Source organism: Pyrus communis, chromosome 8, assembly GCF_963583255.1.
Source record: "Pyrus communis chromosome 8, drPyrComm1.1, whole genome shotgun sequence".
In the NCBI taxonomy this organism is placed as follows: domain Eukaryota; kingdom Viridiplantae; phylum Streptophyta; class Magnoliopsida; order Rosales; family Rosaceae; genus Pyrus; species Pyrus communis.
The window spans coordinates 16162557-16234645 of record NC_084810.1 but is presented as its reverse complement, the minus strand read 5'-3'; the positions used below and the strand labels follow the sequence as shown (position 1 = coordinate 16234645).

At 37.1% G+C, this 72089-nt stretch overlaps 6 protein-coding genes across 6 annotated transcripts; 2 read left to right on the top strand and 4 right to left on the bottom strand.

Moving 5' to 3' along the window:
- Positions 1-6639: 6639 nt before the first annotated feature.
- On the top strand, positions 6640-9584 carry LOC137743028 (fructose-bisphosphate aldolase 1, cytoplasmic-like). Its single transcript, XM_068482950.1, has 3 exons — positions 6640-6750; positions 8133-8196; positions 8409-9584. Exons 1-3 carry the CDS (start codon positions 6640-6642, stop codon positions 9455-9457), a joined length of 1224 nt encoding a protein of 407 aa, XP_068339051.1. The 3' UTR covers positions 9458-9584.
- A 1774-nt stretch (positions 9585-11358) lies between these two features.
- LOC137743027 (uncharacterized) lies at positions 11359-12078 on the top strand. Its single transcript, XM_068482949.1, has 2 exons — positions 11359-11558; positions 11718-12078. Exons 1-2 carry the CDS (start codon positions 11359-11361, stop codon positions 12076-12078), a joined length of 561 nt encoding a protein of 186 aa, XP_068339050.1.
- Positions 12079-18136: 6058 nt separating this feature from the next.
- On the bottom strand, positions 18137-19100 carry LOC137741508 (stress-response A/B barrel domain-containing protein At5g22580-like). The gene is made up of 2 exons (XM_068481214.1): positions 18843-19100; positions 18137-18494 (listed from the first exon to the last, which is right to left on the bottom strand). The coding sequence occupies exons 1-2, from the start codon at positions 18992-18994 to the stop codon at positions 18251-18253; spliced, it is 396 nt and encodes a 131-aa protein (XP_068337315.1). The 5' UTR covers positions 18995-19100; the 3' UTR covers positions 18137-18250.
- Positions 19101-41050: 21950 nt separating this feature from the next.
- Positions 41051-41806, bottom strand: LOC137743026 (uncharacterized). Its single transcript, XM_068482948.1, has 2 exons — positions 41493-41806; positions 41051-41384 (listed from the first exon to the last, which is right to left on the bottom strand). Exons 1-2 carry the CDS (start codon positions 41804-41806, stop codon positions 41051-41053), a joined length of 648 nt encoding a protein of 215 aa, XP_068339049.1.
- A 4846-nt stretch (positions 41807-46652) lies between these two features.
- Positions 46653-48251, bottom strand: LOC137741295 (uncharacterized). Its single transcript, XM_068481018.1, has 4 exons — positions 47939-48251; positions 47343-47453; positions 46913-46993; positions 46653-46833 (listed from the first exon to the last, which is right to left on the bottom strand). The coding sequence occupies exons 1-4, from the start codon at positions 48188-48190 to the stop codon at positions 46759-46761; spliced, it is 519 nt and encodes a 172-aa protein (XP_068337119.1). The 5' UTR covers positions 48191-48251; the 3' UTR covers positions 46653-46758.
- A 4693-nt stretch (positions 48252-52944) lies between these two features.
- On the bottom strand, positions 52945-66612 carry LOC137741593 (chromatin-remodeling ATPase INO80-like). Its single transcript, XM_068481287.1, has 23 exons — positions 66290-66612; positions 66007-66094; positions 65444-65828; positions 64894-65326; positions 64558-64758; positions 64300-64410; positions 63558-63979; positions 63333-63441; positions 63131-63211; positions 62886-63058; positions 60943-61068; positions 60227-60388; positions 60088-60145; positions 59331-59561; positions 59035-59181; positions 57121-57672; positions 56710-56967; positions 56505-56612; positions 55641-55735; positions 55388-55544; positions 53882-54079; positions 53610-53768; positions 52945-53498 (listed from the first exon to the last, which is right to left on the bottom strand). The coding sequence occupies exons 1-23, from the start codon at positions 66347-66349 to the stop codon at positions 53283-53285; spliced, it is 4530 nt and encodes a 1509-aa protein (XP_068337388.1). The 5' UTR covers positions 66350-66612; the 3' UTR covers positions 52945-53282.
- Between the last annotated feature and the right edge of the window lie 5477 nt (positions 66613-72089).

The window sequence follows — 72089 nt, the reverse complement described above, 5'->3', positions numbered from 1 at the left end:
GCGACAACGACAAATATTATGTTCCTTGTAGCCCTTTATCAATATGGCATTTATTTATCTTCTTTTATTAACTTTGGCCCTAGTTTTGGTGCCCTTATCTGAGCTTTTGTCTCAATTTTATGAGCTTCTCTCAGATTTTGGCTTTCATGCCCCTCTCTTACTCAGTAGCCGTTTTACGTCACAAGTCTTCAACCATTAACCTCCACCATTCAACCTATTGGGTGTCTTCTTTCGGCGGAACACTTTGGTGTTGTGTGGTTTTTAAAGTGCTTTTAGCACTATTTGGTAAGATTATGGTAGCGCTAATTGCGTGGGTGGCTCGCTACCCTGTAATACCCTGAAAAGTTTTAAATATATGATTATGAGGAACAAATTTATCGGAAAGTGAAAAGACGAAAATATCTTTCGTTGACTAAATATAATTTTATGAGAATGTATTTTATCCTCATATACTTTATCGTATTTCTAAATATATTTGAATAGAGAACGACCATACAAGAGCATAGGTGCAAACGGATCCTAATTCTGAATTCGAACGAAGAAGTTACGAGCCTCATAAGTAGTGAGACTTTTTAAACATGTGGACTTACTATTAGTAGGGAGTCTATAATTAGTCAGCATGAAAGAATAGGGAAACTTGGGGAAGAGGCCCAAATAACCTAGAAAAACCACCATTCGAACTCCCGCGACCTCCCATTTTACGAGGTCGATTCCGGCCAACTTAGGTAGAATTTTTCGACGCTACCACCACCATCTTGAAGCTTTCACTCTCCTCTACAAAATCCAACCAAGAAACACCTTGATTAGCCACTGTATGTGGCGATGTGAGGCCATAAAAACCGATGAAAACCAATGGTGCTCCGGCCACCTTTTTCATTTTTCCGGTGAATCGGCAAAGCAATGGCCGATGCAACTACTTGGGTTTTGTAGCCCATCATCCCAGGAGTAAATCCCGACCAGCTTTGATCCCGTTGGACCACCGTGGGCCACGAATCGACACCAGGAAGCTTTAGGCACCCGCCGGTTTTATCAATAGAATTAACCCTTTTCCGTCTAGTTTTGGACTTCATGGCAGGTATAAAACTTGTTCCTCTTATTGAGCTCTATCTTTCTGTAAATTTTGGTAGAATATGGAGTTAGACGAAAAAGTGGGTTTCCGATCGTCGAAAACCACCACGCGCGGCGGCATATATGGCGGCGCGTGGGGGAGAATCTGTTTACATGGATTTTGGACAGCGGGACATCCTTGATGTCTTGAGCCCATATCCAAAGTCCGTTAGTTGAAATTTGATGCGATGATTCAAATATTCAAATTTTTGGATAATTGTACAGTTGTACGATTTTTCATAATTGATGACCATTCAACCGTTGGATCGTCACCAAAATTTTAGACATTATAGTACATAATATTTGAAGACCTTAGGAACTTACAGATCGGGAATCTGATGTACAGATTTTTCTGAATTGGATTTGCAAATTAGTAGATTAAAATGTCGACCGCCACTCAAATGTTGTGATTGGCGGAGATCCGACCGTTAGATCGAAATGAAATTTTAGTATGTTGTTCTAGAAGCGTAATGTGAACTATGAATGGCTTGATCCCTAGTAGGGTACGTAAGCAGTGTAACGAGAAGGTTAGATGCAACCATAATAAAATAACTAAGATTAATCTTTTAGTGAAATTTGTTAAGAAAATGAATTTGGGGCCTATCCAAGTAATTAGCTTCCGAATTAGAAATTTCGGGTCATTACACTACCCCCATTGCTTGTTGATCTAGTTGTTTTTGTAGGTTCGTTCCCTTGGTGGTGGCGGCGGCCTTTACATGGAGGCACAACTAACTTGGTGAAGGTTGATGTTTTCCTCTCCAAATTTAGGGCCTTTGTTATTATGGGCTGACTCTTTTTTGGGCCTTTTAATTGTATTTTCTGCAATTGTTCATGTGGAGGCTCCTGAATTTTTCGAATTATTATTGGCTCCACAAGCTGCATCTTACAAAAGATACGTTGCTCGAAAAGTATCACAGATAGAAGCAAGTGGCCATTTACCACAGTGGTAGAAAGAAGTTGAGCCCTTACATGACGGTGTGGGTTCGAACTCCGCCGATGGTTAATCTAACAAAATCTATCGTTTCACAAAAAAAAAAAAAAAAAAAAAAAAAAAAAAAAAAAAGAAAGAAGTATCATGGATAAATTAAAAATAAAAAGACAACATGACCCCAGTGAAAACCTTCCCCAAGAAAATTACATAAGAAAAAAACTCTAGAGTGAAAAAAAGAGCGTCACACATAGCACAAACTAAAAACCATAAGTAAGGACGGCTCTTGTTCTATCGGAATTGCACAACTCTGTTTATTATCAGCACCATCGACAGTGCACAGCTTTGCTTATTATCAACACCATGAAAGTTAAAGAATGTAGAGTTAAATAAAATATAATACAACAAAAAACAAAAAATAAATGAATCAAGGAATTAAAAAAAAAAAAAAAACAAAAAACCACCACAACTCTTCTCAAACCCCCGTACTTCGTGCAATTCAAACCACCCAAAACACATTAATCTCTGATTATAATCCGACATAATAAAAATCTCTGACTAGGATATGTTTCAATTTCAATTATGCTTATAAAAATTAATTCGTAGCAAAAAAATGACAAATTTTATTGGACACTCATGCCGTGTGGGCATGCTACTAGTATTGATTAACACAACTGAACTGGTGAACTCTCTTATCCAGAAAGGTTAAAGGTAACCACCGAAAGATCAAAACGATTTGCCACTACAATTCGACTAATTAGTCTTTCCGGCAGTTCCCGTGCAAATGAGATCTCTTGGAAGCCATTTGTGCCAGTGACAAAGATTGTTATTGTTTAAACATAAACACAATGCCGTACCAGCTAGACCCTAACCCAACGCAACCGGACAGCTTCCACATCTTTCTATTAACTACATTGAGAAAGAATGAGATAAGGAATGGAGGAAACTGAAGAATTAGAGAGAGAAACAATTGAAAGAGAACAAGTAGCTCAAAATGCTTTTGATTATTTAATCTGTGTTTACAAATGAGATACAACTAGAGTTATATAGCTGGGAGAAGGCAGGTATGCCTTAAGCTAACTGTTAACAAACTCAACTAACATTTTAACAAACTCTAACAGCTTTAACAATCATTTGACAAACTCTTCTGAGGTGGCCTTCACTACTGATGTTGATGTGGTATTGATATTCAACATCTCCTATCAATCTCAACTGGGTTTCCCAGTTTGAGGTTGTATGACTCGTTCATATTCTATTTTGAGTCATCTGCTTGAAGAAACACAGCTGCAAACCATATGGAAAGGCTGGAACAGCTCCTTCCACAACTTGCCAAAAATGAAAGGAAAAGCTGAAAGCAGTTCTCAAAGTACTTCAATAAGATATCAGCTTTTAAAGATTGAAAGTCAAAAGCAAACAACTTTTCCATCATTCTCATGGGTGTGTAAAATGGCAAAATGAGTATCTTCTCTACTCAATTGCTATCAACCCATCTCCAATTTTGTTAACTCATTCAACTTGATCAGGGCAAATAATTCTTCATTACTCTGTCACTTGCAGTTTGGAGTAGTGTGTAATAATGGAGTTGTTCATCTTTCTATTTCCAGCTTCTAACTCCAACTAGTGGACCGAAATCATGACACCCTTCCTCTGCCACTAACAGTAACCTCACAAAGGACAACCTTCTACAAAGGAGTCGTAGCACACCCTCATGCCAGTTATAACAATTTCTTGTGAGATTATCCTTTATGAGATTTACCGTCAACAATCTCATTCAACATTGGCTTCGGCCTTTAATATTTACAAAAACAGAAAATTAATGAACTATAGTGTGGCATCGGCCTTAACTATGGTACCGTTTGGTACGTGGGACGGGACGGGATGGGACGGAACACAATGGGATGAGGCGTTTCGTCCCACGTTTGATGCACCAAAAACAGTGGAACACGTTGTCCCGCGAAACGAAATTTGTTACTTTTTCGTTCCACCTTCCCCTCCTGGAATGACTCGTTCCACTGTGGAACACAAAATTATAATTTTTTTGGACAATAATACCCCTCATTTTTTCATTAATTCCACTATCTACCCTCCCTCTCTTCTACCCTCTTCCTTCTCTCCTATAGCATCCTCCTCCACCACAAACCCAGCTACATCTTCCTCGACCTCAACACTCCCTCCAGCACAGACCCACGCTCTAGGGAGTTAGCGACGGTTCCTCTTCATTGATTTTTTTTTTCCTGCAAAAATCGGAATTAAAAACATTAATTAGGAAAAAAAAAAAAATAATTAGTTGGAAGGGATCGATGCAGGAGGAGTTGTGGTTGTGATTGCCTTGGCAGCGCCACCAGCTCCGGCCCACCACCAGCTCATGATCTTGGATTTGGAATTCTCTGAGAAATTGTAAATTACTTTCACAAATTTTTTGATCAGATTTCTAACTTGGAGTCTTCAATTTACAACATTTCTGCACCATATACCCAGAAAACAATATCTTAATCTCCAGGACAAAAAAGATCTTTGCTTATTTGTTGTTGGGTTTGAAAACCTTAATGAGATAGAGATTTTGGGAAACTTTTGTTTTGATGGGGGTTTGCTAGAGCAACAAAATCAAGATTGAAAGTCTTTTCAAAACAGGTAATGGGAAGAAGACGGGGTAAGGAAGAAGAAGATGAACAGTTCATCTTCTTCTTTTTCTTCTTTATTTTTTAAGTTGTAATTATATAAAAATAAAAATTATTTTTTATTATTAAATATTTTAAATCTAAACGGAAATATTTAATTAGATGTATGGAACCTACTTAGATTTTGGATTGGTTCTTTTGACGTAGTTTTGAATCGATGAATATTTATTCAAAAAACTGATGCTTCACTTTGTTTTACCATTTAATCATACCTTTAAATTGAATATGAACAAGTTTAAAAAAAAAAAACCGTTTTGTTCTATTCCATGCATAAACATTGTACCGAACAACAGGCGGAACAAGGATAAGTTAGTCAATTAATCTTTTGGTTCCATGTCGTCTTGCGCTTACCAAACGTAGAACGGAACAATCGTCCCGTTCCATTCTGAGCATACCAAACATAAGGTTCCGTTCCGTCCCATTCCGTTTGCATACCAAACAATACCTATAGTAACACGGGATCCCCCTCTGTGGATTTTACTAGAAATAACTTTTCTTAACAATGGCATCGGCCTTCACAATTTCAACAACATAAAATCAACATCTATGTAGGATTACCCTCTGTGGGATTACCTACTCATAACATGGGATTACCCTTCGTATGATTTACTGTCAACAACTTCTTCAAACTTCATCTTTTTTCTAAGACACGTATAACCGGACTTATAGTAGATACATGCTAACAACTAAGCTAGTTAGACTCAACATTATAGGCTGCGATAAGGGAAAATATTGAACAATCTTCATGGACATCACACTTCTCATACCCAAGAATCCATATCCATTTCTCCAAACATATCAAGAGACATAGCAGAATTTTAGTAGCAATCCAGCGCAACAATCTTGAACCCAAGTATCAGACAAAACTTGAAGAAGCTAGAAAAACTCACAAGAAAGATGACTTCGTGCGACAAACTAATTGAGTTACACAGACACGTTTAGTCATCAAATCTTTCAAGAATTTAAGAGACATCAAGTTTGAGAGAGAAAACCAGAAGTCTATTGATCTGGAAGTTGCCCGTGGGGAGAAGCTTGCTTCACTAAGCAAGGAAAGATTGATGCACTCTTCCCCAAGATTATCCACCAAAAGGTAGATTACCCAAGATACTACCGCCTTCTGCCTAACAAGCAACTCGTGTGCATACCATAAACTAGTAAAATATATCACTTTGTTGAAATTTCATCGACGCATAAGGTCGAACACGTGATAGGAAAGAACCCATTAGGAAGAAAGAAGACACAAATTCTAGATTTGAGCAAACAAGAATCGCAAGGTTCTGGCGAAGCAGCTCAAGATTTTGAGGAAAACCCCTGATTGCGATGAAGACTGAATGTCAGTGATCGATTCCAATGAAGGTGAAGGACTTATTTTTGGAAATATCTTTGACTCCGGATGTGACCAACGCTCTCTGTAAACCTTCATATGAAGATTTCATAGTAACTTTTGAGCTGGGAATTTCGTCAAACACCTGGAGTGCATAAGTGACATATTTCGTTGGTGATGGTCTGCAAACACCAAAAGCCAATGGTGGTCTGCGAATGGCCTCACTGTCTACGAATGACAATCTGGCGTCAGAAAAAAATCAACCTAGAAGCAATAGTACAATCACAGAAGCACCAAGAAACTTATCGAAATATCCAATGAAAATGTGAAGAGAAACTAAACTAGAGAAAAAAAAATGAAAACGACTAAAAAGTTGAACCACCAGAATCCATGGCGTGAGATTGGTGGCTCTGATACCATATTAACTACATTTAGAAAGAATCAGAGGGCAATAAGGAATGGAGAAAACTGAAGAATTAGAGAGAGAAACAATTGAAAGAGAACAAGTAGCTCAAAATGCTTTTGATTATTTAATCTGTGTTTACAAATGAGATACAACCAGAGTTATATAGCTAGGAGAAGGCACACGTGCCTTAAGCTAAATGTTAACAAACTCAACCAACATTTTAACAAACTCCAACAGCTTTAACCATCATTTAACAAACTCTGCTGAAGTGGCCTTCACTACTGATGCTGATGTGGATGCTGATGTGGTATTGATACTCAACACTTTCAACCCCAAATGTGTCGAAATTGGCAACTGGATCTAAAACACACAAACTATCCTGACGACTACAACATTCCTCGGCAACAATTCGATACGAAAAAAAATCAAGAGGCAGGAGAGCGAGGGATGAGTAAACAGAAGGATTTTGTAACAAGGGTTGCTTCCTACCCCAAGGCCAAAAGGTAAGGGCCAGTTGCAAAGGAAGGTTTTCTGTAGTTTTCTCTCTAGATGGGGTTGTTCCGAAATAAATTATCAATTTTGATCTTATATTTCTTAGCTACTTTCTCAACTTTCTCAAATTTACAAAGTTAATTACATTGACTTTGGAGCTAAACAGAAGAACATGTGTCAAAAAATTAATATTAAGAACACGTGTCATTAATTTAACATACAAACGACCAATTGACAATAGGCTAGTTTGTTACGAAAGCGTCAAAGAAACCACCTAAAGCGTTGCCCTCTCTACCGGCATTGAGTACACACCATGTGTGGTGACAACATCCACCACTGCATGTGGCACTAACACTTGCACTCACAAATAAATCTTCAAATAAAACCAACCTTAAAACTGCTCTCTTCCCGTTCTTCGGTTTCTGATTCTCCTTCGTCTCTCTCACTAGTAAACTAATTATGTCTTGCTTTAAGGGAAAGTATCATGGTAATTGCATTGCATCTCCTTTCTTTTACCTCATATTTTAATTTGTACGTGGGTTTTCTTATATTATTTGTTTCCCTACTCTAATCTTTAATCTCTAATCTCTAATCTCTAATCTGATGAGTTCTTGATTTTATTATGTTTCTGCTACCTCCTATCAGGCTTTTCTTTTGCAATGAATTATCATTAGGGTTTTTTCTTTTTCGATTTTCTTATTTGAATCGTTTGTGTGCTGTTGAATTTAAATAGGGTATTGTTTATGTACATAGGCTTAAGCAGTTATTTGGTTTACGGTTTGCTTTGATCGGCTTGGGGACATTTTGGATCTAAATTGATAAGATATTTGTAGAAGTAAATTGTACATAAAGGATAACAAACAAAGAACAATCATGTAGTCATATTATGACTTTTCTTCTGCTACTTCATAAAAAATAGGAGAATTGTGAGTAAGAGAGAATTTTAAGGCTTCAACGGAATAGAGAGAACTGCTGAAAGAGCTGGATCATAAGGGCAATGCCTATATCTTGTTTTTTTGTTTCAAAAGATTCTAGTTGCGCTCCAAATATTCATTCATTGGAATTTGGAGCCGTGTTTTCGTGGACATTTTGGTTATGATCAATCGTTTGATCACATTATGCAGTCTTCTTGATGATCTTGATATTGATGAATGATACATTTCTTGGCGTAATCGACATTTCTTGGCACTATCCCAGGTTTGGACCTTTTATAGACTCACTAGTACTCCTGCCCTGCCTATCTTAGGCTCATGCCACTTTGGTACGGGTCCATATGATCTGGCCCGTTTCACAATTTTTCGAGATATTTTTGGGATTTATGTAACTCTAGAATACAAGAAAGCATACTATGTTTAGTCTGATTTGTTTTTACTTCTATCTAATAGTTTATGTTGTTGCAATTTCCATCCCCCCAATCCCCCAAATAATTCATTTAGGAAGACCAAAAATGACATCTACTATCATGTATTACAGATGAACTTGTAGCCAATGCTACCTACATTGGTACCCCTGGGAAGGGAATCCTTGCTGCAGATGAGTCAACAGGCACGATTGGCAAGCGTTTGTCAAGCATAAATGTCGAGAATACTGAAAATAACAGGCGAGCTCTCCGTGAGCTCCTCTTCTGTGCCCCGGGTGCACTCCAGTATCTCAGCGGTGTGATCCTTTTTGAGGAAACCCTTTACCAGAAAACAGCCGGCGGGAAACCTTTTGTTGATATCCTCAAAGACGGTGGCGTCCTTCCTGGAATTAAAGTTGACAAGGGCACTGTTGAGCTTGTTGGAACTAATGGTGAGACCACAACTCAGGGTCTTGACGGTCTTGCCCAGCGCTGCCAGCAATACTATGAAGCTGGTGCCCGGTTTGCAAAGTGGCGTGCTGTACTCAAGATTGGCCCGAACGAGCCAACTCAGCTTGCTATAAACGAGAATGCCAATGGCTTAGCGCGCTACGCTGTCATTTGCCAGGAGAATGGCTTGGTACCAATTGTTGAGCCAGAGATACTGGTTGATGGATCTCATGACATTGAGCGATGCGCAGATGTGACTGAGCGTGTCCTTGCAGCGTGCTATAAAGCACTGAACGATCACCATGTCCTTCTCGAGGGGACTCTTTTGAAGCCAAACATGGTTACCCCTGGTTCAGATGCCAAAAAGGTTTCACCTGAGGTGGTGGCTTATCATACATTAAGGGCGTTGCAGCGAACAATGCCTCCAGCTGTTCCTGCTGTAGTATTTCTTTCTGGTGGGCAGAGTGAGGAGGAAGCTACCCTCAATTTGAATGCTATGAACAAGCTCAATACCAAGAAACCCTGGTCACTTTCATTCTCTTTCGGGCGGGCTCTGCAGCAGAGTACCCTAAAGGCGTGGGCTGGAAAGGATGAAAATGTGGAGAAGGCACGGGCTGCCTTTCTTGCTAGGTGCAAAGCTAATTCAGAAGCAACTTTGGGTACCTACAAAGGGGATGCTGCATTGGGAGATGGTGCTTCGGAGAGTCTTCACGTGAAGGATTACAAATATTGAAGATTTTGCAGGTCAATTCATATTTCCTTATATATTGCTGTTAGTTAGGAAATTAATCGAGAAATGAAAGTTTCTTTTTTGTTCTTTGGAATGCAACTGATTAAAATTCGGTGGCATGTATCGTCACGGCTTGATTATTGCCCTTTAAGTTTTTTTTTTTTTTTTTTTGTTTTTTTTTGTTTTTTACTACGGGCATATTTTTCACTTTCTGGATTTTGAGTATAATTCTTTTTTTTCTGTCATTGCCTGTCATTTTCCTATTAACAACAAAGCGTTGGCCAGAAAACATATTCAAGTATTAGGTTTATGCTGGTTAGAGTACTGCTGCAATAATTGTGGGTTGATTAGGTTCATGTAACGTTAAAGCAGATTGTACCTTACAGTAAATCATGAAGAATGTAGTTGTACCTCAACTTATAGTTATAGTTCCTTTACAAAAGCAGTAGCTAGTGAAAATGGGAATTGAAAAGCCCCCTCTAAGTGTACAAATATATCATGTATTTCCTTAACAACTTGGTGCTTGTCAATGCGGTCACAAGAAAAAAAAAATAACAAGGGCTCATTTGGATTGAGGGATTTCAAATTTAGAAACTTAGAAGAGATTATAAGGTTAAATTGTTCGTTTGAAATATAGCAATCCATGTATCCCAAGATTTGAATAAGAAAGACACGAAAAAAGTAAATGGATTCCAAATGACTCATTACAAGCACACAAATCCCTTCTGATTTTTTGTTAATCCAGTCCCACTCGAGATAACGTGACAATTTCTTACTGGACATCCCTACAAATATCCGACCAGGTGGTTTGCCTAGTGAAGATTCCCTCTTACATCTAGTTGTTTCAAGTACAATCTATTTAATGATTTCTTGTTTATGTGGCAAAAGTTTCACATCCAAATCCTTTAATTCAAATTTCTCCATCCGAATGGAGCCTACAAATCTTTACGGGACAGACAGATGAAATAGAAATGGGAACAACTATCAAAATGTTGAAAAATTGTGAGAATGAATGCCCATAGTGAGGAAGACTTGAAAATAGTGATGTATTTGTTGTTGTGTAATGTTTTCAAAAGTGGCAATCATTTCATTTGTTTGGTTTGTCACGGGTGTTGCTCTATATAAAGCGCACTCCGTGTGTGATCACAATACACACTGCAAAAGAAAAGAACTGAAAGCAATAATATCAGTATCCTTCATTTCCTCTTTTTACCTCCAATCCTTTTGTGTTAAACTTACGAAACTAAACAGTGTGATATTTTTCACCTGCTTCACTCTTGTCCTTAGTAAAGATTATCTCTCTAACTTTTGCCTATTTATAACATGTTATTAGCACGATTCTCTAACCTTAACCAGTTCTCATCTCCCTTCCTAAAAAATGCTTCCTCTAAGGATTTTCTTGTTCTTTTTCCTCCTCTGCCTCACCTGCTTGATGTACCCTCGCGAAGAATGGCTAGCACCATGCCTACTTCTAGTTCTCAAATGATTTCTTGTTTGATGTAGCTCCTGATTACTAACTCAGTGTTTATTTATGTTAATTTTACTGTGACCAAAGATGGTGTGGTATCATCGCCCATCTTAAATTGTAGATTTAATTTTACTGCAATTTTAGGTGGTGCGGTACAATCATCCACCCTACTCTGCATATTTAAATTTTCCTGCTGCTTAAGTGGTGCGGTATAATCGACTATACTATGCTATATTGTTTGAATGAGAGTGGTGCGGTACAATCGCTCTCCTCCATTAATCATGTAAATCTTGAGCCTGAAGTTTTGAGTGCTTATTATTTTGGCCTGAGATCAAAATGAAAAATTTGTAAGAACCAGAAGTTCTAACACTACATTCCTCCAGAATACATATTATTGCAAGTTCTTACACATCTCATTTTTCTATCAGAAAAGAAAATGGCGAACTTAGCAAAGCTTGATTTTGTTGCCCTGAATATTACTGGGAAGAACTACCTTACCTGGGTAATGGATACCAAGATCTATCTGGAGGTAGGGAATCTTGGAGAAACCATCAAGGAGGAAAACAGTGCATCCTCTCAAGATCTGGTGACAACCATCTTTATCTGTCGCCACTTTGATGAAGGACTGAAAAACGAGTATCTAACGGTTGAAGATCCATTAGCCCTCTGAAAGGCATTGAGAAATAGATACAATCACCAGAAAACAATAATTCTTCCGAGGGCTCGCTATGAGTGGACACACCTAAGGATCCAGGATTTCAAGTTGGTTGCAAAGTACAACTTTGCAATGTTCAGAATTAGTTCCCAGATGAAGCTTTGTGGGGAGACCATCACTGAGGAAGATATGCTGGAAAAGACTTTCAACACCTTTCATGCCTCCAACGTGCTCCTGCAGCATCATTATAGAAAGCGGGGCTTTATTGAGTACAACCAGCTGATATCGGTGCTCTTTGTGGCTGAACAAAACAATGAGCTTCTGATGAAAAATCATCAGTCCCAATTTATTGGATCGGCACCATTCCCAAAAGTGAATGTTGCTTCCCTCGAAGTGAACACCACATCCTCTCGTGGTAATAATTACAAACGAGGATGTAGCGACAAGCGAGGCCGGTGGAACAGGAAAGGCAAGAATTATGGTGTCCAGTTTTACAACTAGGTTCCAAGGCATAATTTAAGCCCGAGCTTCAGAAATGTAAATCGCCACAAAGGTAAAGCCCATATAAACAACACTCCTAGAAACCCTGAAGGAGTCTACCATAGGTGTGGTGGCAATGGGCACTGGGCGCGTACCTGTCGTACCCCAAAACATCTGGTGGACCTATACCAAGCCTCATTCAAGGAAAAGGGTGACGAAACCAATCTCCTCAACCAGGCTAAACCGATGGATATACCTGATCTAGATGTCTCAGACTTGATTGTGGAAAGAGGGAATGAAGTGTATCGATCCGACTTAATCATTTCTGTTTGATGTACTCTTATTATTTGCGAAGCGTTTTTGGATCGGTAGTTTAAACCCCGCTGATGTAAACCCTGTGGTTTACAAATGGGTATTCATAAATAATAAGAGTACATCAAACATAAATGATTCAATAGGATCGATACACTTCAATCCCTTTTTCCACAATGAAGTCTGAGACATCTAGGTGGGTTGTGTTCAATTGCCTTCATAAATCAAACACTGGATTAGGTATATCCATCGATTTAGCCTGGTCGAGGAATTTAGTTTCGACACCTTTCTCCTTGAAGGAAGCTTGATACAGGTCCACTAGATGTTTTGGGGTACGACATGTACGCGCCCAATGCCCGTTGCCACCATACCTATGGCAGGCTCCTTTAGGGTTTCTAGGAATGTTGTTCATATGGGCTTTACCTTTGTGGTGATTTACATTTTTGAAGCTCGGGCTTGCATTATGCCTTGGAACCTAGTTGTAAAACTGGACACCATGATTCTTGCCTTTCCCGTTCCACCGGCCTCATTTGTGGTCACATCCTCGTTTGTAACTATTACCATGAGAGGATGTGGTGCTCACTTCAAGGGAAGCAACATTCACTTCTTGGAATGGTGTTAATCCAATAGGTAGGGATTGATGATTTTTCATTAGAAGCTCATTGTTTTGTTCAGCCACAAGGAGCACCGATATAAGCTGGTTGTACTTAATAAAGCTTCGCTATCTATACTACTGCTGCAAGAGCACATTAGAGACATGAAATGTGCTGAAAGTCTTTTCTAGCATATCTTCCTCAGTGATGGTTTCCTCACAAAAAGTCATCTAGGAACTAATTCTGAACATTGCAGAGTTGTACTCTGCAACTGACTTGAAATCTGGATCCTTAGGTGTGTCTACTCATAATGAGCCCTTGGAAGAATCACCATTTTCTAGTGATTGTATTTATTTCTCAATGCCTTCCAAAGGGCTAATAGATCTTCAACCGTTAGGTACTTGCTTTTTAGTCCTTCATTAAGGTGGCGACGGATAAAGATCATGGCCTTTGCCTGAACTTGAAAGGATGCACTGTTTTCTTGCTTGATGGTTTCTCCAAGATTCCCTGCCTCTAGATGGATCTTGGTATCCACTATCCAGGTAAGGTAGGTATTCCAAGTAATATCCAGGGGCAACAAAATCAAGTTTTGCCAAGTTCGCTATTTTCTTTTCTGAAAGAAAATTTTGATGTGTAAGAACTTGCAATAATATGTATTCTGGAGGAATGTAGTGTTAGAATTTCTGGTGCTTACAAATTTTTCATTTTGATCTTCAAGCCAAAATGATAAACACTCGAAACTTCAGGCTCGAGATTTACATGATTAATGAGGAGGGCGATTGTATTGCATCACTCTCATTCAAACAATATAGCATAGTATGAGCGATTACACCGTACCACTCAAGCAGCAGGAAAATTTAAGTATGCAGAGCAATGTGGGTGATTATACCACACCACCTAAAATTGCAGTAAAATTAAATATGCAATTCAAGATGGGGCAATGGTACCATACCATCTTCGATCACAATAAAATTAACATAATAAACACTGGGTTAGTAATTCGGAGCTACACCAAACAAGAAATCAAGGATATAAGTAATTGTTATATTGAGAACTAGAAGCAGGCATGGTGCTAGCAGTTCTTCGTGAGGTTACATCAAGCAGGTGAAGTAGAGGAGGAAGAAGAATAGGAAAATTCTTGGGAGGAAACATTTTTCGGTGAAGGGAGATGAGAACTGGTTAAGGTTAGAGAGTCATGCTGATAACCTGTTATAAATAGGCAAAAGTTAGAGAGATAACCTTTGCTAGGGACAAGAGTGAAGCGGGTGCAAAATATCACACTGTTTAGTTTCGAAACTATAACACAAAAAGGATTGTAGGTAAAAATAGGAAGTGGGGGATACTGATATTGTTGCTTTTAGTTCTTTTCTTTTGCAGTGTGTATTGTGATCACACACGAAGTGCTCATTATATAGAGCAACATTCGTGACAAATCAAACAAATGAAATGATTGCCACTTTTGAAAACATTACACAACAACAAATACATCACTATTTTCAAGTCTTCCTCACTATGGGCATTCATTCTCACAATTTTATAACACGTTATGATTTTTTTTCCACTGGGTTTTTCTGAGTAAGGTTTTAACGAGGCAACTGATGTTGATATGTGGGCATCCAATGGGAAGTGTTGTAAAATTGTGCGAATGAATGACCACAGTGAGGAAGACTTGAAAATAGTGATGTATTTGTTGTTGGGTAATGTTTTCAAAAGTGGCAATCATTTCATTTGTTTGGTTTGTCATGGATGTTGCTCTATATAAAGAGCACTCCGTATGTGATCATAATACACATTGCAAAAGAAAAGAACTGAAAGCATTAATATCAATATCTCTCACTTCCTCTTTTTACCTTCAATCCTTTTGTTATAGTTACGAAATTAAACTGTGATATTTTGCACCCGCCTCGGTCATGTCCCTAGCAAAGGTTACCTCTCTAACTTTTGCATATTTATAACCCAAAATTTGCTTTTGATTTATTTTTTACAGCTATGAAGTAAATGACAAAAAAACCAATACATTAGGGACTTAACTTTCTTGCTTCAGTGATCCAAAACTATCTGTACTACAAGAGTAAGCAAAAAGAAGAGGATATTACTAGAACTAGTGAAAGATTCACCTTTTGAAATGACTTTGTTTTCTGCAAATTAAATCATTAGAAACACCACATTAATTATACTAGTTTTTAAATAGTTGATAAATCTATTTAGTATATGTCTCACTTCACACTTTATGAAACTAGGCACTTACTGAACTTTTTTGGGTGGCATATGCACCTCAACCCAGCACCACAATTTCCATTAGGCTTGTCACGATCGTCGCAAATATTGGGTACCTGGTCAGGGATGTTGAAAGACATCCTCGTCTTCAACCCATATCTTTCATTGTTTCCATGTGAAGGTTTTTCATACACCATGTTGTAACCAATGTTATAAAAATTGGCCTAGACGGTCACTTAGGCGCTGGGCGGAGGTGTGCCGATGCGATTATGTTCGAATCGTTAAGAAAAATCAGGGAGCTGTTAGGCGCCCGCCTAGGCACTCTTAGGCAGCCTGGGTGGTCTAGGCGGTTGTCTAGGTGGAGTGAAATGGTTTCTTGAGAAGAAATTCAAAACAAAAACCCAAAATCGCAAACTCGAATTTAAATTTGAAATTAACATGTAGAGCATGGATTAACCTACCTGAGTTTCGAACGGGACTAATTCGAGCTCATGGGACCCCAAGTTCGACGGGTCCCTCGCTGGAGCTCCACGCCAGAAGCTCAATTTTCAAAAGTTGTAGCTCGATTCCATTAGAGCAACTCTCACCGAGAACCCTTGCTTAGATTCTCCTACTTTCCATCATAGAATTTAACATGCAAATGTACCATAGGGATCCCCGGTTGCGCAGGTCTTGCATTTGGTGGTTTGGGGTCTCGATTTAATTGGAATTTATGGTGATGGTGCCTGGAGCTCTCTTTGGCTATAGTGGTTTAGAAAGAAGGCAGAGAGTTCGAAAGGAGGGAGGGAGAGGGGGAGAGAGAGAGAGAGAGAGAGAGAGAGCTGTAATCTTAAAAGGAAAGATGGTTTCGAGAGAAGGTAGAGAGAGAGAGAAAGAAGAGAGAACCGGTTTTCAAAAACAAAAATGATGGTGATGTGTGAGTGATGATAAAAATTGGTGGTTAAGTGTGTAGGTTTAGAGAGAGAGAGAGGGAGATAGTGACGTGAGGGAGTGGAAAGTGCACAGGAACGTGGGGTGTGTGTGTGTGTCAGAGAGAGAGAGAGAAAAGATGTGAGAGAAAGATAGGACCGGTTGATATGAAATGGGAAAGGATGCATGCTCTGACTGGTTTTGGTGCTCCAAAGTTGAAAGTGTCACCAACCCAAATAAAATCATAAATAAAAGACCCATGCTCTGACCATTTTTGGCTCCAAAGTTCAAAGTAGGACACCAATAAAATCATAAATAAAAGAGAGATGATTTCGGGGATGATACCAATGGGCGTGGTTTCATTAAGGGATGACTAGCATGGCTTCCTAGTAGTTTTATTATTAACCACCCAACCCATTACTTCAAATTTTTACTTTTATTTTAAAAATTAGATATAATCATTCAAAATGTCTTAAGTTATATGGCATATATGCTTAATGTATTTTTAAATTTTAGACTTGTTGGATACTCTTTTTGTATTTTATCATTCTTTTATTATCTTATTAATGGATTTCATATAAGTATAATTTTTTATGTGTCAATATGCATTTATTAACAAGATATACAAGAAATTAACCTAAATCCTCCTAGACCGCCTAGGCGCCCACCTAGATCCCGCCTAGGCGCCCGCCTAGATCCCCCCTAGGCGCCTAGGCGCTAGACGCTAGCTCACCGCCCGACTAGCGTCTAGCGTTTTTTAGAACCTTGGCTGTAACATGAGCAAGTGCGACCTCTTGGATGAAAACCCAAGTCTGGCTTTGTGAGATCATAAACTAGTAAGCAAGAGGACGATGTATGCCCGTAAAGTTTGGGTTCTTGAATCTTTGAAGAAGCTCCACATGCATGCAGGCAGGTGACATTTTGAAAATGTGGTGAAGGATCAAGGTTTTTGTTTGAGCAATCGGAGTAAATGTGAGTTGGACTGTCGGGAACGAAAACTGGGCGATGGAAGTTTAGAAGGGACATAGTGGAGTGAAGATGAACAAGAAGGGTTGGAGATACTCAAACTTTTACATCGGTAGTTAGTATAGGAAATTGGGAACAGATTAATAGAGGCTCTATTTATAGAGAATAACTCTTGATTATTTACATAAAACAATATGGAGAGAATGGTGGGACCATGTTTTGACAGCAGATGTGGTGGAGAGATTTGTGGTGGATTCAATACTCGTCACTATTACTATGGTATAGGTTTCGAGATTTGCACAAGGAAAATGTGGTTTAGCGGAGAAAACGCGGTTGAATTTGGTTTCGAAAATGGCGTTTGAGTTTTCAGTTTGTGACAAATGATTGTTGAAGCATTTTGAGGAATTGAAGTTGTTAAACAAAAATTGAGTAATAGAAGGAAAGGATGCAGGAGGCAGATTTTCTTGAATTTCTTGAATGTTTGCATTTTCAAATAAACTGGATTATTAGGTTATTTTGTTTTTCCACACAACTATAAGGAAGTACAGAAGATCAAGATAACAAAGAATCTACTTTTTAATCCGTTGAATAATATTACTTTGTGATTTCAAAAGTCCTTTTGGACTTTTGGCATCTTAACAGGGACATGTATTACTTCTGCAATTTCAATCCCACTTTTTCGGTGGCCCAATGGAATGTGACTTTTCTCCACCCTTTAGATTCTGCTGCCTGATTTCCTCCTTTTTCACCCACTACTGTTGGCGATGGTAAGTTTTTTGATGAATCATCAGAGCTGTATGTTTCGTCGCTGTTTTGTGTAATGTTAAATCATGGTTTTTTACTAAAATGGATCACACATTCGTTTGAGGGAAATTAAACACATTTGGTTAAGGTTATCACACCCAAAACATGGCTTTTTGTGTAACGTTGAATCTGAAGACCGCAAAATTTTACTACCATAGTAGCCAAATCCCACAAGCTAAGCTACATGTCCAATCATGAATCCTCAAGAAAGGCAAAATGTGCATAATATATTTTCACACAAGTTGAAATTACACTAAAAATCATTGATTTATCGCCACAATTAAACAGTACCCATAGATTTTGAGGAAAATACTAAAAACTCCACACTCAAGCAGAAGCAGCGTACTTCATCATAATCCATTTTCTTGGGTACATAGTTTTGCAATTTTAAGCTACTTCTGATCATTCTGGGCAGCTGATGGTTCCTCTGCTGGTGCCTTGGGTGGTGGCTTGACAAGGTTAGCCGGGAAATCAAGCAGCACAATCTTTTCTATAACTGTTGAAAATGTAGCCGAAAATTCTTGATGTTTAGGGTGGCCGAGAAACACACTGTAATCTTCTTTATTTTTGAATGTCATCAAGAAGGCATGGGTAAACCCTTGCCTAAGCATCTCTAGGCTTTCCAAGTCCTGTCCCCTGAAAATTAAAGAGTAAGCACGCAGGCTATGATCAAATATATATGTTCGTGATAAGTAATTAACATTGTATAATTTTCTAGTGACTTCTAATGATCTCATACTACAGTATGAAGAATCACATAATTATTGTTTTAATTTCAAATGGGGTGCCTGCGAAGGTAAAAACCGTTTTCTAATTAACTGTATTACGTGTAGAAATGTTCACTCTAGTGATAGTCTGACAATATAACGTATCAAATCTCAAATAATTGACAAGTAAAAGTTAGAACATTGCTCTAGCTCATTTTACATATTTATCATATGAACATTTGAAGCTAGCTATTATGCTTTAATTATAAGAGCTTACCATTCAAAGGACTTAATAGCATCAATCTCAGCAACCATTTTCTCCATATCTTTCAGAATCTCCTCCATCAACACATTTTCCTTGAACTTAACAATCACCAAGTGCTTGAACTCCCCCATAATATTATTCTCCAGTTCTACTGTACTACCCATGAAGCTAAAAAAAAGAGCCCAAATCCCCCAATTTATAATACCCTACATAACCATTGCTTGTGTATCAACTTCCACAGTCCTACTCCTACCTGTCCCCTGTCACACCCAATGACCCTGTTTGGAGGCAATCAGTCAGTCCTCTCCTTTCTTAGGACAACAATATCTCTTGCTCAATATTTTCATGGGACTGTTGTCCCACTAGTCAGCAATCCAGTAGCTCCACCGCACGGTATAATTTTGTCCAGTTCCGTTGTCATAACTTTGCTTTTGCCCATGAATATGACGATTGTGGTCCTTATGCCCATTTTATTGAAGTTAGAGTGCGTTTGTTGTATCAGACTATTTCGGACTGAACTAGTTTCAGGAACTAAGCTGGACTGGCTTAGAATAGACTAAGCTGGACTGATTTAGTGAAACGTTTGGTAAAGTGTCGGACTAAAAAAAATAAGACTCTAATATTATATTATTTAATCTATATCTATAATATTTTATTATTAATTTAATCTATACTACTAATATTTATTATTAGTTTATCATTTTTCGTTTTCTAGAATCATCTTCTAGACTTCCTCTGTCCAAACCTATCATCTTTTAATCCGCCCACTTCCTCTATCTAAACCTCCCAACTACCCCACATAACTATATTTGAAATTTCTAATAAATCAGACCCTTGAATCAGAACCCAAAATCCTTAAATCATAACCCAAAATCCCGCAAAAAAAAAATCAAATCCTTCACTCTAGAAAACTTTATTCACCATGGCCGTCGCCTGTCAAGCTCTCGACCATTGTCTTCCGGTGAGGGCCTAGGCGGATTAGAGGTGAATCAGATGACGGTGAGACAGTGGTGATGATTCTAGGGTCTTGTTCGAATGAGATGACGACAAGAGATTGGGTTTTCCAGTTGAGGTTCGGGGCGATGAGAGTGTGGTGGTGGTCTGGTGGCGATCTCGCCAAAGTTGGTGAGTATAACCGGTGGTAACTCTCGGTGTTTGTGAGAACAGAAGGCAGATAAAGGACGCGAAGCGAAGGAGAGGAAGGGAAGGTCTTAGCAATCCCATGGGTATTAGGGGGTCTCGCTAAGAACTCCTAGCGAAGGAGTTTGTCCGTGCGAGTCCCCTTTAGTCCCATTAAACATAATCCCAGTATTGAACAAACAGAGGACTAGACTAATAGTTAGTCCAGTCTAGTCTTGTGATGCTTAGTGAGGGCAAACAAACGCCCCCTTACAGTACTCTTATGGGACTAGATATTTTGAGGGGCTATTATCACTCTGCAAAACTACTAGGACTGATTTTAAAATATATATTCAATTGCAATTTTTTCCTCTTTGTAATGATTAATATATATATACACACACACACATGTATATATGTTGAGGGGCTATTATCACTGGATCAGGATCCTCTCCTAATTTAAGGATGAGAATCCTCCTGATCAAGGAGTGTGGGCCGTTGGATGAAAATCCAACGACTACAAACAGGGAGGTCCCTTTAAAATTATAATAATTATAACCGTTGGATGAAATCCAACGACCCATATTTCTTGATCAGGAGGATCCTCATCCTTAGATCAAAAGAGGATCTTGGTCCATTATCACTCTGCAGAACTACTAGGACTGATTTTAAAATATATATTCAATTGTAATTTTTTCCTCTTTGTAATGATTAATATATATATATATATATATATATATTATAATTCAATTGTTCTTATTGCTGGACTTTTCTCCATGTCCTAGCCATGTGCTGCGGGGTATATTATTGTATATTATGGGACCCTAAGGCATAAATGATATCACACACTCTTTAGAGCAGTTCCACCTGTCAACACTTTACATCAGCATCCAGCGTATTTATCCACTCAAGTAAACAGTAATAGACCCCAACGGTAATAAGCCAAAGCATCTCCATCCCTAAAAAAATGCGCTGGCACCCAGTTTAAAAATGCGATGGGACAAACAATCTTCACCCTTACAAAATGCGCTGGCATCCAGCCCATTTAAATATTTTATATTTTTTTAAAAGAATAAATAAAAAAAATAGTTTTATTTTCGAATAAGATTTTTAACCAATTTCGGATAAAATTTCAAATAAACTTAAAAAAAAAAAACACACTAAAATAAAATTACATACTCATCAAATAACTTAAAAAAAATACACTAAAATAAAATTACATAAACTCATCAAATACACTTTATTCTTCAACCATAAGCTTATTTTAATTATCTTCACCTTCTTGCAATCCCCACTGCTGCTCAATCAAGTCATTTTGGCGGATTACTTGCCAATATGGCTCTTGCACATCAGTGTACTGCTGAATGATCAATTCATTGGTAGAAAGTGTGGAAAATATTGAAATGTGGTGTAAGGTGAAAGATGAGAGTTAGGTATTTATAGGGAAAAAAAATAACTTTTTTAAAAATTTTATGTATTTTTTAATAATTTTTATGTATTTTTTCATAATTTTTAATAAATTTTAATATAGTTAATTAATTTGGACCGTTGGATTTGAAAAATATTCAAATCCAAGAGCCAAGGTTCTGCCACATGGCCAATGATCATGATCGGACGGTCCATTTTAAAAGTCAAATTTAAATTTTTTTTACCGTTGGAAATCCAACGGTCTACAAAAAACTAGCCGTTGGAAATCCAACGACATTGAGAGGGTCACGTCGCCTCCTTCTGGGTAAAGCACAAGTGGGCTGACAGCGGGCCCTGCTACCTGCACCCTTGTCCCGTACTTGCACCCACTCATGAGTAAGCTGCACGCACCAGGCAAATAGCCTGGCTCCTTGATCAGTCAATTTTGGGCTGGCCCAAAGACCAACTTGGGCTAGGTACCAGGCAAGTTGCTGGGCTGGAGTGAATTAACAGGGTGCTAGCCTGGTTTTTTGATTGGGTGCTGGGCTATTCCACCTCCGGTGGAACTTCTCTTAAGGAATCTTATAAGGGTGATGGAAAATGTATTTGCCAGTCCAACATATATATGATTAATTCTTATATCTGCAATTTTCGGGAAAATGAAAAAGACTGTATTGTAAGAGACGCATCTCTATAGTTGTACAATGATGTATTATTTTTCTCCACACTCTTGATAAAGAGAGTTTTGTTGTCGTCCTCTAACATCCGAGGCTTGGAGAAAAACACCAGCTCAACATTTACAACTGGTGTACTGGAAATCTCGAAAAAAAATATCTCATAATAGCGAACTAATTAAGATTAGGAAAGTGTTTTGTGATAGTTTAGTGCTAATGATTCCTTTTCAATATACATCATTCGATTAAGAGCATTTGACGAAGCTTAGATGTTCTATAGTGTTACTTTGACATTGTTGGAACATTTGCTTAGAAACTTGTCTTCAGGATAGAATATCGAACACTTACCTTTATCAATTTCAAAATTTTCTAACACGTAACGATTGGCATTTGGCATTGTCTATGAGGGTTTCTATGCATTATATTTGTGTAGTTAATTGCATAATTATTTATGAACTACTGTGTCGTGACTAATATAGAAATTAATTAGACGTTATTTTTTTTTTATATAATACTTAGGTACTTACTAGTGAGTATCTTATATTTTTTTATTTAGCCCAATAAAAAGATATTACGTGTTTCTTATTTTTCTAAAGTCCAAGAAAAATTAATTAACATGTCTATTACTTTTTAAAACATAAACACGTGTTAAAATATCATTAGGTCAAAATAAAAAAAAATGAGTATATAGAGTACTCACTAATGAGAGTACCTAAATATTATGTTTTTTTTTTTAAAGAGACACTTCATTTACGTCCCGGAAAATAATGTTGTGTTTTTCAATGGATGGATGCATTAACGAAGCCCACCAGGCATTGGACCACTTTACCGGACGGATAGTAGGATACACTCATTTTATTAGGCTTAAGGCTACATGTAAATTACGTGCTTATCAATTAATAGATAAAGGACCTCACGTTCCCTTCTCAACAACCACCCTTTTAAAATCTGGTGTGCGAATCAAATATCAAGCCTTGATCTCGTAATTATTGAGTCCAGGAGAAAATACTATTTCTATCATATATTTGTATCATTTTTCTAATAAGGTCTATGTATGTTGGCGGGCTCTATTTCGATTAGAGAAATTGTATAAATGATAGTACAAATAGATGGTAAGTGTAACACTATTTTTTTTTTTTTGTTTTAATTGATTTCTTTTCATTTGTTGGTAATAAAGCCACACTGCAACGTTTTCAAATTTGTAATGTGTAGCATGGAAATACTTATGCATTAGTATATAGGTTGCATTGCAAATGACTCTTTACCACAGTGGTGAAAATGTGTTGAACCCTTGCAGAATATATATAGGTTGTGTTTAATAAATTGTTGAACTTTTTAATCTTAGTTTGTTGTTTGAGGATTATTCCCTCATTAAAAAAAATTCTGGCTTCATCCATGGATGGATGCATGTAAATCAGCAAATATAAATTTCGGTGTTGCTCCTCACTACTTGAGCTAACCCCTAAAAATAAGGGCTTATGACATGAAACTCTGAATTTCAGTTCCATATATGGGAGTAGTTTGTGTCCTTTATCTCTAAAGTGCTAGTCGGACATTGTTGAACCTCTCGTGCTGCATATGGTAGGATCATTACTATTTCAACAATGTCACTATTATCTGACCGGAAATGGCAGGAAAAGAAGTAATTTTCATGGATCAAATAGTCCCATTCACGGGTGAAATTTACTGGGGAATAACGTTGTTCATCCATTCCTATTTTCACCTATCCTGTTACCATGCCCTAAAGATGGGTAAATCCACGGCCCCAAAAATTTCTAGTCACATACTGTATACATATTTCCGTTTACTTTTGTGCTGTTCTTCTGTAGAATGTTTTCTCATATAAATTTTACATCGTCGTACATTCATAGGTCATAATTTCCAAATTTTCATACCACCAGACCAAAAAGATAGCGTCCACTGTGTTAAAAGATCAAACGTAGAAATTGAGGCACACCCTCGTGCATGGAATAAAGCCATAGCAGACGCTGTATTCAAGGAAATCAGCTGCCTTGCTTGCATAGTTGCACAACCGCTCCTTTTGAACGGAAAGGGAGGACATGCAGTCAAATTCCAGATTGTATGCACACACTGCTATGACCATTACCTACTACAACTACAAAAAGTTATAGGATTATTAGCTTCAATTATTTTCGGCCCTGATATGACCATTAAAGAGGTCAAATGATTATTCTTTTCGTGTCTTGTAATGTTGTAATAATTTTTTTTGGTGGTTGATTAGGGTTGTTCGTTCATGGGTTCGAGAGACCATTAATGTATATTCCTGGGGATTTTTGGATTTCAAATTTCAGATTTTATTACTTATTAGAGATATATACTTATTTCAATGCAAAAGTTAGGTGAATAACACTATAATGCACGCTGTACCTAAATTTCGAGCTCAAAAGTATAGCTAATGTGAAGGCCTTTTTTTGTCTGTTAGCGTGAATTGAAATATTAGGCCTGACAATTTCTGACACGACCCGATAACCCGACATGACACGACACAAAATTAACAGGTGTTTGGGTCGACACGATAACGAATCGGGTCGTTATCGGGTAACCCGATAAGCACCTGTTAAGATAACGGGTTGATTCGGGTATACACGTGGGTAACACGATACACGATAAGCAGAATATTATTTTTATAATTTTATAACCCTAAAAAAATACTGTAATAATTATATACATTAATTTTACAATTTTATACCCCTAAAAATTATAATAAATATATATATATATATATTAAATTAACTATAAAGTTTATAATAATTATAATAATTATATATACTATAATAATTATACCCCCCAAGATATTAACAATCTATAATAATTATATATATATATATATTAAATTTTATAAAAACTATAATAATTATTAATTAATAATTTAATATGCATGATGCATTGCATGATTTTGCATCCATTGATGTGATTTCTTTCCATTCAATTTCTTGCCATTGCCGTCCTTTTTGAAAAAACAAATGGAGGGAAAATGAAAATGTTAAGAAAAGTTGAAAATGAAACAAAAAAGTGAGGGAATTAGGGAAAGATGTTGGAGGGAAAAGTGAAAATGATAAGAAAAAGTTGAAAAGGAAACAAAAAAAAGAGGGAAAAATGAAAATTAATAGAAGTGGTGAGAAATATATATTTTTTTTTTTAAGTTATTAACTTTTTATCACACACATGACATATCTCACTATTTTTATAATGACACACAAGATGTATGTATTATTCCGTGTACCAGTCAATTATAATTTATACGTACAAAATAAATAGATTTAAATATACTTAATAAATATATATATACACACACACACACAGAACTTGATTGATGGCATATGAATTCTCCAAAACTAATTTCAACGATCCCAACCGTCAAACTTGTTTGTATATGCTTCGAGATCACATCAACAAAAAATCGTAAAAAATAAACATTCAGAGATCAAGTAACGGGACAAAGCTTTTCGACGGTTATAAACGAAAAATCAAGATTTAACGGTTATTTTAACTCCGATTTTGATGATTTTTTATAGCTACACTCCTTGACCCTATATGAATACAATGAATGAATTCGATCTTCAATTTAAAATATTTACACAAGTGGATACCACAAATCTTATGTTATACTTGATGAAAGTATAAATAAACTCTAAGAAGTGTTAGTTAATCTATTGTTTTTATGGGATACGAATTCTCTTAAACTAATTTCAACGATCCAAACCGTCAAACTTGTTTGTATATGCTTTGAGATCACATCAGCAAAAAATCACAAAAACCAAACATTCAGAGATCAAGTAACGGGACAAAGCTTTTCAACGGTTATAAACGAAAAATCACGATTTAACGGTTATTTTAACTCTGATTTTGATGATTGTTTACAGCTACACTCTTTAACCCTATATGAATATAATGAATGAATTAGATCTTCAATTTAAAATATTTACACAAGTGTATACCACAAAATCTTATGTTATACTTAATGAAAATATAAATAAACTTTTAAGTGTTAGTCAATCTATCATTTTGATGGGATACGAATTCTCCAAAACTAATTTCAACGATCCAAACCGTCAAACTTGTTTGTATATGCTTGGAGATCACATCAGCAAAAAATCACAAAAAACAAACATTTAGAGATCAAGTAACGGGACAAAGCTTTTCAACGGTTATAAACGAAAAATCACGATTTAACGGTTATTTTAACTCCGATTTTGATGATTTTTTATAACTACACTCCTTGACCCTATATGAATACAATGAATGAATTCGATCTTCAATTTAAAATATTTACACAAGTGGATACCACAAAATCTTATGTTATACTTAATGAAAGTATAAATAAACTCTAAGTGTTAGTCAATCTATCGTTTTGATGGGATACGAATTCTCCAAAACTAATTTCAACGATCCAAACCGTCAAACTTGTTTGTATATTCTTGGAGATCACATCAGCAAAAAATCACAAAAAACAAACATTCAGAGATCAAGTAACGGGACAAAGCTTTTCCACGGTTATAAACGAAAAATCAAGATTTAACGGTTATTTTAACTCCGATTTTGATGATTTTTTATAGCTACACTCCTTGACCCTATATGAATACAATGAATGAATTCGATCTTCAATTTAAAATATTTACACAAGTGGATACCACAAAATCTTATGTTATACTTGATGAAAGTATAAATAAACTCTAAGAAGTGTTAGTTAATCTATTGTTTTTATGGGATACGAATTCTCTTAAACTAATTTCAACGATCCAAACCGTCAAACTTGTTTGTATATGCTTTGAGATCACATCAGCAAAAAATCACAAAAAACAAACATTCAGAGATCAAGTAACGGGACAAAGCTTTTCAACGGTTATAAACGAAAAATCATGATTTAACGGTTATTTTAACTCCGATTTTGATGATTTTTTACAGCTACACTCCTTAACCCTATATGAATATAATGAATGAATTAAATCTTCAATTTAAAATATTTACACAAGTGTATACCACAAAATCTTATGCTATACTTAATGAAAATATAAATAAACTCTTAAGTGTTAGTCAATCTATCATTTTGAAGGGATACAAATTCTCCAAAACTAATTTCAATGATCCAAACCGTCAAACTTGTTTGTATATGCTTGGAGATCACATCAGCAAAAAATCACAAAAAACAAACATTCAGAGATCAAGTAATGGGACAAAACTTTTCAACGGTTATAAACGAAAAATCACGATTTAACGGTTATTTTAACTCCGATTTTGATGATTTTTTATAACTACACTCCTTGACCCTATATGAATACAATGAATGAATTCGATCTTCAATTTAAAATATTTACACAAGTGGATACCACAAAATCTTATGTTATACTTAATGAAAGTATAAATAAACTCTAAGTGTTAGTCAATCTATCGTTTTGATGGGATATGAATTCTCCAAAACTAATTTCAACGATCCAAACCGTCAAACTTGTTTGTATATTCTTAGAGATCACATCAGAAAAAAATCACAAAAAACAAACATTCAGATATCAAGTAACGGGACAAAGCTTTTCAACGGTTATAAACGAAAAATCAAGATTTAATGGTTATTTTAACTCCGATTTTGATGATTTTTTACAGCTACACTCCTTAACCCTCTATGAATACAATGAATGAATTCGATCTTCAATTTAAAATATTTACACAAGTGGATACCACAAAATCTTATGTTATACTTAATGAAAGTATAAATAAACTCTAAGTGTTAGTCAATCTATCGTTTTGATGGGATACGAATTCTCCAAAACTAATTTCAACGATCCAAACCGTCAAAATTGTTTGTATATGCTTGGAGATCACATCAGCAAAAAATCACAAAAAAAAAACATTCAGAGATCAAGTAACGGGACAAAGCTTTTCAACGGTTATAAGCGAAAAATCAAGATTTAACGGTTATTTTAACTCTGATTTTGATGAATTTTTACAGCTACACTCCTTGACCCTATATAAATACAAAGAATGAATTTGATCTTCAATTTAAAATATTTACACTAGTGGATGTGGATATCACAAAATCTTATGTTATAATTTATATACTTAATAAAAGTATGAATCAACTATAATATTAATAATTATATACATTAATTTAACAATTTTATATCCCTAAAAAGTAAAAACTATAATAATTATATAATATAATTATATATATTAAATTAAATTTAAAAATTGATGACCATTGGATCGGCTGAGATTAAATCTCAGCCGTCCATTTCATAATTATATATATATATATATATTGAAGATTTTGTAAATGGAGGTGTAAACTTTTGAGAAAGACTTACAATCTTAAAAACAAAAACTCTTTATCCTTGCACATTTAATATTTGTAATAGATTAGTAGTGTATGTATTATTTTTTTTATTAGGCTTTTATTTTCGAGTGTAGATATAGTACTTGAACGAGAAATGTTTTAATGTTTTGAAGTAATATTTATGTGGCAATGTGTGGTATGTGCAAATTTTAAAAAAATATATTTTTTTCTTAACGGGTCATAACGGGTCGGGTCACTTTACCTGTTGGGTAAAGTGACACGACCTGTTAAGGACCCGTTAAGATAACGGGTGTGACACGACACGACCCGTTAAGATAACAGGTGTTACATGAAAACGACATGAATACGATAGACACGACCCGTTCGCGACGCACCAAATTTCGTCGCGCAAAGTATGTTTGCGCGACCTAAAAGACAAAGCGTCGCGCAAACAGCATTTGCGCGACGGTACTTTGCGTGACGAAATTCTAGCGTCGCGCAAAACTTCTTTGCGCGACGCAGGAACTTGTGCGTCACGCAAAACACTTTGCATGACACCCGCCTTCGTCGCGCAAAGTACCGTCGCGCAAATGCCTTTTGCGCGACGTTTTGTACGTCGCGCAATATCTTGGCGCCAAACAAAGAATGTTTTACCGTTTTTTTTTGCCAACTTTATGCGATGCATGTGCACATGCGTCGCGCAAAGTTGTTTTGGTCGACGTACGTACACATGCGTCGCCCAAAGTGGACTTTGCGTGACAAGACTGGCGTCGCGCAAAACAGGTTTGCGCGACGCATGTGCAATTGCGTCGCGCAAAGTCAACGACTTTTCCTACTCCACTTAATCAATTTGGGAGGCAGAAACTGCAAACCCAGTTGCAGCAGCTACCTCCTTCCTCCATCTCTCTTCAAAACCTTCTCCAATCAATCCCGTTGATATCAAAGTGAGTCAAATTTCACCTTGTTTTTGAATTGATCCCATTTCTAAGTTCTGTTTGTTTGCGGAGAAAATGAGGGAAATGATCATTTTATTGTTTGCTCCTCTCTCTGTTTCGTTCCTCCAATTCCAACAAAACTTAAAAATTTATAGCAATATAATGTAATGATTGTGTTCATTTGTAGCAATATAACTTGAAAATTTGTAGCAATACACACACACACACACACACACACGCACGCATACTTTTCTAGTTATTTAGCTGCTTTTATAATGTAATGATGCTTCTGAGTGTGTTAGTGGTATGCTTGTGTTCATTTGTCTGAATAATGTACATTTGGAGCTTAAATTTTTTATTAATTCATTTTCAATTTGAATTTTCCACCTTGCTCAGCTGAAAAAGAAGAAAAAACAGTTTTTTTTAGCTTAGATTGGTTGGATGAACTGGAGTAGAAACTACTTGATATGAAATGGAACTTAGAGTTAATCAAGCTACAATTATTAAGCAGCACGTTGCTTTGTGGAAATGGACATATAGCAATAAGAGGAAATATCGAATCCTTTGTTGATTTTTTTTTTTTTTCTGTTTCTACACCCATTATTATCAATTCTTTCATGATTTCTGTTATTAGGAATTCATGAAAGAATTGACAACAATGGTGAGATGTTAGGAATTCATGGTGAGATGTTATGTAGATGAAAGTTTTTAACTTCTCATTCCTGTTATTGCTATGTGACAACTCAATTTGGCTTTATCTTACTCTGTGATTCTAGGAAGCTAGTGCCATTCCTTTTGCTTCTCTGACTGCTTGGCGAGCTCTCGTAAGTACTGCTAGGAAAGCTAAGGGGTATGTTATCTCGAATATTAACTTCCTTCCTTTGATGTATCATGATTCTTCTGTTAAAGTTGTTGTCATCAGGAAGCCATTGTCATTTTCTTTCTTTTTTTCGATTGCAAAAGCTGTTATCGTTTTCACATGGGGGTAAATGTTTCTTTCAGTAATGAAATTTGTTTCACTATACTAGAGATGTTGAACTTTTGTGTCCAAACTTTTACCATCTTCCCAGCATTTTTTAGGTAAAAGGTATAAAAGAAAGTATGACATTTATTTTTGATGCTGTGTCTTTGCGAAACATGGATTGAGAGGCAGCTGAAGCTTTATATTATTTTGGTGTAGGGATTTGATTATTGTATCTTATCTCGGTGGAAGCTGTCATTAACAATTTTGCATCCTTTTGTTATTGCATCTTATCTCTACAGCCAACGGCTGTTAGTTGTGGGTGGTGGAGGAGTTGTAGGTTTGGCCGCAATTCAGATTTGAGATGTCACAGTGTACGTAAATCACTTTATTTTCTTGGCTATATTAATTTTTATTAATTTATTTTATTTTATTTAGTTTTAGTAATTATTGTGATTTAGTTTATTTGTATGCACATATTTTTGTACATCACCTGCAAAATTGTTTTACATCACCTGCAAAATTGTTTATTTGTATGCACATATGTTTTCACGGTTTCTAATGAAATCAAATCAAAATTAATTTCTGGTTGTTTGATTTGCAGGGACCTGAGCAAAATGCCTTGGGAAATATACTTGTTCTGTTTCTTTTGGGAGCCATATTTGCAGGGGTTTGCCTTGACTGGTTGTGGCTCATTGGTAAGGATAAATTCTAAGGAGCAAAAGTGTGGGATTGAAGAAATAAAGTTGCTCGTTTGAATACTAATTTCGTGCTTCCGATGGATTGAATACTAACTTTTCGTAACCGTTCACGCCACAACCCGCTTGGTAATCTTCGTTATCTGGCTTGGCCCACTTGAGTGTGTTGTGTGAAGAACAGTTTGGTGTGTTTCGAATTAAACTGTTAATGTATTAACATTATGAACTTATTTCAATTTGGCTTGGCATGATCAATACACATGGTTTTGCATGGGCTTAGTGTGAATTTTTTCGAATATCCGAATTATGAATTATCATTCCTTTTGGCGTGGTATGAATGTGAATTTGCATACTCCTCATTTTGCACTCTACTCATGAATTTGAGCTTGGTTTGCTACGAATATATAATGACTAAGCTTCCTAATATAATTGGGTTTTTTAGTGAAATTTTTGGGTTTCCTACGACATTGCGTTGTTGTTTCCCAAGTCTCAAGTTGCTTCATGTTATTACAGATCTTGTATTAGGTGATACCTCATTGGAAAAGCTTTTCTGTAACTCCCTTGTTCTTGAAGATTTGGATATACATCCATTTTTCGGAAGAGATGCAATGAATTTCAATATATTTGCTCCTGAATTAAAGACTTTAAGAACAACTGTGAAAGAAACAGAGTTGTCAAACTATTTATTTGTCAATGCCTCAAATCTTGAAAAACTTTGTGTCATGGGGTTTGCATCGTCAAGGCAACACTCTGTCATATTGAATGTATTTCTCACATAGATGATGTTCAACACTCACGTCATGAGTTGATGTTGTATTTTTTATTTACATGCTGATGTGCAACACTCTGTCATATTGAAATGCCTCAACATTCTTGTCATATTGAAATGCCTCAACAGCTTTGATTGAGTTGGATTATTGTTGTCCATTTACATGCTTGGCAAATGCACCACCAGCATATACACCCACTTACAGCATTGACACCATAATGAGTTTATTGTTAAGTAGTTTGCATTTGAGAATTATGTCGTCCTCTTTCTGTCATGGGAAAACAGTTTTGAAATGGATATGAATAGGTTTCTCATGATTTTGGGCCATCCCATTTCTTTTTGCCTATCATTTTTCTCTAGTGGACCAAGTGGGTGGTGCATGTATTGACGCATTGACTCTCCGTAAGGTCAGATTTGAAAGCTGATGCTTGTGATGGAAATGGTGATGAATTTGAAATGTTAGTTTTGATGTTTAAGTTAGATTGGACTCTCATATATCTATAGGTTATTTGAATATGTACCCCATTGTTTCTTGGTTTCCTACATTGTGCTTAGTTAATACGTTGTATAGTTACAATCGTATTTTCCTTTTCTAGGATCACAATTGCATTTGAGAAATATGATAAGGTTGAAAACTGTAAGAGAAATATTGATACTCCAGGGTTATAATCCTTCTTGAAAGCTTGATGTGAGTTTTTCTGTTGCATTTACCTTGTCATGAAACCCACAACATTATCTGTTGCATTTAAGAAAAATGTTGTAAGATTAGTTTCTAATGTTATATTTTTATGGTTGAATAAGTGTATAGATGTCGCAGTTGATCACTCGTCGTCGGAGTGTGACCAATGCACCTCCTGCATTATCACACTCCCATCCAGGTAGTTTTTTCTAATTCTCACTACGCTGTATTTTTTTTTTCATTTTAAAACTATTATTTTTATGATGGTGAAAATTTGCTGGATTGTGAAAATCTGTTGCTGGTTGTGAATTAATGTTATTTTATTATTTTAAGGTTTTGGAAAATGCTATACTATTACGGGAGGTTATGTCGATTTTTTTTAACAAATTTAAGCTTTGGGATTTCACCATTTAAGTATTTTTGGCCAGCTAAAAAAAACACCAGAGGGCCTAGTCGAATGCTGAAGCAGTCACAGAGTGCACGGCAGGTTGCCTCCAAGATCAAGATTGCATATGACCCGCAACATCGTGGAGCAGCTACCTCACAGCAACATAGCTTCATTGCTAGTAGCTGTGGTGTTGTTATTCGAGACAATTGTCCTTTTCAGTGGGAGTCTTGGGCAGAAATTCCCGAGGAGACGAAGAGACTGGTGCGACACGAGTTGTCGGTTAGTATATTAATTTTTAGCCTTTATCATTTTTTTAATTTTCTTTACAAATATTAAAAACCAAAATATATTATCTTAATATTATTAAATTTCTTACTATTATTTTATTGTTTTTCATATTCGTAGGTCATTTATGATCTTGATGACATATCCCTTGAGGTCATGACCTACTTAGAGGAGACCTTAGCAAACCGGTACAAAAATTGGAAGAGCACTTTTCACACGTATTTTAAGCGATGGGATGATCCAGAGATTGCTCGCCTACATGTTCCAAGCGAGTTAAAGGACCGGCCAGATGATTGGGAGTGGCTCTGCAAACATTTTACGGACCAATTTGTGGTATGTACATAATATTTTAATAATAATTTATTATTGTTTTAGTTATTTTTAAGCCTTTTTTTATTAATTTATTTCAAATAGTTGCACTAACATGTATATTGTGTGTTTAACAGAAGAAATCTGTTGCTAGCCAAAAAGCTCGTGAGTCAAAGACATTTCTCCACCATTCCGGTTCGAAGCCCTTTTCGTATAGGCTTCAGACACGATGTCAGGTAAAAGTATATTAACTTTGAAATTTTATACAATTTATTATTATTATTGATTAATAAAATTTTCTTAGTGTTTTTTTTCTTCAGGAGGGTTCTAAGTTCCCAGCAATCGACATGTTCAAGGACGTTTACGTTCGACCTGGTCAGGAGATTATTGAGCAGTTTCATGTAAGTATATGTAATTATTATTATTCTTATATGTATGAATCATTCAAATATTATTTATATTTTTTTATTAAACATTATATGTTTTTTCTTTATTATTATAGGCTACTATGGTGGAAAAGAGCACTTCTGTTCTCCAAGAAGCAACATCGCAGCTTCCCCCGGAGACCCCGATCGAGGACGTCACGATACCTGAGGATCTAGGTTTTCAGATCATGACTGATGTCCTGGATCAGAACTTAGGTCGTCGTCGTGGCAAGGTTGTTCGGTGTATGGGGAAAGCACACATTCGTGAAACGGGTGCCTCTTCTTCCAGATCAAACACAACAGAGGTAGATGCATTGAAGGAGGAAGTGACAACCCTAAAGGCTCAGGGCGAGCAGATGAAGGAGCAGCTGAGGGCCCAGGGCGAGGAGATGAGGTCATATGCCGGGGCGTGGAGAGACCTTGTACAAGCCATACAGATGTCCGGCCTTCAAATCTCACTACCAACACCTCATCTTGGTCCACCTTCGACCTCAGAGCCACCTCGCCCTGCCGATACCTAGTAGCTTGATGTATTAAACCTAGTTCACTTGTAGTTTTTTCTTTTTTGTTCGGATCTTGTATGTACATTTCCATATATTTTATAATTAAATACTTTTGCTTGGTTAATTAATTATTCTTTCGAATTTAATTACAATATTTATCAAAAAAAAAAAAAAAAAAAAGTTTGACCAAAACTACTCCCCACTTTGCACGACGCATGATTCCGTCGCGCAAACCCACTTTGCGTGACTCATGCGTACGTCGCGAAAAATGGGTTTGCGTGACGCACAAAGTGGGCAGTGCAAAGTGGGTTTGCGCGACGCACATTGTTGGTCGCGCAAAGTGGATTTGCGCGACGCACTCCATTGGTTGCGCAAACCCACTTTGCGCGACGCACACCGTGGGCCGTTGCACAAACCCTAGCGTCTCAGACTTTGCGTGACGATTAACGCGCGACGAAGGTTGTGTTGCGCAAACCCTTAGGCAACGATTTTTTACTTTGCGCCACGAAAGTACCTACGTCGCGCAAAGTGTTTTTTTTACTAGTGATAGCACAGTAAATTGATATTTTGGAAGAGGAAAAAAAAAATCGAAGAAAGATGACTTCCCAAGGGAGAGGAAATGGTTGCTTCTTTCTCTCTGCAAATCACAGATGAAATATTCTTCTCATTGATTGCTTCTCTCACTCCCACACAAGTTGTTTAAAAGAGAATAAAACCATTGGAAACTCTTAGCTGGATCCCTGTCTCTCTAGAAACTGATCACAACCACTCATCTAGCTAATAATTAGGATCATTACACATGACACTCATGACCTTACATAATTGAGTCTTACACTTGGCAATTTTAAGCACAAGTGAACACACAATTGAATACATGGCTTATTCACTAATACTAATCAGCTCACTGCTTATAATTCAACACTCCCCTTTAAGCTTTGAGTTGATTACTCCAAGCAAATCTCTAAGGTAGTTGAATCGATCCTTGGTTAAAGCCTTGGTGAAAATATCTGCCAATTGTTCATTTGTGGGATAGTACACCATATCAATTATGTCATCCTGCAAATCATTCTTGATGAAGTGGTATCTTCTATAAATATGCTTTGTCTTTTGGTGAAACACCGGGTTCTTAGTGATGGTAATTGCTTTGTCGAGGTGAACATCACGTGATTAATCCTGTTATGCTTTGTCGAGGATTCACTACACCATGATTAATCCTGCTATGCGAAGAAAAAATCCACAAGGATACTAAAAGGTCTAGCATGACACACCCCGACCTAAATCAAGGCATGCTGCCTGTCACATGATGGTTATGTATCCATGTGTGTAGTGCGGAAGTGATAGTGATATGAAGATGTGAGAAATCAAAAACGAATTAACTAATGCACACAAGACAAGTAAATAAGTGCAGGAAGAAGTGTTAGAGTGTAGATACACATAGTCAGAGCATAGGTGCCAAGGTGCAGCCCAGCAGGCTAAATACTAATTATACAGGGTATGAAAGAAAACCCTACATTGATGGATGTCTATCAGAACTGCCGTAGAGTCCTCATGAGCCACCAACACACACTTCTATCTAGAACCTAGAGAAGTGCAAAATAGAAAATGTGAGTAGGCAAAAACAAAGCTTTTCAAAACCATTTCTCTTTCCAAAAGTAATAACCTCTCACTGTAAAACCCGTATAGTTTCCCATAAAATAAAAATACATACATATATAAAAATCATGCTCGAGAGTAGTGAAAATCAAATATATGCCATGTGAAGTATCCAAGTATGGAAATAAGTAGCCAGGTGAAATAAATCAATGTAAAATTATATGCCAACTGGAGTCACCTAACGTGACTTGTACGGCTGAACCTATAGCTCATTAAATACGCATGCACACGAGTCGGAATCACCTATTGTGGTCTATACGACAAGGCTGGGTGCAAATAAGTACGCTCAAGTGCTACGATCACGTGAAGGCTGTGCGAATAATCGCGGATTACCTATAAGTCAGAACCACCTAATGTGGTATGTACGACAAGGCTGTGCACCAAACTTGGATCCAAGGTGAGTGTGCGGTGCGGGAGGTGAACATCACGTGAAGGACTGTGCCCTGGTCACGGGCGGGAACACTAGCACGGGGGTGCAGGATAATGAGCTCTAAACTATCATCAATATGTACTCACTTGAAGCTTACCTGAGCGTCTGCAACATCAAGCAACAATATGCATATCTATACTAATGCATACTCTACAACATAATGCAATTGACATGGCATTTAAAATCGTGACTCCACTTAAAAGAAATTTCTGGGAAAACACAAAGCATATATACGTATATATAGAAAACCAAAAGCCCACTCACTGGTATGTAGCTGGATTGTAATCCCTGAGTCTCGCCTGACTGCGCTCGTTCTTCGGAAACGTCTCACTTATATGTGAAACCACTATCTTAACATTAATTTTAAGTACATAACCAAAATCATGTAATAACTTCTCATACGTTGCTTAATTGGGATGTGTGAACATACCATCGTGGCCTACTCAACACCATGAGCATCCCCAAATTTTTTAGAATAATTTTCTGACGTCCCACGTGCCCTCACGTGCCGGCCAAGGCACGGCCATACGTGCCAACCATGCGCAGGCATATGCTTGGCACACGGACGAAATTTTAAATGCCGTTTGGGAATATTCCGTTGAATAATATAATATTCCGTTAACTTTACCTGACGTCGTTCGTATATTCCATCAAAGTTGATGGAATATTCTCCTTCCTTCTCCGGTGATTCGCCGGATTCCGGCGCCGATCGCCGCTGCGTTGCTGGAAACTGGAAAATTTTCAAATTTAAAATTCTAACTGGACCCAAGAAAGTTGGAGGTGTGGTGATTGGCCCATTTCTTTAGCCCAATTACACAATCGTTTATTCGTAACATTTTAGTTACGAACCCAACTCAGCCCTAAATCATGTCAACACTCTCGTGACATCGAGTATGATTCAATTATGTCAACGGAAAAATAATTTAAAACCATATACGTACATTCATGTCACTACGAGTCGAGGGTATAATTGTTATTTTCATACATTCGAGGATAAAATATATATTAATTCAGGACGGGTCGTCATAACCTACCCTCCTTAATAAAATTTTGTCCCTGAAATTTCTATACACTAACATAACAGACCACTAGTATCCATAAAATAAGCGTGGATACATATCTCGCATATGATCCTCCGTCTCCCAAGTGGCTTCCTCCATCGAGTGGTTCCTCCACAAAACTTTCACCATGCGCGCAGTTTTGTTCCTAAGAACCTTATCCTTCCAGTCTAAAATCGTCACTGGTTCCTCATCATATGTCAAGTCTGGATTAGTTTCTAAAGGTTGAGGAGGTATCACGTGTGATGGATCGGAGACATATTGACAAAACATAGAAACATGAAAAAAATCATGCACCCGTGATAATTCTGGAGGTAACTCAAGTTTGTAGGCGACTTCACCGACTCGCTCGGTGATCTGATACGGTCTAATGTAGCGAAGACTTAACTTACCTTTCTTACCGAACCGTACAACACCCTTCCATGGGGATAGCTTCAGAAATACCCAATCTCCAACTTTATACACCCTATCAGTGGCGTGTTTATCAGCAATGCTTTTCTGTAGATCCTGGGCCGCTTTCAGGTTAGCTTTAATTACCTGAATATTCTGGGCAGTCTCATCAACAATCTCTGGGCCCACTAACACCTTCTCACCAACTTCTGACCAACAAAGAGGAGTACGACAAGATCTACCATAGAGTGCCTCGAAAGGTGACATACCGATACTAGAATGGTCGCTATTATTGTAGGCAAACTCAATCAAATCCAAACGCTTGTGCCAAGCGTCACCAAACTGCAATACTCAAGATCTTAACATATCTTCTAGCGTTTAGATAGTTTTCTTAGATTGCCCGTCTATCTGTGGATGATAAGTTGATAGTTTTCTCAGATTGCTCGTCTATCTGTGGATGATACATCGTATTATAGAGCAATCTCGTACCAAGAGCTTCCTGGAAAGCCACCCAAAAACTTAGAAGTGAACCTAGGATCCCGTTCAGAAATAATACTAACCGAAACCCCGTGGTATTTAACAGTCCCTAATATAAACAACTTAGCTAATCAGCTTAAAGAATACTTCTCTCGAACTAGTATAAAGTGTGCTGACTTAGTAAGTCGATCCACTATCACCCAGATGCCATCGTAACCATTTCGCATACGAGGAAGCTTGCACACGAAATCCATAGTAATATTTTTCCATTTCCACTGGGGAACAGGAAGTGGCTGCATCAGTCCAAAAGGCTTCTTCCTCTCAGTTTTGACTTGCTGACAAATTGCACACCTACTCACATATTCAGCAATCTTTCTTTTCATGCCAGACTAATAGTAGAAAGGTCGAATAGTGTGATACATCTTGGTACTCCCAGGATGCATCGCATATGTTGATATATGTGCTTCATCGAGAATATCTTTCTTTAGTTCTGCAATATTCGACACGTACATTCGACTTCCCTGCATAAGCATGCCATCAAATTCCCGAATTCTAAGATCTTTCTTCTTTCCTCGTGATATTGCCTCGGCTATTTCCTGGGATTCCTTATCTTCCGCTTGAGCTTCTAGCACCCGATCAATTAAAATTGGTCTGACCTAAAGCTTCTTCCCGATCTATGACTTCCAAATCAACTCCAGTAAATCTCAATTCTGTGAGAAGAAGGATATGGCAAGCATATAAACCATTAATTCGGCCTCAAGATTTCCTGCTAAATGCATCTGCCACCACATTTGCACGACCAGGATGATACTCAATCATGCAATCATAATCACTGAGTAATTCTATCCATCTCCGCTGTTGAAGGTTGAGATCTTTCTGGGTGAATAGGTATTGGAGGCTTTTATGATCTGTGAAAATCTTGCACTTTTGTCCATATAAATAATGCATCCAAATCTTCAGGGCGAAAGTGATGGTTGCTAGCTCGAGATCATGGGTAGGGTAATTAGGGTAATTCATCATGTGTGGCTTCAATTGTCGTGAGGCATATGCAATCACCCTACCATGCTGTATTAATACGCAGCCTAAGCCATTCAAGGAAGCATCACTGTAAATCTCAAAATTACCATTGTCGTCTGGAAGCGCCAAAACAGGTGCATGAGTAAGACAATACTTTAGCTGCTGGAAACTCCGCTCACAATCATCGTCCCACTCGAACCTAACATCTTTTCTAGTCAACCTCGTCAGTGGTAAAGCTATGGTTGAAAAATCTTTAACAAACCGTTGATAATAACCTGCTAAGCCCAGAAAACTTCGTACCTCAGTGACGGTTCGTGGCTGCTCCCAATTTTCAACTGCGACTATTTTTTGTGGGTTCACCTAAATACCCTGGGCTGATATTACATGCCCCAAGAATGCCATTTGATCTAACTAAAATTGACATTTACTAAACTTAGTATATAATTGGTGCTCCCTCAATTTCTTCAAAACCAAAGTGAGATTTCGAGTATACTCTGCCTTAGACTTAGAATACACAAAAAAATCGTCAATAAAAACAATAACGAACCTGTCGAGGTATGGCTTGAATACCCGATTCATCAAGTCCATAAAAGCTGCGGGTGCATTCGTTAACCCGAATGGCATCACGAGGAATTCGTAATGACCATATCGAGTCCTAAAAGCCGTCTTAGGTACATCTTCACTTTTGATCTTTAATTGATAATGCCCAGATCTCAAATCAATCTTGGAGAACATGCAAGCACCTTGAAGCTAGTCAAATAAATCATCTATACGCGGCAACGGATAATGGTTTTTAATCGTTACCCGATTCAATTGTCAATAGTCTATACATAACCTCAAAGTCCCATCTTTCTTTCGTAAAAATAAAATTGGAGCCCCCCAAGGTGAAGAACTAGGCTAAATGAAACCCTTATCAACCGATTCCTGCAATTGGGTTTTCAATTCCCTCAACTCCGCGGGAGCTATTCAATAAGGAGTTAAGGAAATAGGATCTGTATCTTGGAGTAAATCAATAATGAATTCCACTTCTCTATCAGGTGGTAATCCAAGTAAATCATCCGGAAAACATCAGGGAAGTGCCTAACTACCCGTACATCCTCCACACAAGTAAGCGTATCCTCATTCAATACCACGTGAGCCAAATAACCCTAACAACCTTTCCTCAATAACCTTTTAGCCCTCACGGTAGAGATAATGCCTTGCCTTAGTCCACTACGTGCACCCATAAATGCAACCACAAGCAAGCCCGGCCGATGAAAAGTAACTGTCTTCTCATAACAATCCATCTTGGCACGATTGTAATGTAACCAATCATGCCCAAAATGACATCAAAATCAACGATATCTAATGGAACAAGATTAGCTGGCATGATGACGTCCTCCAAAATATGGAGCTATATCCCCCTGATAATGATATGCTCCACTATAACCCGTCTGGGTATAAGTACTAGGCCCCAGGACTTACTGAATAAGAGCTGGTGGTGGCAAGGCAGGTGGCTAGGGCTTTTGCTGATTTTGAGGGCACTGAATAACCCGATGTCCCATCTGGCCACACGTGAAACATCCACTGCTACCTTGCCTACATTTCCCAAAATGCCGATTATTGCATCTGCAACACAGTGTGGCACTTGAATTGCTAAAATCTCTCTGTTTCTGGAACTGAAAACCTCCTAAAAACCGGCCGCCTCTCCGTTGCGCAGTGGAACTCAAACCCCCACTAGAAGAACTAGAACTAGTACCACTTCTCTTAAAACTCTACGTCTTGCGAGGTCCCTGAGATGACTGGCCTTTATCTTTATTATTATTTTTCTTCTGAATATTATCTTTTTCTTCCTCTTCTTCACTGTCATTGGGCATATTTTCATAATCCTCAACTCGCAGTAGAATCTCATAAAACTCCTGATGTGTAGAGCAGGGAGTCGTGGTCGTCATAGAACGCCACTTCTTTCGAGTACCCCACTTGAATTGTTGAAGCATCTCAGCAGGATTTTCAGCAATCTCCGGACAATACGAGGACATATCAATAAACTTTCTATAATACTCAATAGCTGACATTTTCCCTTGCTTTAATTGATAGAATTCTTGCCTCCTACGATCCAAATACTCAGAGGGTACAAATCTCTTCTGGAATAATTACTTAAAAACCTCCCAATCTGCAGCTTCTTTCGGCGACAACTGAAAAGATTCTTGCCTTCACCAGGATGCAGCCTCCTTACCTAAAAACCAAGTGGTCGTCTCGACCCATCTATCCTCAGGGAAATTCTCCAATTGCTGCATCACTCGATAGGTTTTCTCGACATGGTTAAGCCATTGCTTGGCTCCTTCAGGTCCCTCATTACCCATAAAATTATTCAACTTTAAGTTATATACAGTCTCTAAGGGAGTTCTCTGGGGAAGACGAAGTGAGGACTGAATGACATTAGCAATAGCCTCCCCAAGTTGGGTAATATCCGAAAAAATTAGACTTGGAAGAGGTACGTGGCTCTTTATGAGGTGGCATGGTTCTGACATAAGACATCAAAAGGATTAAAATACTCATAAAATATGCAGGACTGCCAAACCTAGGCTCTGATACCAAACTGACACACCCCGACCTAAATCGAGACATGCTGCCCGTCAGGTGATGGTGACGTAGCCATGTGTGCAGTGCGAAAGTGATAGTGATATGAAGATGTGAGAAATAAAAAGCCAATTAACTAATGCACACAAGACAAGTAAATAAGTGTGGGAAGAAGGGTTAGAGTGTAGATACATATAGTCAGAGTGTAGGTGCCAAGGTGCAGTCCAACAGGCTAAATACTAATTATACAGGCTATGAAAGAAAACCCTACATTGATGGATATCTGTCAGAACCGCCGTAGAATCCTCATGAGCCACCAACACGCACTTCTATCTAGAACCTGGAGGGGCGTAAAACAGAAAATGTGAGTGGGCAAAAACAAAGCTTTTCAAAACCATTTCTCTTTCCAAAAGTAATAACCTTTCACCGTAAAACCTGTATGGTTTCCCAGAAAATAAAAATACATATGTATATAAAAATCATGCTCGAAAGTAGTGAAAATCAAATATAAGCCATGTCACGTATCCAAGTATGGAAATAAGTAGCCAGGTGAAATAAATCAATGTAAAATTATATGCCAACCAGAGTCACCTAACGTGACTTGTACGGCTAAACCTATAGCTCATCAGATATGCCTGCATATGAGTCGGAACCACCTATTGTGGTCTGTACGATAAGGCTGGGTGCAAATAAGTACGCTCAAGTGCTACGATCACATGAAGGCTGTGCGAATAATTGCGGGTCACCTACGAGTCGGAACCACCTAATGTGGTATGTACGACAGGGCTGTGCACCAAACTTGGATCCAAGGTGAGCGTGTGGTGCGGGAGGTGAACATCACGCGAAGGACAGTGCCCTGGCCATGGGCGGGAGCACTAGCACCGGGGTGCAGGATAATGAGCTCTAAATGCATCTACGTATAACCACAAACTATGCATCCACTATCATCAATATGTACGCACTTGAAGCTTACCTGGGCGTCCGCAGCATCAAGCAACAATATGCATATCTATACTAATGCATACTCTAAAGCATAATGCAATTGACATGGCATTTAAAATCATGACTCCATTTAAAAGAAATTTCTGGGAAAACAAAAAGCATATATACGTATATATAGAAAATCAAAAGCCCACTCATTGGTATGTAGCTGGATCGTAACCCCAGAGTCTCGCCTGATTGTGCTCGTCCTCCGAAAACGTCTCACTTACATGTGAAACCACTATTTTAACATTAATTTTAAGTACATAACCAAAACCGTGTAATAACTTCTCATATGTTGCTCAATTGGGGTGTTTGAATATACCATCGTGGCCTACTCAACAACACGAGCATCCCCATATTTTAAGAATAATTTTCCGACATCCCACGTTCCAGCCACGCGCAGGCACGTGCTTGGCACATGGACGAAATTTTAAATGCCGTTAGGGAATATTCTGCTAAATAATAGAATATTCCCCTTCCTTTTCCGGTGGTTTGCCGGATTCCGGCGCCAATCGTCGCTGCGTCATCGGAAACTGGAAAAATTTCAAATTTAAATATGTCACTCAAATCTCAACCAAATTTCACAAACTTTACATGGATTTGAAGCCCTAAACGAGTAGAATATGTTCTTACCACTTTGAAGTCCTAAAACCGACGGGAAATAGTCGAAAAATCCTTCGATATTCCGGTCAAAACTGCAACTCAAGGAACTGACCTATCTCGACGTCCAAAATCTTCCAAAACTTCTCTATGATTTATGTGAAGTTTTTTTAAGACTCCTTTAAGCCTTGAAACTCTGTGAAACGTCCACGATCACGATGGAGTAATAAAGCACTTTGCCAGAGCTCGCAAGTTCCCGGGTTTCCGAGGTTCTTTCACAAATCTAAGGGTATGATTAGGTTCCTGACCTTGCAAGGAACTCGAAAGTGACCTCCACTAGTTCGATCTGTGCAAGATGAAGATGGTTGGGTGTGTGTGTTTAAGGACTGTACGGACGAAGGAAAGATTGAGAGAAAGGGTGAGGGTATGTATATGTGCGCACGTGTGGTCCGGATTGGGCATAGATAAAAGGGATCTTAAGCCCTAATTGGGTTGCATGTTTAGGCTAACAATTGACCCCAAAACAAACCTAAAATTCTAATTGGACCCAAGAAAGTAGGAGGTGTGGTGATTGGTCCATTTCCTTAGCCCAATTACACCATCGTTTATTCATAACATTTTCGTTACGAACCCAACTCGGCCCTAAATCACGTCAACACTCTCATGACATCGAATATGATTTAATTACGTCAACGGGAAAATAATTTAAAACCATATACGTACATTCACGTCTTGAGGGTATAATCATCATTTTCACACATTCGAGGATAAAATATATATTAATTCGGGACGGGTCGTCACATACATTAGAAATTAATTAATCTTTGTATTTTGTTGGTGGAGTTAGGAAACCAAAATTACGGGTCAAGCAAGAGAAGAACAAAAAATAAAGAAGCAAATTTTAAATAAGAAAAGACATTAATTTTCAAAATATATAAAACGAGATGTGCATAAAAGCCTAAAAGATGAAAAAGAATCAACCGAAAAATATATGGCTATCCCGCCGATTTTCCCTTTGAATTTGTACTATTGCCGATTTACCTCCTGAAGTTTTAAACTTTAACCGACTTCACCTTTGAACTATAATAAATGACCAACATTTCCCTAAACTAGAATAAATAGCCAATGTCCCCTTATCGTCATATTTAGACACAGTTGGTTCAACTTTTTGTTAAAAGTTAGGAGGGCTCTAGTGGTATGGAAAATTGGATGAAATGTTGGCAAACATGATAGTAGCGGAAATTAACTATTTATAATAGTTGAATAGTTGACTGGAAAATTGGCAAAAATAAAAGTTTTAAGGGCAAATTGATATTCGGGTACAAGTTTAGGAGCAATTCGGCAAAATACTAAAAATGAGTTATTAATTTTTTTTTCTAGATAAGTATAAAAATAAAAAATAAAAAAAATAAAAAAAATAAAAAACTAATGAAAAAGGGTTTCAAAACTTTGAATTTTAACCAAAAACCATCTAATTACTTTATTTAATGATAAGTACAGAAGAAAAAAAAAAAATTATCGAACGCGCTTGCAGTCTCCTGCCGCTGCACCTTCCGGCAGCTTCTTTTTCCAGTACCCATCAATTGGGGTCCAAAAATTGTCTTGCCCAAAGCAACTCGAATCATGGCTGCTCCAATATCTATTTTACAGCACACACCTCTAGATATTTGTACTATATATATACATACACACTCTACAATTTTGATTTACCAAGCCACTACCTTTTATACCTACAATTTTGATTTACATGATGCACCATTGAGACGAATGCGATGTTTTCATCAATTTCCATCCACGAAACCATCGGCGCCATGAGATGCTTTGGAAATTGTATGGTAATCAAAATTCAGGGTTTTTTAGTCCACACAGATATTGAAATGATTGAAGACTTGAGATGTTTCTGAAATTAAAGGACATGAAGCGGGGTTACGATCTGGGCTCATATTTGTGGGTGTCTTTGATTTTATTGATTTCATTTGCGTTATTTTTTATTTTGTAGAGGGAGGTGAGATTGTAGGTGGGGGAGAAACGGAAGTTGTAGATGGGCGGACAATAAAAGAAAATTAAGTAATTGGTGTAGAAAGTTAAGAAATTAAGTATGTGGCTTACACTTTAAATGTGATTGATTGTTTGATCTTCATTAAGTTGATGACATGGTGATGTGTGAGACCCTTATACGGGGACAAAAGTGTAAGCCACATTTTGCATCACATCATGAAAAAAAACTTATCAATTTAATGGACAATTGGATATTCGAACATAAAGGTATATATTGATTTCAAAACTGGTTGGTGCAATGTGAGAAAATTAGAAAATTAGAACATTATGACCCATTTTCAAAACCAAAATGTGGTTACTAGTTAGCCCTAAAATTATGTTCCTTGAGCATGGCTGTCATAAGGGCAAACATGTTCGACAAAATGCAGGAAAGCGGGTGAGGTTGGGTAGGGAGTAAAGGAGAATTCTGCCAACAGGCGTGTGTGAAATTGACCAGGGAACGCCACTGCTTGGTTTCATCTATTGCTTCGTTTGTGTAGGTTTTGCTGTGATATTCTTTTACTCGTCTTTTATGAATCACGATCATATTGCAAGCATCAAGCATGAGAAACAATTATGATCCTACGCTCTCTACTGGGCAAGGTACGCACTACACTAAGTCAGAAAAAACATCACAGGACATAAGAGCAGGTGTGTAATCCGAAACATGATTCTGAATTTCCTCGGGCAACATCAACACGGGAACAAATTAGGTGTGTATTTATCCTTCTTTATTGTTGTTAGTGAGTGCAATTGGTTTGTACTTTGTATCAACTTCTTGAGAGCATTCCCCCGACACTTGAGATTCTGTGTTCGATTCCCATGTCCCTCAATATCACTCCTATACCGAAAAAAAAGGAGACAATAGAGGGAGAGAGAAATGAATCGATCATATCAGTCATGCTGGATAAATGGAATAAAGCTAAAGCTATTTTTTCCAACAATATTCAGTAAGAGACCAAGATTATTGATGACAAATCAGATTAGGAACAATGGCTGACAAATTAGCATAATCAGACGAGGAAAACCTCCCTTTTCAATCCACAATTTGATTAGCAGATGGATATATAACTCACAATCCTATGCACAATTTAGGCTACATATTCATTGGCAAGCAACATTTTTGGGGGTGTATCTGTCCATAACAGAGAAAACCATTCTTGAACATAACCGGTGAAACGAAGAGACACAAATCACAATTTGTACCAGAATGTAAGCACAAAGATCCTAATTACAGCACACATGCACAGTCCATCTTAATACACTTAATGATCAGCACATCTTAACGCAGAGTTTCGACATGTTTGTTCAGCTCCTCCAGCTTCTTCATCCTCGTTCTCTCACTTTCACCCACAAGCTGATATAAAGCATGCAGAGAAGCAGTTAACTAATGTATGATAACAGTCATTATAAGTTAATATATGAAGAATGCTCACCTCCATCAATTTGGAAACTAGTTGAGATTTCTCTCTGCTTTTCTCGTTTAAAGCCTCAAGAGCTTCCTTGTATTCTTTCTCCTGTGTCCATTGATCAATATATAAAAACATGAAATGACTTAGTCTTGAATAAGTAATCTCTTCTGTCACGTTCAACGTAATACTTAAGCATAATAATTGCTAATGAATGACGATAATAAATAAGAATATCCATGGAGCTTTGAAAGTACTTGGCATAACTAAATAACTATAGATCAAAATGATTGAATGTTTTTATGGACTGCCATACCAAAACGAAGTTGTGTCATACAACGAGCAAAACTGTAAAACGTAACCACATTATCTCCATGTTCTTCTTTTAACATTAGTATTTTCCATAGAACAGCATAAGCAGCTAGAAGAAAGGATTATATGGTCACAAAGGTTTTACCTTCCTTTGGCAGCTCTGGCCTAGCGGCTTTAACTCTTTGTGAACAACGTCTATCCTCTTGCGAATAATTGCAAGTTCCTTTCTCATTGGATCTGGTAGCGCTTCAAGCTCCTATAAGATATCATAGTTTTGAAGCATCCTCTAAATGTCATAATCAACTAGTTTTAGATGAACAAACTAATAAATTGAGATAATTTTTGCCAATCATAAATCATCATTGTGGGATAAGAGAAAGATCATAACATTATTCTCGAATCCTATGTTCGTCGTTTGAAAGTGGAAAATAGAACTTGTAATTCACAGGTTAAACCATTTGAATTGAGCTTATTGTACAATTTTAAAGTTATCAATTCAGTCATTAAATGGATCATTCTGAGAAAAAAAAAAAAAAAACTTTTAAATTTAGTTTATTCACAAATTTAGTTTATTCTTGTCTTGTGCTGCTTCTCAATATATTCTGGGTTAATATATTGTTCTTTTTTCATGCTGCATTAGAACATTGTGTGCGACCAACAATGCAACTAGGTATAAATGTCAGATTTTAATGAGGAAAAACATAGCATATGACTCAGTGGAAATTGTAAATCATCACTTACATCCTGAATCTCAGACAAACGTTTAGTTGCTTCTTCAACGCGTCCCAACTGAGCCTGAACCTTGTCTTTCACCTCCGACTTCTTCCTCTCAATCTCTTCCTCCTTTGCCCGGAACAAAGCCAATGCAGACCTTGACATTTCTTCTTCCTTATCATCAGCTACTGGACTCCCATTGTAACTGATGATACCGGAGTTCTTCACTCGCTGCACCTGCAATTGCTGCTGCTCCCACATCTGTTTCGGCGTCGCCATTGGTTCCTCTGCAACAACACCCTTACTTCTCTTTTTTTCTCTTTTTACTTCAAATGATGGCTATCTTTCTCTCCTGTTGTGGTTGGTTAAAGCAAAGCTGGCTTTAAAGGTATGGAAACCCCTCAACTTACTTTACAACATAATTTTATTACAATGACCTCAAGTGACCATAATGCCTGCTTACTTTATAATCATAAAAGATAAGAGTAGATTTTACTTTTGTTGAATGAAGACTTACCACACAATAACCTCTGATCTTTTTTTCCACCTTTACTCAAAATCCTACTTGATCACACCATCTAAATCTTTGCGGTGAATAAATTGTCGGAAAAACTACAATACCACGTTGCAGTTACTGATAATGTGAAATGAATGGGTGAGATTTAAAAAAACATATGAACTTTCATCACCTTCAAATATCCCATTAATATCTCGATGCACTTTAAGCCATGGGTTATTGTAGCCACACCCATGTTGTCATGTACAAGAAAATCATTACTTATTTTTTCTTTTAAAAGAGGGGACTAGCTGGCAGTTTTGCTAGGACAGTCCACCCTTTCAGGGGCCAGGAAGACTCACATAGGCATTTCAGCCTCTTTTTGGCCACCATCGTGCTATTCACCAACGCTAGGAATCAAATCCATAACGTGCCGCGTGAAATACGAGCCTGAAAATCATTACTAATGTATCATATTGTTCTTACCTATGGTCTACAATTTTCATGTTTAAACGCAGCTATTATTAGTAGTCCAAAATACTAATCCACCGCTTTAGCCAACTTATCTATCATCATGTCTGCAATAACAAATTCCCCTTCAATAAAAAATATAAAAAGTTTGGAAAAGTTTATAATGGACATGTTTTGGTAAGGCAGCTATTGTCTTAAGTTGGTATATTGGCTGCTTCAGCTAACCAATCTCAGTTCTCTTTCCTTAATGTATACAATTACAAATTTGGTATATTTATGCTATATTATATTGGCCAACTGCTCACTTCTTGGTGTACATGTGAAGATCTACAGTATAGTGTATATAGGAAGAGAGTTACTAAATTATTGCTTTGCAGAAACAGTGATTATATATAATAATTCTAACATTAATTTTGCTTGTACTAGATATGATTTGGATAGGTGAAAATTGGTTGAAAGGTCTAAAATAGTATTTATAATTATTATTTGTCTATCAAGAGTGGTGCTTGGGGTGGAAGTATTGTTTTGAGGAGTAGACTGTAAGGGCTCACCTACACCTGAACCGCGAAGACTGATGAGAAGCCTTAGGGGCCAAGACAGATTAGGAGAGATCCCCATCGGTTAAACCGGCTGCCTTTATCACATAGATAATTAATTATCCTTCCAGCTTGGGCATGCAAGAAAGCACAAAGTCTTTTGTAACTGCTAATTATATTAAAATTTAGTTTACGTGAAACAAGAATGTTTAGAAAAAACTACGCATTTATACATTTGGTACATTATGTTGGGTTGATAAGAAATATGAAAAAATCAAAATTCACATGATTGTTATCAGAGCATGACGCAATGTGTTACCAATGTAAAAGTTTGTTAAAAATTTGATTGTGAATTCGTAATTAGCATTCCTGATTTCCAACTTGGTTCTGAAGAGGCATTTTCTAGGCACATATATTTGATCTTGCTTTAAATTTCAAAGAAGATAAATTTAGACTTAAAGTATTTCCACTATTGTTTAATCCCGTGTTTAGTAGGTAGGATCTGGGACCGTATGATGCGCACTTGAATATGAGTACACGTCATGCTAATGAAGACTTTCCATTCTGACATTTCCAATGTATGAATATTATTATTGTGTATCAAACCTTTTTTTACTTTTACATTCTACACGAGGACTGTACGATGAGATCAACTTTTATTTTTGGTTCTTAAAATGTTTTACAATCCAACAATATTGTATGATACAAAAAACACTAATTTTTTTTTTTTTGGTTGCATAATTAGATCACTTATAGATATGTATTATTATACATATAAAATATAAATTTACTGTCAACTCATGTTATATAACATATGGACTAATCAATGGATACCAAATGAATATGTTGGTGTCAAAACGCAGGCGGAGCCTGACTAGGCGTTTAAAAATTAAGAAATGGCGTCTAGATCACTTAAGCACCCGTCCAAACCCACCTAGACACCTGCCTAGGTCGTGACTCACTTAAACAGAAAAAATATAACTTTCATTTTGTATTTTTTTTTTTAAATTGTAAGAGACTTGTTGCATACTTAAATGAACGCACATATATCCTTATTCCCCATGTTTTCATTATGTTCCTATACTTCATAGTATATGTCATTCTTTTTTTGCAATTTATCATGAAATTATATATATTTTAAGTATAAGCATACAATTATTTATACGAAGTATAATATATTTACTTAAGTCCGCCTAGTCTGCCTAGGCGCTAGCCCGACTAGCGCCTAACGTCTTTTAGACCTTGATTGGAGGCTACCAACAACCAATAGTGTGTGTAGAGTTGTGTTGTATTTGGGCGTAGACTTGACTTCTTAACCAAATGATTGTGCACCGAGTGGGATGTTGGTTCGGTTAAACTCTTTTTTATGCCTCGAGGGAATGAGGACTTGACATCCAATGCGAAATAAATGTATGCCTAAGTGATAACTGAAACTGAAAGTACAAATGACAATAAAGAAAAGAAACTGGATGTAATCATTTTATGATAGATTTGAAAATATAAAGATAATGCTAGAGGAGTCTACCAAGATCGCTGGTATCAAACTGGACTAAATAGGAAACATTGCCTCATAGAGGTGATTAGGGTGGTTGGAATTGCACGTCAACCAATTCATACCACAAAGTGACAGAACCATAAAAAATTTAGATCTTAGGAATTGTAAACAATGTTTGTTTTGAAGGAAGGCTTTAGGATTGTAGCTGAAAAGCTAAAGGGTTTTACTAAAGAGCAATTTGGGTTTTGCTGACTGAAAATCAGTTGGGTTAATTGAAGGATCACTTGAAGTTTGTATAATTGTAGAGATTAATTTTAACGAAAGTCTTGAGCTTGAAGGCCTCTAGCTCTATTTATAGGTAGTGGAGAATGAACAACATTGATCTTATCACTGAGCTGGAGCATGGTAAATTGATCGTTTGGCGTAGACAATGAATGCAATTTTTTATTGGTGGCCTTCGGCTGTGTCTTGTTCTGTTTCTCACGATTGCTATGTAACATCAGCATGTTAGATGATGCGCTTATCGGCATTCAAGAAAGTGAGATATTTCTAAGTCGGATCGTCTGTGTGACAACCGCATTTCGGGGAAAGTTGACTCCGAGCCCTCGGATGGGTGTGGAGTGAAGTGGGTTGATCGTCGACATTGGGATATAATCCTAATTGGACTTAGAAGTTGGTGAACTGGAATCGTGTGATTTTGTGTGAATAAAAATTAATTGGCCCCATAGCATGCCTTGTTTTTATTTGTGGCCGAAATAGTACAATATGTTTTTTTTTTCTTCTTTCTAATTGGGACAGATCAAGAACAATTTGACCAGTCTCGAGTTTGGTGGTGGTAGCGGGGTTAAATTTTGAACTTTGGCAAAATGTCTGCTCTTATTGCTAGAGATTTTCATGCTGCCTCCGATTTAGAATACAATGGCTCTTTTTGTTGCTGGGCCAGGGGTGATGGTGATCAATTGAACCCAGCAAGGTCCAAATGGACAGCAGGTGTACCCAACACAAGAGCTAGTGCTTCATGACCACCCTTTGTTTTATTTTATTTTTCAACAAGAACGGAAAATTCAAGTTGGAAAAAATTTCCACTGTTGACAACAACATGATATAATTTAATAAATAATATCTTGTGGAATTCAAGATTAAATTTGATTGTAATTCCTTACTTAATAGAGTTGACCTTCAAGTAAGAGAGTATAAAGATAGGGTTTAGTAATTAATTATATTTTTAATACCTTTGACTTTTCTCCTTGTCATGGGCACGAAGGCTTGATGAGATTGTACCCAACTGTTCAGGCCTCAAGAGATGTTGAACTGTGTGTGAATTAACTGTGGGCCTCGCCAATTAAATAAGGGCATTCTCATCTTTCGTTGGTAAAAGGCCACATGTTAGATCCAGGTTTTTCCAGATTATTTTTTGTTCCACAAATGCCCCTACACCTGATGTGATGCATGCAAGAAAGGGTATGAAGTGTATAAATCCGAAGTTGAGTAGGCGAGCAGGGAAATATTTCCTAATTTGCTATAAATTCTGGGCTTAGACTTGAAGTTAAAGTTTTTGGAAAATAGAAATAAATGCCTCTAGAACTTATTTAAGACTATTTAGAGGATTAAATAACTGGGAGTTTTAACGAAAAGCCCACAGTACTGTTCACTTTAACTAAAAAACCACATTTTTACACTAAAAAGTGAATCATGATAATATTCACTTTACCCTTTATTTTGTCCTTATCATTAAAACTCAAAATTTTCAAACCCTTTTCATTAGTTTTCTTTAAATAAACCCAAAGAACAATAGAGAGAACCAAAGGGAACTGTATCCCATCCCCTAGTCGTCTCCTTTGCTTGCCTGCGAAGAGTTTATCGTTGTTGTCTTTTTCTCCTTGCCGCAGATATTCCTTTTTTTTTAATTTTATTTAATTTTATATTTTTTCTACTGGGGCCGTGCTTGACTAAGTGGAATGGCTCGGCTAGAGTCGAGGCGTGGGACAACGTGGCTGGGAGCCACGGTGCTGGAAGAGAATCAACTCGGCTGGAGTCGAGGCATAAGTGAAGGTGTGCATAAATTACTGCTGTTTAAGGTGTGCAAAAGAAGATACAACCCTTCTCCATCTAACAATTTGAAGGCCACTGAGCCCTGAACGTATTATGAATATATTGTACAAACATCATACAGCTCTGGCTTTGTTTTCTGTAACTATGGTCCCGTTGTTTCCAGCCACAACGGGACCATCGACAAAACGACCTAGAAGTGAAGCTCTTGCTCATCACTCAATTACAATCATCTACAATCAATGATATTTCCAAGAAAATGGAATGCCCTTCTGATTGAGATATCTTGCGCCTGGGTTCTGCTCTGCAACTGCCAGATCCAAACTAACTCCGTGGTGGATACTGGGTCTGTTCTGAAACCGCAGTAAATGCCGGCTCAAGATTTTCGTTCACACTCTTCTTTGACCTCTTCGGCCTCTTGGGTTTCGTAGCTTGTGGATCAGTATTTGGTAAGGTATCATCCAACTCATATGTATCAAGTTCGTCCATGCTTTGTGAATTCTTCGGCCTTGTAGTTTGCTTGCCCGTTGCCACTTTTCTCTGTGCACACGTGATAATAAGCAGAACTCAAAGGAACATATATAAATAGCGATTATACTTTGCCAGTTGTTATACCCGTACATACAACGGATTCCAGATAAACGTCATTACCTTTTTATTATTAGATTTTGCTTTTTCCATATCTGGAGAGTCCTCATATCCGGTTCCCTGAGGCGCAGATGCAGGGTTTGTTAAATCTTCTAAAGAGGCATCACCTTCTGCATCCACTCGTATACCCTTCGTTTGTTTCTTCTTTTGTCTATCTTTAACCTGAAAAAACCATATGATACGAATTCGAATTACCAAATTTTTGAATGCAACACAGATTCTGTCACGAAATGAGCTAAAGTTCAAAAGAATTGAAAGACGAACTTAAACAGCACCTGTAATGGAATTTCTCTTAATTTCTGCTCCAACTGAGCATCATCCAGAAGTAGAGATACAACATCCTCAGGAGCCAAAATATCACCCTGAACATGACCACCCATCATTACAAGCTGCTGGACAGTATTTTTCTGACTTGCTCTTTGCAGGATCTTCTCTTCAACTGTTTCTTTACAAATAAGTCGGTACACGGTCACCTGCACGATGAATACGTGAAATCTATAATTATATTTACAGAACTCAAATGCATTTACATCTTCCAAATGGCTTGACCATACAATATGTAGAACCATTTGTATGGTGCTTTGGTGACGCCTTGCTTATATGGCATCTCTCGTCTTGTTCCCTCTTACATAATCATTCAATAAAATTTATAATTTGGCTTTTATTGGTATCCCACTATCCGCCCTGAACTTAAATTAGTTCAGTCTACCCCATGTGCTTTCATCTTGTGTCTCATATTACCCTCTCCGTCATATAAACCATTAGTTTGCTTACATTTTTAGTAATTTTATAAATTTTAGATTGTAGAAAAAGAAATAGCATACCCACCACCCTAACCATCCCCATCTCATGTCCGCATTGGCAAACCCACCTACTCTCCTCCCCTACACAGCATCCTTACCCCATTTCCCCGCAGATGCAACGCCTCTCTCCCGCCACTACCCCATCCCCATTCCCCTAATGCCTACTTCCAAATTACCCAGTTGTCTAATATTCCAAACCTAATGGAGATGTTAATGAAGTTTAACATATACCCAAAGATATTAAGAAGCTTAATATGTCTAATAACAAATTAAAAGCCATAAAATTTGGAAATAAGACCACCAAAAATGAAATTTCATATTTGGAGTATTTGGATCCTTTTGAGAGGAGGAAGTTGGTTTGTGGGCGGTGGGGATTTGTTTCAGTTTGGTTCACCAGGAAGGGGGAGTTTGGGATTGGCCCGATTACATGGTAAGGTTTGTCTGGGGTGCAATGGTTTGGATGATGAACGGGGCTGGGTGGGCCATGGCACAGAAATTTTAAGGGATGGGGGTGAGTGGTGGAATCAATAGGGGAAGGGGGTTGGTGGTGGCTGCGATAGGGGAGTGGATTTGGTGGTGGCGGTTGGTAGGATGGTGTAGAGGCTTATTTTATTAAAGCTTTCAAACTTTTTTTTTACTTTATCAAAAGATTTCTTTTTTCTCAGGCATTTTTCTAGATTTTTATTGTAAATTAAAAAAAAAAAAAAAAAAAAAAAACGTATCCAAATGGTGATATACCATCGGACCTGTAGGCCCTAAATATGTCACACAAGCAAACTAATGGTTTTAATAATGGAAATATGTTAACGTAGGATGCAGGATGAATGCACAGGAAAAAAAGTAACCCAGTTACAACTGCAGGGAGAAAATAGCGTTTTTGTCAGAACACAGAGGGATATTAATAAATTGTCTTTATCAAAGAAAACAAAACTTGGAAAACCAAAAGTCTATGGTTGGATTCAGCAAACAAAAACTCACATCTTTTGTCTGACCCAGCCGATGAGCTCTATCCATTGCCTGTAGATCCAGGGTTGGATTCCAATCACTTTCATAAAATATGACAGTATCAGCCGCTGTCAAGTTAATGCCAAGTCCACCAGCTCTTGTACTCAGCAGGAACACAAAAATATCACTCCTGCAAGAAGACAATCATCTAATATGTTAATGAACAAGTGTGAGATGAAAAAAGACACTGCTCATCAAAGCCTTCATCTGATCATGAAATCCCTACCGTTGCTGAAAGTCTCTGACCATGTCTCGCCGATCCATAATGGTGGAGGATCCATCAAGTCGTAAGTATTTATATTTCCTGTAGTTCATGTAGTCCTGCACTTCGAGTTATCAGCATGAGAAATACAAATTGTACTATGGGGCTGTAAAAGGTTCCAAAAGGACAGGCTGTCTAGCAAATAACTCAATTAACTTAAGCATGATGGGAACTTCTAATTCAAGTTTGTCAGACCATCTTACTTATCAACAGGTACAAAATTAAAGGGCAACTACCCTAAATAAACATTCCCTAAGGCACATAAAGAACGCATCATGTATTAACTGTGTTTTAAAAAACGCGCCTTAAGGAGAGCCTAGGCAGCTTTGGAGGTGGGCAATGATGAAAATGCCTCTGCCCAGCAGGAGTAGGCTTAAACTCTCCTAGACATGGTCGAGGAGCGCCTAGGCAGCTGAGGTGCAGCTGAAGCGTTCCACTGGGCGTTCTTTTTATAAATAAATAAGAAACTACCCAAACCCAAAATGACGTTTTGGGCAGGGTTTTTAAATTAAAACCAAATGTTTGAGTTAAACTTGTTTGTTGACTTGTGCACTTTTGAATGACAATATATTTGTTTTACAAAGTATTATATTGTTTATATATAATTATATGTTAATAATTTTGGTCCCAAGAGGCAATCGCCTCCCACCTAGCTTTCGCCTGGGCGGGGTTATCCATGAAACTTTGATACTGACTAACATGATCACACGTGTCTTAAAATTATAGTGAAAATCATTGTATAATAGTTACGTATGGTTGAAATGGGAACCAAATTATAAAACCCAATGTGAACCCACAAACCTAGAGCAACCATAAGAAATGAATTACCTCAAGAATATTCAGCATCTTTGTCATTTGAGCAAACAAGAGAACACGATGGTTGTCCGCCCTCAAGCGTTTCAACAGTATATCAAGCGTCTGAAGTTTCCCAGAATCCTATATATAAAGTAGAAAAGCTCATCTTTTCAAAAACACAAAAAAAAGTGGTCACTAAAGAATATGAAAGAAACTAAAAAAGGATAAGCAGTCCTACGGTGAGCAATTTTGCTGGGTCAAAGCTTTGCATAGGAGGACAAGAACCAAAAATCTTGTACGTTAACTGAAGAGCCGGACGTGAAACAGTCAGTTCAGAATCAATCTGTTGTATTAAATGATGTGGAGTCTCAGGTTTTCTGGGTCCATTAAAGTCAGATGTGCGTGCAAACCCAGTAAACAACCTCTTCACCCAAGGGTATTGTAGTTCTTCAATCATTTTGTAAGCAAAGTTTCTGTCTGAGCAATGGGCATTGACCTATCAACATTATACAATCTTGATCAAGTAAACATCAATCTAGTGTTAACAAAGATAACAACAATTTTTTTGCTGTTCCTTTAGGTCAATCTGAATAACCACAATAATTCTAAGGAAAAAAATGAAAGTAAAATGAATTAAGTATAAACATACCGGGGGAGCTCTAGTTCGTGGGATGAATGTGTACGCTGAATGAAGAAGCCTAGTGTTAGAGAGTAGCCTGTCACTATGAGAGACAACTAAAGCCTCGAATGGATCATCACCAGGGCCTGTAGCCAATTTCTTTTGAAGAAAGTTAGTTACAGATCTTGAAGGCATCAGCAACATTCGTGTAACAGCTCTCACTTTTCCACTTTCAAGATAACTGCATTCAGAATCATCATCCATGGTTTCCATTAGTGAGTCCACAATTCCATCCAAAAATTGTCGGTCCCATCTCACAATGGAAAACATCAGTCGCTCCATAAAAGAACCAGTTCCTAGAAATGCCACCTCAGCAGGGGACAGATCCATCATACGAGTAAAGCCAAAAGTTCCACTTCCAACGGATGAGCTATTCTCTTGCAAGAGTGTCGATTGATAAACATTTCCCGGGGAAAATATGTTAAAATATTTCTCAAAAGATTCTTTGTAGACACCATGTTGAACTGCTGAGCACAAAGTTTCAGAGCTCCAGAGAATTTCTTGATAGAAAAGTTTAGGGATCTGGATGAAACAAAGAAAATTCGTTTAAAAGTTTAGTCAGTACGTAAGTTACGAAAAGTAAAAACACAAATGTCAGTGCATAGACGCAGCTGCTTCAATTTATTTCTGCAGGTGAATAAGTATATTGGAAATACTCCTATGTCACAAACAATTATTGAGCTAGCAGTTCTGTACAATAAATAACATCATATTACTCAATAGAAGCAAGCAGGTATTGAATTTCCTCTTCAGATATCATTAAAAATATCCACTTCTAAATACAGGTCCAATCTGCATTTATTTAAAGGAACATTTCTAAGAGGTTAAAGAACGAGAAGGAACTTAATTTCTAAAGGTTATAAGAACACAAAGGAACATTTTTGACATAGCTTTGAACAACTTGAAAGTACCAAGTTTCATGGTCCATCATGATTGTAGGATACATATCTTTAGCTCACTACCTTACAACTTAAACTTTTGAAAATAATGGTGAACCAATAAGCATATCATTCAGCAAAGCATTCCTGAGCTTGAATCCTGCAATTGAACCTAACATAGGTTGCATTTCACATGTATGGCTTTAGTGGTGGAGAGAGAACCCACATGTGAAGTTATGTTCAAATCAAAATATAAATAAATTCTTGGCTCACATGAAAAGAGTTAAAGAACTAGATTTGACTTCACAATGGAAGAGAAGCCCGATAAAGTATACATGACATGACTGACAAGAATAAGTTATGTCATGCAATATTAGTTTGCATGGTCAAACATTAGTTTAGGTATGTTGTCTTTGGTTTTTTATTTCACTTCGATAAATCATCTCTTAAGATTACAAGATATGGGGGAGCCAGTAAATTTGGAGATGTAAAATATGAAACTTCTGACTCAATCTCAGTACACAGTACATACAAATCATTGAAATCAAATGCCATTTCATTTCCCCTTGCACTTTCTGACCAGCTCTAATGACTCCTTTAAACTTTAAAATCTAATAGAGTACCCCCTGGACTTCTAAATCAAGTTAAATAGCTCAAACAATCAACAATATATGGAAAGTACAAGTGCAGATCACGTTAAAATTATTTTTTGCGCCAGAAAAATGACATGAAATGGTGTTATGCCTGCAAATTACTCATCAAATAATGGAATTACCCATGAGCCTCCCTCTATTTCAACTTTCACTCCCCCGCCCTCCCCACAACACCTACATACCACCCTCTCTTTCTTTCTCTCTCCCATTTTGTTCATTGACCAGTATGTCATGTGTAGTGTGCAAGCCAAGTGATTATTTCACCTATGCACTAAAGAAAACTTATTTCCTTTTAAAGTACACAAAAGAAAACTACATAATTGCGTAACAGGAAAAAGGATCTAGGAAAGTACCGAATATGTTATAGGATTTTGACCTCCTGAGTAGTGCACGTCCTCCAACTCCCCAAATGGAGGAGCTAGAAGAGAATTTGGTATCTCACTAAAGTACAGATATGTACTTCCTTCATTCCTCTCAAATAACTCAGGATGGTTGCAGACCTATCATTGCGCAAATAGAACACTTGATATGGACAATATTATAGAAAATAGAACATAATTAAAACACATTTAATAATTATACCGCATCCTATAGACTACATAAATTTATGACAAGAAAACCACAATGGATATCAAGTTAGATAGCATACCTTTCTCAGCTGAATGACAATATTCATCAAATTCAAAATTTTCTTCTCATTAAGATGACCGCGATTGCTGTCAAACAACTCAGCAAGAGATATTTTGTTCTTGATAGCTTGATAAAAATCTTGCTGCCGAGAGCTCAACTTGCAGTGCACGGTAACCTCAGTTTTCCTGGTCAGCTCAGAAACCACATCTGTTTTAACTCGGCGCAGCATGAATGGCTTTAAAATGGAATGCTGTAAGGAGAATAACAACAGAAGTAGTTAGAAGCGTTCCAGCAAATTTCAGATCTCATAGCACAGGTCAGATATTGGGATGACAGAGAGGTGTGAAGCAACAACGCTGGGATCACTACAAAAGATTAAACCAGTACATACACCCATTATGTACAGTCTACGGATACATAAGATGGAATGGTGAAATAGGAAATGATATCATATAAGCCTCGTGATTTCTACAATACAGAAAGTTATAGTTTGGTCAATATTGTCAAACAAAAAACATAGTGAACTCTTTTCTAGTCAGAATGTTCCATAGAAGTTTCTTCGACGCACACTGGTTTTAGTCAGAATTTTAAAGTGGACTATATACATTTTTCCTATTCACAAATTACAGATCTTGCAAACAGGAGATATTTGACAGACCAGCATTTTTCAAAAATTATCAAATTAGGAACATTAGATCAGACCGAAGGGCAAGGAAGAACTGCAATCAATCCAAAAATTTATTAATCATTACATGTATCAGAGTCAGGGTACTAACCAATCTGTTAAGCTGGTGCTCATTCAAAGTACCCCCATGTTCCGCATGGTTTTCAATTCTGGAAATATTTGAGAAAATAATTAATTAACAAAAATACTTTGAGGTTTGTAGGCACGAATTTCGGGTCCAAAATGCATACCCTTTTGAAAACCACTCATTGAATTGTTCATGGCTGTCAAACAACGTTGGCATAATGAAATGTAGTAGAGCCCACAACTCTGCCATATTATTTTGGATAGGTGTACCGGTAAGTAGCAAACGATTTCGACAATTAAAGCCTAGAAGTGTCTTCCATCTTATGCTGTAAGATCAAATATCAAATGAGATATGGATGAGCACGCACAATATAAGAATGAAATAAATGAAATCTGACTAAATGGGATTTTTCAAATGTCAGCAGTTGTAGTTGAGTCGTACTTAATATAAATGGTAGGTCCTAGGATCAAGGGGAACCAAACCACAAATATTATCAAATCTACAAGAATGTAAAATCAATGAGTTGTAGGAAACTACTTCCATAAGAGATTTCCATGCTGGGACAACTAAAAACACGTCATGTACACCCCTGGACACTTCTTTGGATGCTCAAATAATAAACATTCATTTACTTAGAATATTTGGCACCCTAAGATGAACATGGTTTCTTAAATAATACAAAAACAAAAACACCCGGTAGACATGAAAATCTAAGGATATTTGGCACTCCAATAATAAAATGGTTTCTTAAATTTGTTTCACCTTGTGGTACCTGGTATCACTTCATCATAAACTCAATATACCACAATAATGGAGGACCACGGAGTATGATTATGTTCAAACCCCTTAATAAACATCAAAGAAGATTTCAGTCCAAACCTGTTAGAACTTTTGATTGCTTGGGCTTCATCTAATACCATATACTGCCATTTCACACGTTTAAAATACTTTTCATCAGCCACTAGCAGCTGGTAGCTGGTAATGAGAATATGAAATCCAGCATCCCTGCAAAGAAGTTAAAAGGACTTAATCATTTGATAAAATAACAGAAAACAAGGCAGGGGATTGCTTGGGTGGATGACTAGCATGCTTTACCATATATAAATCATAAACAAAAGAGTGCTTTTCAAAGGGTGCAGTATTCTTTACTAGAATTGAGTTCAACTGCTGAGTGGTAAGCAAGGAAATACGCAATTCTGTTTTTTCTTTGTTTCAATCTGAAGTTTCTTTTGATTTTCAATTAACTTGGGTACAGTTCCTGTGTATTTGGGTTTCACCCATATAATCAAGTTTTACTTGGTGAAGAAAAGGGAAAGAAAAGGAACAAGAGTATCAAGAGACCAACTCATGACAAAATGAAGAGTTCAGCAACACACATGACGACATGCAATTGATTTGGCAGAGGCCAGCATACTAAGCTTCTGTGCCCTAAAGGTCACTTCTAAATATTATGTGTGGTGCATGCAAAAACAATCAAATCAATATGCATATATTTACTCGGGTGCTGTTATTGGCACCCCAAAATAGTCAATCTGCACTCCCCCATGAGAAACTTAGGGAAGAAATAACACTAGGGAGAAATGCAGAAGGACTTTTTGGAACAGATCCCTTTTACTTTTCTATGATGCATACAGTTTTGTGCTCCACAGTTTTTGCTACTTTGGTTTCCCAAATTTCAAAGAATCAGTCAATCCCCTATTGTGTCCTTAATGTTTTCTGCCCAAGGGATACTAGCACAACAATAAAAAACCACCACGTATTGTTGTAAACTTCCTTACATGGTTAGCCATAGTAAATTGTACAGTAATACTTTTTAATATAGCTAAAATATCTAAGAACAACAAAATTACCAAGACACAGAATTAATGGAATAGGACACCATCCAGGGCCAGCTCATGGATAAAGCAACTTAAGCAGTCGCCTAAGGCCCCATTAAGTTAAGGCGTACTTTTGAGAAATAAAAATTTAGTGACACTCTAATTACCGTTCTCTCTACCCCTCCAAATCTTATTTGTCACTAATCTAGGGATGACTTCCAATGCTACTGATTCATGTGAGGAGGCTTTTTCAATTATTGACCATTTTATGTATCAATGAAATACAATGGCCTAGCAAAACAACCCTATTCATTTCTTATTCAATGGCTTTAAAGGTGTAATTTCCCAAATAAGCATTCAATGAAACACAATGACCTAAATCTTCAGTCCACACCAATATGACCTAAGAGGAGTTGGTCTAGCAGTCAGGTCCTTGGTTTGCTCCCAAGTGGTCTGCGGTTCAACTCTCTCCTACGGTACCCACCTAGCAAATGCTAGAGTTTCTCGCTCCCCAAATGTTGTGGGGTCAGGCGGGGGGCCTAGTGATTAGTCTGGTCAAAGACTCGGATTCACGAGTTTAAAAATGATTAACTGAAACAATGTTTTCGTTTAAAGAGCTATAAGAAGAAATTATACAAATCTTGCTGGAGTTACAACCAGTTTTGCAGGTCCTACTGTTTTTTTATTACATAGTGTTTTCTAAAACCTATATAGTTCTTTGTTTTATCAGTATTGTTTTCTTTGTTCACAATTACTTTTTCTAAAAGTAAAGAAATATGATTTAGCTAAGAAAAGTAAAGAAATATGATTTAGCTAAGAAACTTTTGATATATAAAACTTAGTTAATATATTCCTTATAAACACTAAATTTTCCATACAAGGCCTCAAACTGTTGCAAGCCTGCTCAGACACTGTCTCAAGCACTAATCTACTTCTAAGACCAGCCAGTTTCATATTATTCTTCTCTTGAAAGTGTAAAATAATAGCAAGGGCAAAGAAAATTACCTGCGGTACAGTTTTTTAGCAGTGATCTTTTTCCTAAGTACCTGACGCTCGTTAAGTCCTCCCCAGTATGGAAGAGTTTTTAAGTCAGGGCAGAAACGACTAATTTCATCTGCCCAGTTGTTCAAGACAGAGGCAGGAGCAACAACCAGAAAAGGCCCCCAAATATTTTTCTCCTGGATAGGACAAGAAACCCAAGTTACACCAAAGACAATCATTATGCAAAAAACACCAAGTCGAACTATTACCTCAGCCAAATGAGCCAAAAATGCCATCGCCTGGATGGTCTTTCCTAGGCCCATCTCATCAGCAAGGATGCCATTTAAACCCTGATAAACAGAAGAAAAGAAAAGAAAGAAATGAACCCTATAAACAAATCAAGAGAAACGAATCAAGGAATTTAAACTGTACTTGTACATATTATGTGTATCCATTTGGGTACAGACGAACCTGCTCATAGCAATTAACCAACCACTGGAGGCCTTTTAGTTGATATTCTTTAAGGGATCCTTTGAACAACTCCGGTGTCTGAACAGTTGATGTTACAGGCATTGTGGAACTGCACATATAATAATAGAAACATTATCAACTTGACTGAAAAAGCCTTGCCTCCAATTTCCTGATAGAGTCCAAAAGAAAGGCAATACTAAAACAATAAAGGAAAGAGTAACTGACGGGTTATGTAGATCTATGCTACTAGCTCCAGCAACATCGTGTGCTGCCTCAGGTTCAGCATCTTCACATAGCTTCAAATACTCATTATCAAACTCACTAGTTATCTTTTTCTGCTTTGAAACTGCATCTTGTGCTGCTTTAAAAGCCTCCTTCTTCAGTTCAGCTTCCTCAGGGTCTTCTTCCTCATTAGCTTCATCATCTGAGGAGCTTAAAGATGCTTTTTCCTCCATTTTTTTTCCATCGCCAACAGGCAGATCTTCTGATGGCTGTGAACTTGACTTGTTCTGCATAAAGTGACTGTAAAGTTCCGTCTGTTGTATAAGAAAATTGAGCCTTTGCTGCTGTCTCTTTGCTTCTCGAAGCTCCTGTTCGCGCCTCAAAGCTTCAGCTGCTTCTTTTTCCTCTTTCTTCCTCACTTCCGCCTGCAAGTGTCCATATTTAAAATTAAAATAAAAAATGACCAAGTTTTGTCAAAAGAAAGGAAAAAAACAGATAGTAAGTACGCATTACAACCAAATAATGCAGGATAGCCTTCCATACTGATAATAATCAAAATTATTGACAGTTAAATCTCTAAGGGAATGATCTGACAGAAGATCTAGAACTTAGACATATTTCAAGAAAATGAATATCAGGCAACTACACATCATTAAAGATGACTAAATTTAAGAGCAATAGGATAAAAAGGCATGCATATACTTCTTGCACTCAATTCCCTTCAGAAAGGAGAAAGGAAGGATACCATCTCTTTATCTATTCTCTTCCAAAATAGTAGCATATCTCTGGCTAGTTTCCTTGTACGAATTGCAGCACCCCTCATCAGTTTAAGAGATCTACTGACCTTCAATTTCACCTACGAAAAATAAAAAGGTAGACAGCTTCAGTATAAGAACTACCAATGCCATCTGATGAAAACCAATCCCCAAATCGAAATCCACATCTCACATTCTGTGCAGGGGAAACAAGTAGAAGACTACATAGGGCATACACATATAAGTACCTCTCTTTGACAGTTCTCTGAGACCCTCTTAGCATAACCTAGTTGCCTCTGGTGGAAATTCGAAAAAATCCTATGATGCCTTGGCATGTCTCTTCTTACTATGTTTACCCAAACTTTTCCAATCTTGTCCATTTCCTCCTTCTCAATCACATAAGGGTCTTTAATAACCTTTTGCTTCTTCGGTAGACTTCTTTCAATGATCTGCAGGACAAAACATTAATGAGAAACCAGCCCAAGATATCACATGAAAAGGAAGACACGCCCACAACCCAGCCTATACCCACCAGCAAAGAAACATTATTGTCCCGAGATAATCATAAGTGAAGGAACACAAACCTCATATGTGTCTCCTTTCTCCAAAACTTTCACATAGTAGACCTGTAAAACTCCACCTTCAGACAAAATAGATCTCTTTATATTTCCAGCTGCACCCTCTGGGATGGAAGAGTTTAACCCAATATCAGAGACCTTGAGGCTGAACTTTTGGGCTGAATTTGAAGTGGATGATGCCTTTAGTCTAGCTTGAAGGGATTCATACTGGGGATGGGGATCGCCCATCCCTGCCTGGTTTTTAGGCCCCAACCTTTTGTCACTAGTCATCATTTCTGCCAAGGATCCCAAGTCTAACGTGCCTCTTAAGTAAACTTCCTCCACCCGAAAATCTGAAAAGCTCGGTAAGTGCAAAGACGACACCAGCTTATCGTAAATTGGTGGAATCCTGTAAGTGATACCATCTCCTATATCCAGATAAGGAGGTTCATAGATTATTCTGCATGAAATACAGAGACGAAAATATAATAACCAAATAATTTAATATAATCATCATGCACATGCTTAGCAATTGGAATAACTCATGCTGAAAAGGAAACTAGAGGAGAAAGCAAACCTATCGGTGCCACGTTGTGGTACCAAATCTGCATCATGGTGGTTCCCGGGTTTTTGAGGATTAGAATCATTGAGCCACTCTGATGAGGTTTCCATTTCATATATCCCTCCCCGGTGCTCATTGCCCAGTTTCCTAGATTTTAAACCCTTATTACTCTTTGGAACTGGAATCCCCGTCTGAATTGGTGCAGGACTCGATGAGGAATCCTTGAACCTCCTTTTGTACTTCTGAATGTGTTCTCCAAGCATTGATCGATACCTTTCCTCTGTAATGCGTGTCCCGTAATAACTGTCATCATCCTCGTAGTCACTATTTTGGGATCGCCTTCTTTTTTTAACTGAACTCAGTTCTCTGTCAGACATCATCCCATTACCTACAGCTCCATCTACACATGCAACCGGCAAAAAAATCACAAACATGCACATCTATAAGTCCGCAAATCACCATTCCAACCGACAACAACCATACACAAATGTATATCACACATGCAAATTTTCAAGCAGAAAAACAAATAAATTTGGTCATAAAAAGCTTAACTCCAAAAACTAAGACAAATTGCCCACCTTGGCTACCTCTGCTCTCATCCTGACTACTATTTCCATAATAATCGAAATCGTCATCCGGTCGGGGAACTTGAAAGTTCATCAAAGACTACAATGTGCAACAAAAATCAACAAACTTTAGTCCAAAAAATAATAAAATTCAACATGCCCAATTCAAAAACAAGTGAATTATAAACATTAGAGCACAAAATTTACCAATTCGAAGAAAAAGCAAAAAGGGCAAGAAACGCTGTAATTCGAGCAAACAAAGAGAACCCATGCGAGAAAAATTCAAGGGACAAACCTCAAGATTGAAAAGGTTGGAGTAGGAGAGAGAATCCTTGGGTTGCTTCCGGTGGTCCATATGCTTTGGGGTCGAACAGGCGACCTAGGTCTTTCCAGAACGCCGAACCGGCGGCCGTCGCCGATTAGGTCGTCAATTGCAGCCAAACCTCTGCTTTCACGGCCCCAATTTGTATGGCGGATCCTCAGTCGCAGCCCCTCCGTCACGGTTCAAATAGCCAGATTGTTCGAGGAAGTAAGTCCTTCCTTGCTATAGCATATAAGACGAGTAGATTTTGATTGGGTGCTTCTGGCCATCACAGCCCCAGTTTTCTCTGTCACCGCCTACGGGAAAGGGGAAAGAGAAAAGCACTAAATTGTTACGATGGTCCCTCGACTATACCTGAATTGGACTTTGGTACTTGAACTTTAATTGTATTTGCATTCATCATCGAATTAGTTCTAGCTCTAGTGATTTTTAAGAATGATTTATATGGCAAATAGTCTCTGAACTTAACTCATACTATCAAGATGATTCTTAAAATTGAAAATTCATAAATATAGTCCTTGAAAATAGGTGTCACAAATCAATATGATTTTTCCGTCACAATTCTTATGTACAAATGTGGCACATAAATAGAGCCCACAAGATGTAAAAGTTTTTATCACAAATGGTACTTGAAATTAATCCGCACGAGATGGATCCTTAAATTGAAAATCGATCAACGTAGTCTTTAAAAATAGGTGTCACAAATTAATATGGTCATTCTGTTACAATTTGGCAAAAAATCTACCATATGATGATTTGGATTTAATAATTAATTATAAAAGTTGTCAAAAAAACTTTTTTGTACAATGAGATTATCTCAAGGCAGAGCTTGTTGTTCTACGTTTCGTCAAGATCCCCAGAGGAGCACTCAACAAGCTCTCTAAGAGTAGTTCCAATGTGGGAACCACCCCCTAGGCAATACACTATGGTATCCACCATGTGAACAGTAATTGCCCTTAATGAACAGTAACCGCCTTTTGTATCTCTACCGTTGCACTTCAATAGCCCTGACAATAGGCAATAAAATATTAGTATTTTTTTATTTATAAAATAATACAAAATAATTTTATTTGTAATTTCAGATAAGATTTTTAATCATTCTCGCTGCGCTATGTGTCATTATCCGAAAAGTTATAAAATAATACAAATTAATATTCTTTGTAATTTCGGATAAGATTTTTAATCGTTTTCGTTGCACCACGTGTCATAAAATCTAAAAAGACAATTATTAGTGATGGATTTCCGATAAGATTTTTAATCGTAGTCGTTGTGTCACGTGTTATTATCCGAAAATACAATTATTGGTGATGAATTTCCGATAAGATTATTAACCAATATGAAATTGTGGTGTAAGGTAGATGATAATGAGAAGGTATTTATAGAAAAGTAAAAACAATTTTTTTCGGATTTTTATTCATTTTTTACAATTTTTAAATTTTTTTTATTCAATTAATTAATCTCTACCATTGGATTTAAAAAAAATTTGAATTCCAACACTCCAGATTGTGCCACATGGCACAACGGTAACATTTCTGAATTTTAAAACTATTTTTTCCTTTTTTTTTTAATTTGTAAAGGACAATAATATCAATTGTTGATCTCAGATCCAACGATTGATATTGAATAAGAATTTTTTATTTTTTTTACCGTTGCAAATCTGACGGTCCACATTTTATTGCCGTTGAGATCCAACGGATCATGGGAAGCCACATGACTTCCCAAAGGTAACAATTTGAAACTGTGTCGCCGGCCCCATTCTTTGAAAACATGTCGGGTGATGCGCCCCCACGCGCGGGTGCAGTGCACACACCTGAAAGAAAAAAATAAAAAAAAGGGCTGACGTCAACCTTGCGTCAGATAGCCTTCGAGGTCGCAGGCTGGCAATTCGTGATAGGCCTGATGCTTGGGCCTGCCCTGTCCCTCGGGCTCCCACACTTTGGAGTCAATATGCCAGGCTCTCGAGCCCTGGTTGCTGGCCTGTCCCCCGAGCTCCAGCCAACGCTGGAAGTGCTCTAAGATTAAGGTTATGAAGTTGTCGATCGCCCAAATGATGATGATGGAGTCACAAAAGCCGTCACCAAAGGTGGTCTCCATCTTGGTCAATTCAATTAAGGTTGTCAAAGGATGTAAAGATGGGTGTCTTGAGAATTTTTAATTTTTTTAGGAAAAAGACGGTGAAGGCTACCATAAATGAAGGTAGAAGAGTATGGGCTGAGATCATAGGTGATTGCAAGACCAAGTTTCTGAGTTGACAATTTTTTTAATTAATTATTAAATTATTAGACCTATTTCTAATTCATGATTGTGGGACCGAGTTTGTGGGTCCATTTACGTGCCACATCTGCACATTACAAATTTTTTACAGAGTTACGACTGAATGACTACATTGATTTGAGACATCTATTTTAGGACTACATTAATCAATTTTCAATTTTAGGGACCATCTTGATGATGTGAGTTAATTTCATGGATCATTTGTGATAAAAAAAAATGATTTGTAAGACCCATTTATGTGCCACAACAGCACATAACAAAATTTTTGACAAAATCATGACGGAATGACCACATTGATTTTGTGACACCTATTTTAAGGACTACAATAAGCGCTTTTTAATTTTAGGGATCATCTTGATGTATTGGTCAATTTCAAGGATCATTTGTGATATAAAACCTTTTTAAGAAATTTGGAATAATAATCAAAATTGAACCTTGTATACAATTATAGCTATAATTTTAAATTTATGATAATTATAACAAAAAATTAATAAGAAAGTACTAATATACGCTTAAAATTACTAATACACGAAGTTGTCACTTGCAATTATTAGCTATGGTTGCAATGAGAAAGAATTATGAGTTCAAAGTAGATAAATCAACTAAGGATAGTTTGGAAGTTAGATGTGTGAATGATAATTATAAGTGGTGACTTTGTATAAACTTTCAATCTATCACTTTGAACTCATAATTTTAAGGGTATACTAGTAGTTTGGATTTTTGGTTATAATTAACATAAAATTAAAAATGAGGCTAGATTCTATATAGGATCTAAATTTTGGTTATTTTTTCAAATTTCTCAAAATTTTAGTGTGCACTCGTAAATTCATTGCAATGTTTACTAAAAAAATATTAAAGCAAAAAAGAAAAACACTTGAAACCCAACCACCACCACATAGTATCTCACCTTCTATGCACCACCACACCTAAACCCTAACCCGATGCCCCACACCTCTTTCTCGCACTTCACCCCGAAGAGAAGGCTAATCATAAGGAAGAAAGGGTATGGGTTGGATTCGTTTTACTTCTAATTTACGATCAAATCAATTATAATATAACAATTTTTGTTCGATTTGGTTTTAACAAAATCTCTAAGGAATATGAATCAAGCGAATCTGATGTTCAATGGTTTGGTTCGGGCGGTTTTAGGCCTAAACTAATCACTTTTTTTCTTATATACTTTTTCAACTTTGTTAGCCAATTACAACAAATAATTTTTGTAATTATTTACACTTTTTTTATTTTCTTGTACATCATCATTCTAAAATCCAACATGTCATCAAGCTTTAAAGTTTAGTAACTAATATAGCTGCTTCATTAGATATATGAGTCTCATTTGTGTGCCATGTCAATATATTAACAAGGTATTTGACGGAGGGAATACGGAATGACCAAATTGATTTCTAAGACTTATTTTCAGGAACAAAATTGATCAATTTCAAATTCAGAGACCATTTTAATTGGATGGGTCAATTTTGGAGACCATTGTGATAAAAATCCAAAAATGAAATTGTCGTGTTTTATTCAGTAGTCCAGACATGGTTTCAATCTTAAACTATCATGATTTGTCTCAATCGTGCAATGGGCAAACTTGCATTCCCCACCCAATACCCTCAAATACTTATGTTGTCAATTATTATGCATCCAATATGCAATAAATTAATGGTGGCTATTGGGATCATGCTTCACAATAGTATCAAAATAATCAAACATGGTTTACTTTGTTGGAAGATTTAATTCAAACTGATTAAATTATTTTATGCGAATGGACATTAAGTTTGATGAATTGTGGCTTTTCATTAATAAGGTTGTGGATGTTCAAATAAAGATAAATGATGCAACCTTTGCCTTTTGATTGAAGAGATGTAATTATCGACCATTCAAGAAAAGACACGACTATTTTAAAGAGTCACTTCTACATCTAAAGGCCTCATCCTATTGCGGCAGAGTCATACAAGTTCATGTGACCCATAACATACTTAGAGATTAAGTGAGTCTTTTGAGAGAGTTTAACACAATCGTAGTTGACTGGAGCCGGTGTGCTACTATCCTAAGGAGGTGATCTTTGTATCATATGAGATAAGAGTCGATCAACTATGAGTACCGTAATGAAGCATAAATTGTTTTATGGAGAGAAAACCAAGTTCTTCACTCGACGATTATTTTCAAGATTTTCTAATCAAATTTCATGTGCATTAGCATAATGTTTACCATTATGCATTAAATTGTGTTTTTACTTGCATTAATATTTTTCCAACATACCTTTATAGAGAACGCTCATATGCAACATGGTATTGGAGTTGCAGCAACATCTTTCTTAGGGCTTCAATATTAATATGGTCATCAATCATCATGCTCTAGTAGTTATGGGTCGATTTAAGCCTTCCAATTGGATATTAATTTTGAGAAAAACTATTATAATTTCTCCACCTTCTAGTCATTAGATTTCTCTTAACAAAAATTATAATTCAACTCTTGTAACTCCGAATTTGATTCTGCTTTCGTCTACGCACTCTGTAATACCCTGTATTTAAATAATAAAAAGTGTATGTATACATATTATTTATATATTACAAAAGTTTTGTATCCCTCTGTAATTGTATTTCCTCTATTTTGGTTTATTGGACAAATATACCTAATTACTAATAAATGAGAGGTGGGAATTTTGTTAGTAGAGTTAGTTTGATATTTTCTCACAAAGGCCCGAGAGTTTGAGGTGGGACTAATTAAGTAGTTCTGTCTTGTTATTTTATCCAAATGATAAGGTGGAAGTTGGTTATTAATAGAAGCTAATAATTAGGGTGAAGGTGCAGTGGCGGATGCATTGAGGGGCAATAGAGGTCAGCTGACCCCCCAAACTTCAGTGAACGTCTATAGATACCTTAAGTGCTGACCCTCCAAACTTCAGTGAATGTTCATGGATACCTTGGGTGCTGCCCTTTTGAAGATTAAAGTTGGCTTCATACATGCCCTCCAACTAACTTTAGGCCTACCAAGACTCAGTGAATGCCCACGGATACCTTGGGTGCTGCCCCTTGCATACATTAACAAGTGTGCAATATGCCTTTCCAAATGACTTTAGGCCTACCAAGACTCATTGAAATGGCTATATGCATGCTATTTTTGGTAAAAAAAATTTAGCACGCGCTATTCTTACTGATCCCCCTAACATTATTTCCTGGATCCGCCACTGAAAATGTGGAGTTTATAGCATGTATATGTTAGTCTATTAGCATGCATGAGGCAATGTTTGTGGTATGAGGAGTGTTTACTCATCAATCTAAAGGAATCTTAAATATTTGGGCAATATTCTCACTCCAATGCAACTCTATCAAGCTTATCTTGAGATAAACCTTTACGTGGCCCTTGATGCTTGTATCCATCTTGCATGATATTCATTTATTCATAATTAACCTGACATTTGTTGCTTTGCCCCTTGAATACTTATCATTCTTAATGATGAGGACAACACTTGTTGCGGTTATTAGAACACATTTTA

Excerpts from the sequence above, each read along its gene's own strand:
- LOC137743028 (XM_068482950.1), top strand. The coding sequence starts at position 6,640 with ATGTTAACAAACTCAACCAACATTTTAACAAACTCCAACAGCTTTAAC. Across the intron at positions 6,751-8,132 it reads CTGATGTGGATGCTGATGTG|GTTTGGACCTTTTATAGACT; the intron begins GTATTGATACTC and ends GCACTATCCCAG. Across the intron at positions 8,197-8,408 it reads CTTAGGCTCATGCCACTTTG|ATGAACTTGTAGCCAATGCT; the intron begins GTACGGGTCCAT and ends CATGTATTACAG.
- LOC137741508 (XM_068481214.1), bottom strand. The coding sequence starts at position 18,994 with ATGGGTAGTACAGTAGAACTGGAGAATAATATTATGGGGGAGTTCAAG. Across the intron at positions 18,495-18,842 it reads GCTATTAAGTCCTTTGAATG|GGGACAGGACTTGGAAAGCC; the intron begins GTAAGCTCTTAT and ends TTTAATTTTCAG.
- LOC137741295 (XM_068481018.1), bottom strand. The coding sequence starts at position 48,190 with ATGGCGACGCCGAAACAGATGTGGGAGCAGCAGCAATTGCAGGTGCAG. Across the intron at positions 46,994-47,342 it reads GCCAGAGCTGCCAAAGGAAG|GAGAAAGAATACAAGGAAGC; the intron begins GTAAAACCTTTG and ends CAATGGACACAG. Across the intron at positions 46,834-46,912 it reads TAGTTTCCAAATTGATGGAG|CTTGTGGGTGAAAGTGAGAG; the intron begins GTGAGCATTCTT and ends GCTTTATATCAG.
- LOC137743027 (XM_068482949.1), top strand. The coding sequence starts at position 11,359 with ATGGCGAACTTAGCAAAGCTTGATTTTGTTGCCCTGAATATTACTGGG. Across the intron at positions 11,559-11,717 it reads GATGAAGGACTGAAAAACGA|AATTAGTTCCCAGATGAAGC; the intron begins GTATCTAACGGT and ends TGCAATGTTCAG.
- LOC137743026 (XM_068482948.1), bottom strand. The coding sequence starts at position 41,806 with ATGTCAGAACCATGCCACCTCATAAAGAGCCACGTACCTCTTCCAAGT. Across the intron at positions 41,385-41,492 it reads GGTAAGGAGGCTGCATCCTG|GAGGCAAGAATTCTATCAAT; the intron begins GTGAAGGCAAGA and ends TTTGGATCGTAG.
- LOC137741593 (XM_068481287.1), bottom strand. The coding sequence starts at position 66,349 with ATGGACCACCGGAAGCAACCCAAGGATTCTCTCTCCTACTCCAACCTT. Across the intron at positions 63,059-63,130 it reads TTTTGGCTCATTTGGCTGAG|GAGAAAAATATTTGGGGGCC; the intron begins GTAATAGTTCGA and ends TGTCCTATCCAG. Across the intron at positions 57,673-59,034 it reads AAAATCCTATAACATATTCG|ATCCCTAAACTTTTCTATCA; the intron begins GTACTTTCCTAG and ends TGTTTCATCCAG.